Source organism: Brienomyrus brachyistius, chromosome 6 (assembly GCF_023856365.1).
Source record: "Brienomyrus brachyistius isolate T26 chromosome 6, BBRACH_0.4, whole genome shotgun sequence".
NCBI classification, from domain to species: Eukaryota; Metazoa; Chordata; class Actinopteri; order Osteoglossiformes; family Mormyridae; genus Brienomyrus; species Brienomyrus brachyistius.
In genome coordinates this window covers 20,045,901-20,116,502 of record NC_064538.1, presented here as the reverse complement: position 1 = coordinate 20,116,502, position 70,602 = coordinate 20,045,901, and the positions used below count along the sequence as shown (strand labels likewise).

Below are 70,602 nucleotides of genomic sequence, written 5' to 3'. Positions count from 1 at the left end.
ACATGCGCACACACACTTAAGACCTAACTGCTCATGGATGCGATTTAAAAGGTATGGCACCAATTTGGATCAGGAAGTCGCCAAGAAGTTCTTAAATATTTTTTGGTAACGATCTTGACAGAAGTCCACCTGGTCTGAACTGGGAAGCTTTTAAAGGGGACAAAATCTGAAGCTGGACCTACTGCATAAACACTCAATGGTCCCAGTTGGCTTCCATGCTTGACTCTGAACAGTGTTCCTCAAACCCAGTCTTCTGGAACCTCCAGTCAATCCACATTTTGGCTCCCTCCCAGCTCCCAGAACACCTGAGCTAAGCAATCAAGGTCACTGAAAGCAAAAATATGTACCGTCTGGCGATAGCCGGGGACTGGGTTTAAAAAGATGGGCTTAGACCACTGGTTCTGTGGACTACCAGACCACCTAAAACAAAAGTACCATCAATATAAAAACAAAACAATGATATTGCAGGTTCTGGGATAGATTTAGACATCTCCTGTCCTGAGTTGAACCCACCATATTATACAAAAAATTTGAGAATAGAAAGTTTGATAGCCACCATAAGACTTCACAGACACGTCGCCAGATGTTTGCAGCACTATGGAGACATTGAGGGCTTGCTGGGTTCTGATGTTCCGAAATTGTTCTAGTCCCGCCCCAGGTCCCTCTCCAGCTGGCCTCCCTTACACACCTCTGTGGTTCCTGAGGTAGTCTTTCTGCATTCCTTCAATCATTCTCATTTGGTCGTGCTCCTCATCCTCATCCTCTTCATCCTCATCTGTAGCAAAAAGCTCTTCCTCAAAGAAGGACCCTCCAAGACCATACTCTTGGGCATGGACAGACACTTCATTCGGCATCAGATGAGGGGAGCCCTCAATGAAGTCTGCAAACCTGCGTGAGATGATCAGCACCATGAATATCAGGATTTGTGGCTGCCCATGCTAACTCACCCATGAATCTCCATCTACCTCTTAGGGGACTGCAGTCTAGACACAGTCTTCCAGGTGTTGAATTCAGGACTACTGCAGAAGTCCCTGAGTTGTGCCAGGGCGTGCTGCGTTTCCACCTCCGCCTGCTTCTGGTACTCTTCTTCGGTCAGCAGGCGACGGGGCTGCAGCTTCCGGGGCCAGTTGGGCTTCAGCTTGCTGCCGAAAAACGGAGAAGGTTTTATCGACATCATTTTGAAAGACTGACACGCTTCCTGAAGGAGGTGAACTAGTAGCATAAAGAAAAAAATAAATAAATAGCTTAAATTAGACCCGATGACACACACACACGTACCTGTACGCAGTGAACCCTATCCGAACAGGGTACTCTAGGTGTTTGGAACAAAAAGCAGCAATAATAATGGCAAGTGCCACTTGCTGCACCTGGATCCCAGCATAGACTAGCAGCAGGCCAAACAGCTGCAGCACCCAGGACAGGATATTAATACTGCGCTGCTCCACTAGGGGGCCATAGCGGTAGCACACAGCAAAGCTGACGAATCCCACCACTGCGGTGTAACCTGCAATAAAAACAGCACAATCACAGAAAAGACTGCAACAAAATCCCCCCCCACAAAATGTTGTTTCACTTTTAACCATGCTAGGATTTTTCTCTCCTCTCTCTCTCTCTGACAGACCTCGTGGAAAGGAAGCTTACAAAGGAGACATTTGGTAGCTCCAGTGCGTAGCCCTACCTAAGGCTAAGTGCCAGTGCTCTCTAAGGATGAGCTGGAGGTTCCGGAACACCAGCTGGATCAGGTAGACAGAAAAGGACCAGCCTCCCACTATCAACACGTAAAAGGGGCTTCTCTGAAAGACAGGGGGAAAGAAACATTTACATGAGTTACATCCAAATAAGTTAGTGTTCTGCAGAACTTTTTTTAATACCAAATATACAATAAAAATTAACACAGGGTTGAGCTAATTAACTCATAAAGCTAAACCGCTTATGTGGCATTTCATTTGACTGCAAACCTTAGGCAGCAGGCGAGCCATGATGAAGATGAGGATGATGAGGGAGGCAACCATGCATGTGGTCATTCCTGCTGAATAGTAGAACACCTGACTCCTACGGGAGAAATCACAAAAAATGCTTAAGCGACTGACCGGCACTGAAATTAATGAGAATCTACATACATACAGCTCTGGGGAAAAAATGAAGATATTACAGCTAAATTTTCTGTTTTACTTGGGTCTCAATCCATAAATGTGCATCTGTGAATAATATATATTTTTTGCAAACTGCAGCCTGGCTCTTCCCTGCTTCTCATCGATGAAGGGCTTCTTGCTTTATGGGTCTTCAGTCCTGCTTCTAGTACCCTGTTGTGAATTCTTTTTCAAGGTCACTTGAGGTCATCCTCCGATTCATGAGACACACCCAGATGAGCTGACGGTCATCTCTGGCATTAGTAAGTTGCTTCTGCCCTCTACCTGGTTGGTTTTTGGTTACTACCAGTGTCTCCTGCTTCACCTGGTTCTTGTGTCCTGCTGTTTGTGCTGCTGAAATTTTGAGCCTCAAAGCAACCTGCTGCTCTATACCATTCTGTCAGCATAACCAGCATTAAACCAAGATTTAAAAATGCAGATTAAAAAAAAATATACAGGGTGGCGTCTCATTTTTCCCCCAGAGCTGGACATACACAGTGTAAAAATAACCTTAAACATCTTGGTATTTGTTCAATGCAGTTGTAAAGTAAAAAAAAATAAAATAAATGTATCTGGAAATTATGGACAGTTTATGAGCCTTATGCAAAGTAACAATGATAACTGATAGTGGACTTGGGAGTCAGAGTAGAGAGTTAGTTGTTTCTCCCATTCCCCTTGGACAGTGTTTGGGATTAATTTTATTATCTTCAATCCAAGCATCATGTTTTAATACAGGATACTCATTAGTGTATGTGGCCCCAATGTGCCATAAACACACAGACAACCTGCTCAGCCAGGTACCGCCCTGCATGTTCACCCTCACTGGGCGACTTCCAGCACAGACATGAATTTCACAATCAGATTCAGTTCTATCACCATCGAGTCTTTTAAAATTGTGCCGATATAACCAGGGCAAGATAACCAGTTCCATCCATCCTTAGTACCTGCTTGTCCTATTAAGGGTCATGCACGTTTGGAGCCTATCCCAGAAGCTACAGACACAAGCAGGGAATAACCCAGGATGGGGCATCAATCCATGGCAGCGCACACTCACACATTCACACCTATGAGGAATCTGATAACTCCAATTCACCTTAGTTGAAGCTTAGTTGAAGCTGGGGGGGGGGGGTGCCCGGAGCATACCCCACAACAACATAGAAAGAACATGCAAACATACATGCAGCTACGGTGGTGGGGACTCAAACCCCAGTCACAGGATAGTGAGGCAACAGTGCCAACCACTGGGCCATCAGTCCACCCAAGATAACCAATTTTTCAACCATATATCCTGGATGTCATTAATATACAACAATACATACATCAAAATACTCCGTAAATATCTCAAGGTTGGGGTGCTTAGGTGATACGGTGTTACCTGCTAAGCACGTCCGCAAAGATGAACAACAGCAATCCAGCCAGGAATACAGAGAACAGGTAAATGTCAAACCCTACGAGAGAGAATGTGGTTAACTTGGGATCTAGTGAATACAAAACAAAACAGCAGCAGTCAAAATGCCACTTACTTCTCATGACCTTGACGGTGTACAGATTTTCATAGTCAACTGGGTCAACCCGAAAGCAGGTCTTGGCTCGGAAGAGGCTGATGTCAATAGTGGTTTCATTGGAGCGCTCTCGTAGTAAAAGCTGCATGAAATTCCAGATGCTGAGGTACTCCAGCTCCTGTAGCTCCTCCTCATCCTGGACCACCATCACCTTGAACTGCTTGGAGCTGCGCACTCGGATCTGTGACCGGGGTCCAGGCAAAGTACAGACTACTGTTACATACGCTCATCACAGAAGAATGTTTGCTGGTAAGGTCTGTATAATCTAATGATGCAAATTATTCATTGCATCCAGGGTACAACTCAGGCAGGTGAGCAAGCATAATTTCCAGCCCTGATTACAACCATCCTGCTTGCAGGATAAACCTTTAACTTATGATACCTGAATTCTTGTCCATGTCTCTCTCCACCCAGGCACCTTATAGTTCTGATAACAAAAATATTGCTGGTTCTTGAGTTCCTTCAATTCTTCCCCATCACTTATGTTTTTTATTAACAGCTTATTACCTGTAAGGGCTGGGAAAAACAAAAAAAAATTATAAACAATCGAAAATGCCGGACTCTCGCCCACAGAGGAAGCCGATAATAACTATATGGTAATATGGCTATCGCTATAAATATTACGATAGCTTGGGTTTATATATGTCGAATACTTCCTGTGAATACACCCTGGTAAATTAGTTATTTAAAATACAAAACTATAAGTTGCATGTTTATTCAATTAAAGTTAACCAAAACAACTGAGCTGGAGATATTCAAGTGCGTACAGATCTATCCGTTGTAGTCAGCTATACGTATATAGCTCTTCTGCTAATTATCGCTCAAATAAAATATTAATAAACGACAAACACTTTTATCTCGAAATTTCGGAGAGAGCCCATACTTTGAGACATCAAACTACATGCCTAGACGCGAGTTAACACAAACTGTATTTCCGATTAAATAAGTTAACAAATAAGTGGCATTCATTGCAAGCACACAGACATACTACTCAAATTTCCTACCAGATGTATGGTCTATTATTGTAAAAAAATAAAAAATAACACATAACAAAACTGCTGTTATGTTTCCGCAGCTGCTGTTAAATTCCAATCTACATTTCATGTATCCCGCCATGACAGTTATGTGCATAGAAACCTGCTGCGTCTCTTCACGTAGCGATTCAGAGAGGCACGCTCATGCCGTGGCCAATCCGAATGTCTATTTTGGTTGATGTTCGTGAGAAGCAAGCCAATGGCGAGCACACTTTGCGGTTTAACCAATCATCGAGGTGTTTCCTACGACTTCGATAGAGTTTATTGGTGAGAGATAAACACAATTATATTGATTGACGAGATCGAGTATCAATGAAAGCAAATCGAGAGAATTTTGAAACCCAACGTAAAGGCTCTTAGCAACCAAATAAGAATTTAATCCTACGGTTTGGCGCAAAGCTCTTTTCAACGATGTATGTTGGTAGAAAGTCGCGTATCCATCTTCAGCCTAGTGTCCGTAGGAACCTCCCCCCCCGTTTGTAGTTGTTAGTTACCCGCGATTTTTAGTAGGAGTCCCCTGGTTCTGGTCTGTTTTAATTCGACGGTCCCAAGTTTAATTTTGAAAAACCTTTAATTTAAGTAGGTTACATATTATTTTGATAAATTGGTTAGGTGAGGAACACTTTTATTAAACGATAAAAATAAAATATGCTATATTAAACCAATAAATGTAATCACTTATATAGGTTATGTTCAACCTTTGTTTGTTTCTTTGCAATGACAGCTAAAAAGGTGAATCATATGTTATTTGGGAGTGCACCACCCTGATGTGTTAGACCTTGGCAATGGACACTTGCTTTGAGTGCGAGGACAATTAACTCTCTAACTGTATTGTACTTATTTGCACACCCTGTTTTTACACATTGCACTTCTTAATTAATCGTCTTTTCCTGCTAGTTGCACAGAGGAAAACTATTTTGCTTGTATGTGTGCGCAAGACCAGTAGTTTGGAGTGCCCTGGATTTTTAGAGAAAGTGGGTGAGGTAGCTGAAACGGGGTAGTGTGGCTCAACGCATAGGTATCTGTCATTGGAAGATTGCCTGTTCAAAGGATCAGCAGAGTGATTTCATTCTTGGGCCCTTGAGTGAGTCTCTTAACCCCCAATCTCTCTAGGCACTGTCTGACTGCTTTCTTGAAAAATGTATGTGGCTTTGGATAAAAGCATCTGGTAAATAAATAACTTGTAATGAAAGAGTACTACCTACAGACTCTGTGGCCCTATTGAGAGACTGCCCTCCTGGATTTAAACCCAAGTGATGAAATATTACTAGCTTCCATTCAAGCCACTGATTGCCTAAAACAAGCACCTTGTTTGAATACAAGGATACTAATTAGTGTACATGGCCCCACTGTGCCATTGGTCAATGACTGACTTTCTGCTTGTGTCTGCACTGCACATCTGACTTCAGGCCATGTATTTTGGACTCTGAGGTTAATAGAGAGGTAAAGCAATCAGCCACTTAATGCTTGAAGGTCAGGTAGATCAGGACAACCCAAATGATCAGTTAATGTCTGCTGGGAATGTCTGGCTGAATCTTCTGTGTGAGATGAAGTCGGGGTAGTCACTGAGGCAAATGCGAGAAACGTAGATAGGTCATGGAGATAGACTGTCTGTTGAACCCAAGCAATCATCCATCCATCCATCCATCCATCCTCTGTAATCTTTTATCCTATTCAGGGTTGTGGGGGGTCCAGAGCCTATACCGGAGATGACGGACACAGGTAAGAGAACAACCCAGGATGAAGCGACCCCAAACATGTTTTGGCAAATCATTCAACACCTTAGGAGGGAGAGGTGGTATTGTCGAGTGGTTGAAAAAACACAGAGGAACTCGCCAATGTGGTGCATATGCCCTCTCCCCAGGAGGCAGTGTTGGATCAGGTGGAGGACTCTGCAGTGGCACCTACAGAAAATTTTGAGTGGGGTAGCAGTCTGGGACCCACTTTATTTTTGGGTGCGGCAACAACACATCATGTCTATTATATGGTTCCACATCGAAAAAAGCTAATGCATATTTTTTTTATTATTATTATGATGTGGGGTGGCAACATATTCACTTTGGCCATACCTCCTCCCCCCCAAATCTGTCCTTGCATTTAAGCTGAACTTGCTATAGTGGTCAGAGTCATTAGTAATGAAAAGCCTGCATGGCTACATGAAATCTGTGCAGATATGTGGAAAGCATCGGATGTTTTTGGGATGATGCGGTTGATGTGCTTCTTCAGTGTGATATTTATGGTGGGTAAAGTATCTCCTGACTGCAGGTTCCCATTTTTAAAAAGCAGCCCCAGAGTGTATGTGCCAACTATAGGGTGATTGCATTTCTCAGCTTCCCAGGCTACAAGAAAGGAACCCAATGAACAAATGTAAGATTCAGGACGAATAATCTGGATTCATTCCAGTCTGCCTATGGAACAAAGAATCCACTTTTGTGGGTAGGAGTACCAATAGAGCATATGAACGCAAATTATATTGGGCCCCCAATCCAGACCCATCTAATTATTTTCTGCATTTTTGGGGCCCTTACAATCATCCAAACTTCTCCTGCTTTACAGCTCCCCTGTTTGCAGGAATATGCTAACAGTTTAGAGGTGCTTTGTGGGAAAGGTTAATGATGGCGCACTCAGGCACATACTCTGAGAGGTGCTGCAGGAATATGGAGTACCAAGGTCTCTATCCAGAACAATTCAGTCTCTGAATGTAGCAAGAACTGTGTCCGCCTACTTGCCAAAAAAAAAAATGAAACAGTTATAGCTGTCCTTCTGCATAATGTCCTAAATATACTTACTTATGTCTGTGGAGCGCGTGTGATATGTATATATTGTTGCAGATGTGATTTATCTGCCTATCTGCTGAGGTCCTGTTTTCCATGTTTACCAGCCTGTCTTCCATCCTTACCTCTTCAAATAAACCTACAGCGTGCCTTTTGCAACATGCCCAGGTTTACCAGTCTCCTAATGCATCGGTAAACTGGATGCAATGTAAGCTGCTTTGATTAAAATAATATGCTAAATAATTAATTATGACAGACAATATTGTTACATCATAACATTTACTAACTAACAGGCATTTGTGATGCTTTCTGAAATAATGAGGAAAGTAAAAGCTTGGATAACTAACACCTGTGATAGTGGACAAGTTTATTGGGGACTGCCATCTCAGAATAATATTTTTGTAATACAAGCTGGTCGGAGTTGTTCCTACAGTGCGCCCCTCCAAATATTGCTTCTGTTGAACAAAGTTTAACGATACCCAGAAAAGATGCAATACAAAATGTAGCCGTTTTGTTTATAAAGTTCGTGCATTTGCTAAGTCAAGAACAATGATACGTCAACATCTGTAACGATATGTTTAATGTCATCCTTCTATGCTTTCTTTTCCATAATCACTTACACTGCATAGTGTCACGGTGAGCATCGAGCCTATCTGAAGAAGGATGCAAGGGAGGGGACACCTTGGACAGGGTTCCAGTCCATCGCGGGACACATATTCATATACTCTGTGTTTTAATATATGAGTGATCAAAACTTAGTAGCACAGTCCTTTGATATTCCTTTTACATTTTCCGTGGATTTGACGCAATTGCTTAAAAATGGTGCAGCCCCCTGCACCGCCCACCCTACGCCCATCATTTGACACACGAGTAGGCCTGCATGTCGTAGCACCATCTTTTTACTGTCTAGATCCCTCCTACGCTCCCGGACATGTGGTTTTCTATTTCTACTTCTTCCGGATAGCGCGCTAATGGGTTCCTTGAGGAATAGTTGCTGTCAGTGGGTGGCTGAGAGATGAGCGGGAGCTGATACAGGGAGTGGGGATCAGCAGTCCCCATCTGGGGGTGGGAACATGTGCGTCAATCACCAAGGGGGAGAGGAAACCAGGGGAGTGAAGTGTCATATGGAACATTTAACACAGAAATGGGAAACACATTCATTTCTATAATATATCCATTATCGTCTTTGATTCTCAGATGTACTAAATACATCTTATGCTTGAAATTAAAAATTTAAAGCACTCACCCATGAGTTAAGAGGTGCAGCTTTAGATTATCAATTCATACTTGTTTTTATTAAATTCCACTTTTAAAGGCAGATTCCCTTTCCTGAGGGACAATATAAAGAAGTGAATAATGATGATGATTATAGCCTGACTTAATTACAGCTTAACTACGTGCATAGCGTTTGTGTGAGGAACTGCAGTGTTGTGTCAAAACATACCGAATTGTCCAAGAAGGCCTAGTTCGATGGGAATGTTGCAGACGAATCGCAGCAGCAGAGGGGGGGGGGGGTTTCAGTCTGGTTCTTTGAAACACAAACAAAAACATGTTGACTCATTGATGGTTTGCAGCGATTCTCTATCAGAGTACAGCAAATCCATAGTAAGGCAGGGTTGCCTTTAAATTGATTTAAAACGCAATCTGGCAAGTTCTGAGTTATATTGCAGCGGAATCCCCGTATCGGTGGGATACAGCGTCACGCATCGAATCTATCAAACGCAATCGGAAGCAGCCCACGCGCCTCTCATTGGCAGGCTCGCGCTGCCAAGCGCTCAGACTTACAGTTGGCTAGTATATTTGAGTTTTTTTTAAGAAGTATTTATCTGTTGGGAATTTCATTTTTAAGTCTTTTATATTTATTTAATAACTATAATCATTCAAACGCATTCTAGCGCGTTTAAATGAAAGGGTTTCATAGGTTTGATTTGCTATTTACTATTTTTCATTACATGATCCTTCTCTTCACATTGTTTACTGCTTTTAAATTTACGAAGCGGCTTGGTGCTTAAATGAGTGTGCAGGTCACGGCTTTCACTGGGTCTGTGAACGCATTTTAAAAAAACGTGCACGAAGTATTTTATGTACGTTTGGAAAAAAATAATTTGAAATCAAATTTACATGATGAGAGCAGCATCCTGGTTACTTGTACAATGTTCACCACAAATTTGTTTTTTTTTGTTTATTTATACATTTATTTTGTCTTCGCCACCTTTTTCAAAATAAGAGGTTGGAAGATGGTTAGATGAATTGATGGATGAATGGATGGATGGATGGATGGATATTTATTTCATACATAAGAGATGGGATCGCGAAACTCGACAAGTCCATTTTTACTGTAAATGTTAAACATAACATAACGAACTGATTATATTATAATAACCAATACAGCCTTGTAGTCCCGCCCCCTCCCCCGATCACCCCCACTGTAAAGCCGCCTCTACCCGGGAGAGGAAAGCTCTTTTTCGGTCAGATGGCGTGCTGCAATCCGCCCCCGGGTCTCCCGCACCCACGCACACATAGAGCAAAAGACTATCATTAACAATGCGGTCCTCCGAGGGAGAGCAGTAGCCAGGGACAACAGGCAACTAATAACCACACAGAGACAGAAAACAAGCAAAACAAACAAAAATTATTCAAATAAAAAAGAATTATTTTATAATTTTGCAGCTGCCGAAACGAAACAGCAGTCCGAAAAAGATATAGAGGTTAATCGAAAGTTTCTTTAAGTTTTTTTTGCCAGTTAAACACCTGGTTACTGATTTCTACGGTGAGAAAAGGTGCAAGGAGCCGTAGCCTGTTACTACAGGGATGTATATACCAGCTAGTCAACTAACTGGATGTATTGGAAGTAAGCAAACTCCATACCCACTGGGATTCCCTTGAATTTTCGTCTTTTTATTGTTTGCTACTCGTCGCATCGTTTGCGTCCAGCTTCAGCGAAACTACCCCGGCTGTCCTGCCATCTGGATCCCGCTTCTTAGCAGACGACTCCGATCTTCAGTTCATTTCTGCTCAAGGAACCGTAGCCTGTCCACCGAGGTAAGAATTAAAATTATGCTTTTGGTTATATTTTCGCGATTGATACATCGTGGATAGTTTATTATTGTCATAGAACCTAAAGTCGAGCTTGATTCTCCTCCTGGAATGGCCAACCTTGTTACTACAGTAAGGAAAATGCATTTAATCCCCAAACAAATCTGGGTTGCATTTACTTAATCCAGATGTGCATGGGCTATAAATCGGAAGCGGTTTATGATTATGACCAGCTGCGTGGCGGCGTGAAACCGGTCTGCTTCCTATTACTGTGTGTTACCAGGCACATGAACACAGATTTTATGACTTACCAGTAAATAAATACATTTGCAAACAAATAACTAAATGAATGAATAAATAAATAGTTGGTCAGTTTCAGAGTGGCATTAAATGACAACTGGGTAAAATATATTCAAAACATTGACGCACGATAGGTACCATTGAAACTTGATAACTTTGTCCCGATAGATTTTATGTTGGAAGAACTCTGATCGAGCCTAAGAGCCGTGGGTCCCTGCATCTCTGCATCTCTCACATTAAAAAATAAGCCTTATTTGAACAGGCACACGCTTCGCTGGCGCATGATGTTCAAAGTGAGCTTTCGTAAAAGTACATACATCGTGTTTCGTCAGATGCTTTCAGCAAGGGAATGTTACATTTGCTCCAACGTAGTTTTCCAGCAAAAATGTTGTCATTATTCTATAATTATATTTAAGTTATTTTGAAGAGTTGGGTCTAAATCCAATATTAACTTGTCTTTTATACGAATCTTGTAGGATTCTCCTGTAGAGTGGTTGGGTTAGCTAACCACTGAGATACTGAAACTGAGGGGGTGATATTCAAAGAACTTTCTGTCATATTTTTCTTACAACAGATTTCTTTTAAAACTGTGCATAACTTCTGTTGTCTTCCTATGATATTTCTGCACTGGTAAATAATACGCTCTCCTGTGAGCAGCTGATACCAATCCTTTGCCTGTATCTTCAGTAGGTCATACAGGTAAAATTGTATGCAATGTCTTAATTATTTTTGATTGCGTTTTTGGCGAGTGGAGTTAGCACATCTGTGAAGTATTATTCCAGTACTACCTCAACATTTCTCGCTATCTTTCAGGTCACCATGTCCCTTCCCCGCACACTGGGAGAGCTGCAGTTATACCGAGTGCTTCAGCGCGCCAACCTCCTGGCCTACTACGACACTTTCATCCAGCAGGGCGGCGACGATGTCCAGCAGCTGTGTGAGGCCGGGGAGGAGGAGTTCTTGGAGATCATGGCACTGGTGGGGATGGCCACGAAGCCACTGCATGTGAGACGCCTACAAAAGGCCCTGCGTGACTGGGCTGCCAACCCAACGGTCTTCAACCAGCCCCTGGCCAGTGTGCCGTTGAACAGCATCCCGCTGTTTAAGATTGAAGCCACAGGCGGGGCAGCAGGTGTGACTGGGAAGTCTCTGAGCAATGGTCAGCCGGGATCTCCCTGTGAGAGGGAGGAGCGAGCTTCGCTGACTCCACTGCACAGTTGCAGCCCGAAGAGCCCCTGTTCTCAAGCCTCCCCGCAACCTCAGGATGGCATCTACCGGGACAAGCTATCACCCATGGACCCTCACTGGCTCAGCCCCGATCCGGAAAAGAATGGCTCAGGTGGGCCGGGGGTGGATGACGACCAACCCAGCCCGCCCCTCCCCCCACCGGCCGCCTCTGCTTCATCTTCGACGACCATCTCCGCTTGGCCAGGTGGCCAGCTGGACGGCGAGACAGCACAGGCGGTAGCTGAGAGCGTGGACAGGCTGCTGCGTACCGTGCCCAAGGCCGACCCGGGGGAGGTGAGGGCTCTGCTCAAGCTGAATAAGAAGCTTGCAAAGACCGTTGGCCACATCTACAAGCTGGAGCCGCACGATCCCGCCAAGGAGGAAGAAATTCGCAAATACAGCCTCATCTACGGGCGCTTTGACTCCAAGCGCAGAGAGGGCAAGCAGCTCACGCACCATGAGGTACAGGCCTAGGAAAGAAACACAAATGTATTGCATCTACATTCAGGAGTTCATTTGCACTCATTTGCACTCTATTTTTTGTGTAGTGAGGGAGAACCTTTCAATACCGCAGTCAATGAAGAACATGTTCATTCAAGACTTTGATTTCTTTTTGTGGATGCTTAAGCAACAAAAGTGTGTGTTTAAAATCATACACCATGCTGTTGGCATGCAGATGATCATCAACGAGGCTGCGGCCCAGTTCTGCATCCGTGACAACGCCTTGCTGCTGAGACGCGTCGAGCTCTTCTCATTGGCCAGGCAGGTGGCTCGGGAGTGTGCTTACACCTCCACACTCAAGAATGCCAGGTGAGTCTGACGTCGCACGGCGCAGCTCTGTCTCGCTGTCAGATCTCATAGGTGGTATCAGTCCTTTTAACTGCTCTTCTAATCCTCCCACGTGTGGGGAGGACATCTGAGATGAATATGAATCTTCTAAACCATGCAGTCGTCTTAGAAACATCAGTGGAAACCCTTTAAATCTGGGTGTGCCCGGTGGGAGTGGCCTTTAGAGGCAAACAAAGAAATCAGGACACGTTAATTTATTTATATACCGGAGTGTTCCCACACGTAGCTGCCCCAAAGCAGACCTAACACAAACACTGGTGTTTTTCTGCCTGCTGGTGCCATTTGAAACTCACTATTAGAGTGAGTCCTAGGCAGATTTTTTTTGTCATTACACGTCTTGAGTGATGAGGCAGGCTTGGGCAATACATACGCACAGTATACCGGCGTGTCTTCAAGTCCTCAGTCGAATTTGTAGGTAAGTTAGAAAAACAATATTAACATCCACAATTATACAGTAATAATAAAAATAACTACATATGTTACTGTACCTTGAGCCGATGAACCACCGAAGCTGTGCAATGTTTTCAAAGTTGCGTGTGCTTTAATTACTATGAACCATTGTATTTAACCCAGTTTTTTTTCCCTAATATGCCTTATGACAGGCCGTTCGTAAGTACCGGTTGTCTGTATGTCAGACATTTTTAACCGGGGCACTGTCTGTACGGGTAAAAGGGGCGGTGGATATCCGCAGAAGATCAGCTAACATCGTGCATCAGACTCGTGTAGCCAAGGCTAAAACACAGCCCTACATTCTGACTCTAAAAACAGACGGGAACACAGCATATAACTGTACCAGTGTACAGGTGTCTTGTTTCAAAAAGTGGATAGCATGGAAGCACAACCAAAATCTGTGGTTGTGCATGAGTATCAGAAGCCGTACGCTAACTGACACGGTCTTGCAGTTTCATGTCTGGATTGAAAAGCTGAGGTTATGAAAATACGAGCTGCACTCGCTGGTAGGTGTCCTGTCGGCGACCCTGACATTCCCTGCTTGCTCTCTCAAGGACGAACACTGAGGATGGAGCACTGCTACCTCCAAAGCGGATCAAACAAGAGGTACGCTCTGTCGATATTTGTCTAACCGCAGCTAACAGGTTTTCGTCTGCATGATAAACCCCTCTTTAAATTTCAGACTCTCACGCTCACTTCACCTAACCAATTGAGCATAAGGAACAGCTTCCCAGTTATCTGGACTGCAGTGAAGATTTAAGTGAATTTCAATAACAACAGATATCCATAAAAGAGAAACATCCATAATTCTCTGTAATTATTCTAATGATGGTGCTCAGTCATGGCATTTCTTCAAAAGTTTATAAATACTTGTTCCAGGGCACTACAGCAGGTTTCCTTCTGGGACATAACCCCCCACCCTCCATATTACTAATTGGTGTGCTTAATTACTCTGCTGCCTCCTCCCATGAATGAGTTCAAGGTTTTACAAGAACTCACAAGAAACGGTATCCAAAAACTGCAACAGTACTCAGTCTAAAGAATTACAGAAAATAGAAGGTATTTTGGAATTAAAGTTTTTTGTTTTGTTTTGTTTTATATATAATACAGGATTTTTGACACACTAACCAAACCACCAACAGTCATATGTGAATTACTTGTTGGTCTCTGTGACACAGGTGGTGGTTTCAGAGTGTGTCTCCTCCTCTCATGACATTTCCGAGGGCTCTGCTGCCGGCTCGGACAGCGGGCACCAGGAGGTGCTGAGGTCAGGGCCTGATGACGACAGCCTCTCGGGAGAAAGTGTGGACGGCATGACGCAAGGTGAGGTTTCTGTTATGACCGTCACTCTGTTACTCTTGGGACCTTTATGTTTCTTTAATCTTGGATTTCCAAGTCACATGACAGTTACCATGTCAGTGGTTATTAACGAGTTCAAACAGCCATTTACGGTTCAGCTGCATTACCATGGGGCTACTACTTAGTCAACCTGTTGGATAATTGGATTTATAATCTGAATATGGTTGTCCGCCATTATAAAACCCTTGGAAATCATGACAGTTTATTACTGCGCAGTTTCATTGTATATTATTCAAAACGTTTTAGATTTTTGAGATTGGAGGCTTGCAGAAATTGTTCAATATAAAATGTTTATGATAGTAATAACAGTCATATTAGTAAAAAAAAATAGCAAATATCTGGCTGCGCAGAGACGTCCTACGTTTGGATCTGAAAACCCGCCTCGGTCAGACTGCAGATCCACCACGGCTGTAGAGAATTGGTTTGACAGTCACAGCGATAATTCTAATTAAAATCGTAATTAGGCTCAGGCATGCGAGACCGCCTTAACATCATTACAGAGGCTTAGAGGGACGCCTGTTATTTCTTAATCTGACAGAGGCAGCTTTCATGACTCTGTGTATATTTTTGTGGGTCTTACTCGTGGGCCGGTTCCCATCAGGCCTGGGCTCATCGCCCTGCCCCAACATCGACGGCGGCGCCCCACCCACGTGGAGCCGCAACCTCATGCAGCAGACGCTGATGGACGAGGGCCTACGGCTGGCCAGGATGGTGTCGCACGGTCACGTGGGCAAGGTCAGCCCATTGACTCAGATGGCAGGTGAAACGATTCGTTAATAACACCATGCCAGCCCGTTGATTTTGTTGTTGACATTCCTGCGTCATCTGGCAACGGTCGTCACAGTGATGCGGTCGACCACGTTCGTTTGACCTGGATTATATTGGATGCAGATTCATGTTTTGATGGTCTGGCAGAGGCTTCAAGGAGGAAGCACTATGTCCTTTTTTGGCATTTAGAGGTTTCGCTAAGCTACGAAAGGCATGCTTTCCTTCTCTGCCGTCAGCGTGAGCTAATTCAGAGCCGCCACCTGGGATGTTGAGAGAAAGGAAGTGAGGTGGGTGGGCGGGTGGCGATTTGGGGAGGGGGGAGTGGGTCGAGGGGGGCTGCCGAGGGGGCATGAAATTGGAACCCCCCCACCCCCTCTTTACGTCAGAGTGTGTTTGAGAGCAACGCGTGATGAGGAGTGGGCGGCCGCAGATGGGTGGGGGCAGGAGATGGCTGAGTGGGAAGTGGTAGGAGGGGAAGAGCACTGACTCAGAGGAGTGAAAATAACAACAGTGGGCAGAGAGCTACTGCTATTTCATTTTTTATTTTTTTTTTGCTTTTTGCATAAAAAAACAGGGACAGGAAAGTCTTTCATTTCAATATGACGTTCTTAGCCTCTAACTCCCCCTCCAACTTTTTCTATGGCCGTTTAATGTTCTCCACCAGCCAATCACCCACTTAAAGCTTCAGCACTAGTGGCTCTGTATCCTCCAGCCGTTCAGTGATTTGAGAAAACTCAGAGAATCAGAAAGAAATTTGCCTTGGGCTTGCCATACAGCATGCAAGACAGTACGAGACAAAATATGTAATATGAATTTTTACACATTTAACACTAGACTTTGTACCTACAGTCAGAAGTTATGACTAAATATGTTATAAATATATCAAATAAACATAAAATAAATGAAGGAAATGGCTGAAGTAGGAAATATACCATTGTGGTATCCCCGTCAAGATTCTCCTCGTCATGGTTACCTGTGGTACCCCCGTCAAGATTCTCCTCGTCATGGTTACCTGTGGTACCCCCGTCAAGAGTTCCTACTTCTTTTCGCAGAGGCTGAAGACAAGATATGCGAGAAGAAGAGCTCCGCCAAGCCCCGCAGACGCAGCAGCTCCTGCAGCACCAAAGACGACTCGGACCACAGCGGAAAATAAAAAGCCCGCTGCCCAGATTCATCGCCAGGTCTTAGCTTCACCCCCCCCCCCAACCAGCCGTCCATACCCTCGACCCTGAATCCCCTCCCTTCCAGCAATAAGATCTCCAGCCCTGTCAAACGTAACAAGCATCCCAGCCTACTGTGGGGACAGGAGCCTGCAGAAATCCCACTCAGGCCTGGGCTGAGCTGAGATCGCCTCATCTAGCTTCTTTTAATTATGTTCTACCTTTGGTGCTACTCCTTTGTTTCCGTTCTCCTTGATGTGTTTGTCCCTGAAGACGTTAGAGGATGATTACAGCAGAGGGATTTTAATTTTGGGAAATGTTACAGGGCTGGGAAGATCTGGGATTATTTTGGCGTTTTTAACCTACAGCCTAAGACCTACTTCACACATCATGCTTTTATTTTTTTGGACAGTGTAGGCCTTATGCAACTAATCTTGTGTGCGTATTATTGTAGTCGTAGTCCACTTGGCAGGCCGCAAGCCTGCTCTTTAGATATTATGTAGATGGACCACACTTCATCAGACTCTTAATCTCGATCTCTTAGCTGTTATATGGTTTTCTTCCATTGTATTATCCTGCATTAGGCAGAGATTTGAGGGGCAAGTCCCTCAAATTGGATGTTGTTTCTGGTCATTTGAAACTACTAATTGTGTTTCCCCAAAAAAAGCAACAAAAACCCTGTAAGCCTGATAATATTGTAATTTAAGTTTAAGAAATGAAAAAACAGACATAAAGCCCCCCCCCATCACGCTGATGACGGGCATATGTGGGTGGAAAAGTGGTGTCAAGCTGTCAGACCAAAGGAACTAAGGGGGTCTTTTTGAAAATTTTCCATCCCCATGTTCAGCACTGGAACTAATAGTTTCCTTTAAAGGATGAGATGTAGGGTTAAACATCTGTGATTATGGTTATTAATACACTTCACCTATTGTGTTATGAGCACGGCCGCTCGTGGGGGACATGGAAACGCTAAAGCCGCTTTGATTGATAGTGCATGAGTAGAAAGACACGCCCACACATTCTCTCAGGTTCTTTGTTTGTAAATTAGTGTCAAACTGAACACTACGGTGTTGGGTACGTGCTTTGGGACAAGGCTGATTTGTGTCAGGATACCAGACCCAAACCATTCAGTGTGTGTTACCGTTACACGTGTAGCGACCAAGCTCAGGCAGACAGAGACGGGGCTTGGTTCTGTAAAATTTGCTCTTGATCCTCTATGGATCTCCTGCCATAGTAGCTACAGTAATTGTAATTGAGTTAATGTAACGTAATGGGTAATGGGCAGCCCCATACAGATGCACAGAGACTAAAGCCTAAGATAATGGCGACATAATATGGGAGACCTGGCCTCATGACCAGACATGTATGATTAATGTTATTGTCCTAAAATTATACCCTCTTCCTCACAAGTATTAACCAACATCTTGCTTTTATTATGTTGTACAGTAGATTATTTATTTTGTTAATTTTCAATAAAGGTTTATTTTATTGTTTATTCAAGGCTTATGTCTTTCATATATATTTATATAAACGTGCCCTGGACACCGTATCTTAAAATCATGTCCCTAATTCACACAAAAGCAAATGTCAGGCACAGTTCGGCAAAACAAAATTCACCTTAAATCATATCGCTTTTGCTTATCACTTCCTGATTTTGTTAGTAGTTTGCTTTTGATACTGTGCATCCTGGCCGGATTACAACCGGAAGAGTCCTAATCAGCCCCCTCCTGAAGGTGGGGGCGGTCCTTTCGTCAGTTCTGCGCCGGTAATCCCTGAGAGAGTGTGCCTGTGCTGCAGTGAGTCACCCCCCTCTGATGTCACCAGCGCTCTCACCCCTGGGCCACACAGACCTTCGCAGCCTGTGGGCTAAATATAGAGGCTGCTGCCTCACGGGCCCAGACAGAGCAGGAGGAGTTTGGCGACGGTCTGTGCGCGTTTACCAGCTTCAAAAGAGTAAAAAATCCTGGCACAGTGCTGCTGGGCTCGGAGCAGAGAGGCACTCGCTGATACGATCGTTTTTCGCCGTAACGCACCAGCTCCTAACGGACCAAACCTGGCCTCCCAGTCTCATATCTCCCATAAGCTACTTCAACAATTCAGCCCCTATATTTCTTCCTCATTAGTAGACCTCCCCTCCCATTTCGATGGACTCTCTGGCTGTAATAGTCTTTCCAGGATTTCTCTAGCAGGAATGAGTTAATTGTGTGGTATATGGTCTTTCTGAGAGGAAGGAGAGTGGGCAGGAGGAATGAGCGTCTTCATGCCCGCTAGGAGCAGAGGTCTGCAGCGGTAATGGAAGTATCTGTTTCTGTACTGTGTGGCCATGACATCATGGTCATGAACCTAGTTCTTCAGGGAAAAATGTACAGAAGTATCATCTCCATTCTGTTAATCTGACATTTTTCTCCTGCAAAGGTGTAATTTTAATAGCTTGACTACAGCAGACAAATATGTGACCGCGACTCAATTGACTGTTATTTTGTCATTCATCATGCACTTTTAATGATGAAATGGCACTTTATTCCCCATTTACACAAGTATGAGAACAGGCACATTGGAATGCATCTTTTCGCATATACCATCATGCTCTCCTTTTAGAGCACAGGGTCAGGTCATTTATCCGGCTGCCCTGGAGCATTCTGGGGGTTTTAAGGCCTTGTTCAGGGGCCCAAAGGACATGTGACTATGACATGTGACTATTTTATCCAAAGCAAATTCCATTTTTTTGTGTAATACAGCAGGAGCTTCTCCGAAACATTTTGGTCATTTCTGCGATGCAGTCCAGCACCTTTTACACTGTGTCAAAGTCATTTCCCATTTCCGGCCATCTGTCGCACACCCATCAATCCACCGTCCGCCGCTTATCTGGATCTGAGTTACGGGGGCAGCAGCCTGACCTCATTTTTTACTTATCAATTGCCCACTTATATTATGCTCATTGGTAGGAGGGTGTATCGAATCGCTAAGTTAGCGATTGTTAATATTAGCTAAGAAAGACAAATTCTGAGAATGCCTGTTTGCATGCTTTCAGGTTTTATACCTAATAGCTGGCTCTTTATTTGCTCGATATGAGGAACGACAGGTGACGTGTGTATAGGAGAGTCTTGTGCTGGACATAGATGATTAAGGATAGTCATGGTGCAAAGCATGACCTTTAGGTGATGTCTTTGAAACAAATTACATCCCGATATTTTGAGTTTTGGATTTCACACCACTAGTAATATTGTGATTCAAAAGGCTTCCCTTGTGCCCCAGGCACTACAGATGTTGCATTGGATTCTGACAGAAAGAAATAGCAAATGTGTTTCATTTACCTATATGTGTATCGTTTGTAACATAGAGTTAGGTCTCCAATGGCAAACCTTTCATTACTCAGCATGACTCATGCTGCATGATAAAGCTTTCAGCCTGCATACACCCAGGAACAACATTTATTCCTGCTCTGGAAAGACATATATGAACAACACACATTAGTATTTTCTTTCAGGCAACTAAGTGACATTCAAACAGCCTTTATTCCAATACAGAAATGCTGGCTGTAATTTATCGAGGTGACCACTAGGAGGCAATGCTGCTGTGCGTTTGTCCCGTGCAATCTATTTATTGACCTTGCATGATGAAGGATTCCTCACCCTGGTGAAATCTGATGGATATTTTGATCAGAATGCAATTTATATCACGGACATGGTATTTAAAAACATAGACTGATCAAGGTACCATAAGGTTGACGGCAATAACAGATAGACTACAGGGTTTTATCATTAAGACCAGTGTTTCCCCATCCAGTCCTCGGGGACCTACAGTTGGTCCATGTTTTTGCTACATCTGAGTTCCTGGAGGGAGCAAAAACATGGCGTGCCTGTGGGTCCCCGAGGACCGGATTGGGAAACAATGATCTAGACTGATCAAGGTGTGAATGCCACCACAAATATCCCAGAAACTCAATCTTTATTTGAAATTTTCAAAGACCTGAATAAAGCCCACCATGAATCCCAAGTGAAATATACAGCAAATACTTTTTTGAGGAAAAATATTCTGCAGTTATATGAAATTAAGAGGGAACATTCTGGTCAGAATATGCAGTAATATGTTTTGTAGAAAAACATGACATCTCCGAAGGAAATCATCTACTTCAAGGTGCGGCGATACTAGGGGCACTGTCAGGCGGTGGGTGTGTTTTATTAGCAGGAACTGTCAGGACAAATTAGAAATTTACAGAGATGACTGAAAGGAAAAAACAATGTTATTTTCGAGAAATAGCTTTTAAGTCAAGATGGTTGATTTTTCCTCATTATATTAGCATATAATTGGGGCCAGGGGTAACATTGAGATTTTTGAAGTGGGTGGGGGGGGGGGGGGGACCAAACAGAGAGCAAACAGTCTCAGTCTTTAAGTCTCAACCATACTTTATCCAGCCATTCTCGATGAGGCATTTGCCACAATTTAGGTTAAAGGTTTAATATGCTAAACAGTTTGATTGACACTGACCGACATACCTACACTGTTATTTTGTTGTTTGGTATGGAATTGCCAATCACCCACAAATGGCCTATTAGACAATAGCATAAACAGCAGAAAGTCTTCTCTACAATGTGTTGCACGTTTAAATTTACTGAGACCCAGCATACTTGCATTAAAAAAACATATCGGCCAATATGCTGATCCGGATTTTTAGTCATTAGGTCACTGAACAACCCAGTGACCTGCATCTGTCACCAGTGCATTGTTAATATCCCACTTTGCACTGCATCAATATTTATTTTACTATTTTGTTGTGTATTTGCATTCTTGTCCCCATTGGGCATATTTATTACTAATTGTTTACTCATTCTTATTCCACTGTATTCTCATGTATTGCACTGGCTGTTTGTCCTGCACTGTCTTGTCTTGTATTGTACTGCTGTTTGTCCTGCACTGTCTTGTCTTGTATTGTTCTGCTGTTTGTCCTGCATTGTCTTGTCTTGTATTGCACTGCTGTTTGTCCTGCACTGTCATGTCTTGTATTGCACTGTTGTTTGTCCTGCACTGTCATGTCTTATATTGCTCTGCTATTTTTCCTGCACTGTCTTGTCTTGTACTGCACTGCAGTTTGTCCTGCACTGTCTTGTCTTGTATTGCTCTGCTATTTGTCCTGCACTGTCTTGTCTTGTTTTGCTCTGCTGTTTGTCCTGCACTGTCTTGTCTTGTTTTGCTCTGCTGTTTGTCCTGCACTGTCTTGTCTTGTATTGTACTGCTGTCTGTACGCCACTGTCTTGTCTGTTAGTGCACTGCTGTCTATCCTCTCCACCAAAGCACTCGTCCCCAACCTTGCAATGGTGACATAAGAATTTCACTGTGTTCCTCGGAACACATGTAACAGTATAGTGTGCTGTTTAAAATGTTGGCTATCCTGTCTGTGTCACTGCTAGTGTTGAGCAGTGTTACCATACAATTCTGTAGTTTTAAATAACAGGCACTGGCCAATCTCTGTATATACCAGGGTGGTACAGCAGCGTCCAGGGTTGGCGGTTTGAGCTCCGCCCTCCATTCGTATGTGTAATGAAAACAGAAGCTCAGAGACCCAAATGCAGAGCAGAGGGATTTTACTTAGGGAACCAGCAAAGAGATAATACAGTTGGCAGGCAGAAGTCTTGGTCGTAGTAATGGAAGTGAAGTTAGTAGAAGTTATGAGTTCAGAAATCAGGGGAGTCGCTTCTACAAGTACATGCGGGGTGTCTGAAGGTAGTTGGGAGGGAGGAGCTGGAGAGGTATGGAAGGTAAAGGCAGAGGCGAGACACAGTGTCCAGTAAGTCGCATGGAACAAACCATAACTTGCACCAAGGAACAAGGCAGGAAGGTTCAAAGAGGCAACCGGCAGGTGATGAGCATTAGTCTCACTTTTTAGCTTTCATCTCTCTCTCTCTCTCTGTCTCTCACTCTCTCTCTCTCTCTCTCACTCTCCCAGGCACAGTATGAAGTTACGCGCTATAAGTGAATCCGCTTCTCTAAACTGGCCCCAGGTTATGACTTTTGTGCTCTGTACTTCCGGAGAAAGGCTCCTGTTTTCCATGACCTGCCGCTGGATGAGGGTGGATGGATATTTGTGTGAGCGGCTCACTCCCAGGTGGCGAGAGTGAACAGCAGCTCCAGTGTGATCAGGGCCACACTATGCATGCCGGAGCGCTCAAGCTGCTGAAGGCCGATGCTTCAAAATAAACTCTTGACCCGCACAGCTTGAATGGCAGAATGCCCCCCCCCCCAGTTATTGGGTTTCAATCTCCCACTATAAGGCCTCTATTACTGTAAGTCAGTTAATTTGTCTCACTTACTACCTCAGGCTTCCCTTGTTATGCCACCCTGTCACCCTCCAGTCCCAGCAAAAAGGGCAAATAACAAAAGCAAAGAATTACTGTAAATATTCCAATCAGAATTGAGCGCGCAGTACAGCGGCACCTCCTCCCTGTGAATAGGAACGGATTGGTATGTCTCTGTTACCTTGCCTGAGCAGTTGTCATTGATGTTCTGTTAACTGAGATCTCCGTACAATCTCTGGGTGCAATCGTGGAGGAGGTGGAGGGAGCATTCGCCCCCGGGGCCCAAAATGGCAGGGCGTTCCGCTGCGAAATTTACCGAGGTAGACCCCCCACCCCCAGACAGCAAATGTTACTGATTGCAGATTTTCATACAAAATTCACTGCTATTTAACAACACCCTCGCCCCCCAGGTCGCTCCCCCCCGTGGTAGGACTCCTCCTCTGGATTTCTGCGGGAGGGTGCCTAGTTGTCGTTATAGATAACGGAGTCTGACCTTTCGATCGTTGTCGGATGCAGTAATTTTTGCAGGCCAATAGATGTCGCTGTGTAGAGTCTTTGGATGCCTCATATGCTTCGAGTCATTTTCCGACACAATTTGTTAGAAACACCAAAGCTTCAGCAGGCACCGCCTGACCAACACTAACGTTATTATAACGGCCACCTGGCAGTTCTTTGTTTCCCTTAATAGCAGAAGTTGTCTGATCTGTGGCGGGACGACACAAGCTTTGAAATATTTATTCTCTATTGATATGGTACAACACAAGTAGATCGGCACAAGTAAATCTCGTTTAAATTTTCTCTAATGACCAGCGTGTGTACCAGGGTAAATTCGGGTTACAGTACTAATACAAAAATTGAGTGAATAGTTATCAACCCTGATACTTTCTGGTTTCCATTATAATGCAATTGTAATAACTTTTAATGCAAAAAAATCTAAACCCCTACCATGCAGGTAAACAGAAACTGTTGAACGGTATTTAAAAACACCACACCTACGTATAAACATATACTTCTGGTGTCTGTATTACAAAGCAGGATTTCTTGTCTAGCCGGATAACTTGTCGGATTTAAGGTACTGAGGTTTAAATGGATAAATCCTGTTTCGTGATACACCCCCCACCGCGACTTATCTGCAGGAGTAACAAACACATTCGCAGGTAGAAATTGTACTGTAAGACTTAAATTCCTCTACAAAAACATGAACGATCAGACAGGCAGCACTAATCGAAGCCAATGCATTACATGACCATTAACAGGTTATTCCTTTCTCAGGTCTAAAGCTAAGTGTAAAAACAAAACAAAATAATTAAATATTTAAATAATTAAGATTAGAAGTTATTTCAAGTGAATGTTTGTCATTTAATTTCATGCCATTAGTGTTACTTAAAAAAAAAACTATATTTTGAAAATACAAAAAATTGCAGAGAAGTACTTCCTAGGTCAAAATTCACAGGAAGGACAGGCTGTTCAGATGGTGTACATAAGCTCTGTCCCAATTCAGGGGCTGCACCCTTCTAAGGCTGCATTTGAACACCGAACGCATTACAGCAGCGTGACAAGGCTGGTCCCATTTCGAAGGCTCCTTTTCCCAGCCCAACATGTCCCAAGATTCATTGCATGGATTTTTAGAAGAACACTATCTACAAAGGCTACATATTGAATTGGGACACAGCTATAGTCAGTATTACCACATTCTATGTTTCAAATTTACCTTTAAATTGAATCAATCGATCCATTTTATTTATAAAGCACTTTTAAACGACACCTGAATGTATATAAACGTGCTAAACAAACGAAAACAAAAGCAGGAGCAAAAAAGGAAGGAAAACAGATTAGATATAAAAAGAAACTCCGCCCCCCACACAACTCCTTTAATTGTGTAATTAGTGCTACATGATTTTATGTTCTTTAAGAATATATATTTTTTACAAAAATGTATTCAATAGTATAATATATTGATTTAGCGTGATTAGTCATGGATAGGTCAGCCTACTACAGTATTGACACCATCTTGGAAAATGCATCTTTTATGGGAGTTTGTCACTGGTGTTATTGTCCTGAGTGATGCATATCTCTTACTTGTAACACTGATGATAATCACTAACACCAGGGGTCTCATCTGTCAGCGATGCATACAACAGTTTTGTGTGTAAACTGTACATATGCATATTTTGTGCATAGTATGGTATTTATTAATTTCTTCCTGTGCATAGAAATGTGTGTATATTTATGAACAATCCCAACTCAAAAAAAAAGACCCTAGTGGCCGAGAAATGTGAAGCAAAGCGACTGGCACAGAGAATCCGCATGGACTCCCAGTTAATTATCAACCTTGACAGATTGACAAATACAATGATATTGTTATGTACACACAAAGTATGTGCAGGCAGGTCATGCCAATGACAAGGGTGTCGCTATATGACATCCGTGCCCAAAGAAATTATGTATCAGTGTCACTAACTATATGCTTTGCAAGACAACTGAAATGTCTGACAATTAATTCATATGTTGGTGTGTGACACATATTTCATGCTACAGCTAGTTAAACAAAACCACAAAAGTATCTTACCTGTTCCTCAGTTCCAGTGACACCATCTGGAGTGATTCCAGTTAGGGATGTTTCGCCTATGATGGCAGTTATTTTATCATCCAGAGGTGACATTGACTCGGTGCTTGGTTCATCCCCTGTGGCACACTTATGGGATCTATGGACTGCGATCCTTTTCTTTGGCGCTTATTTTCAGATCAAACCACTTCATTCTCACCTCTGCTACCGTTCTCACTAGCTGACACTGCATTAACTGCATCTGTCACCTATTCAAATGCTAGGTCTTTTTTTTTACAGACCACTGGTGAAGTTGCCATGCAGTACCTATTGGTTTCTTTATATTACATCCAGAAAAACCTCCACTTATCTTGAATACTTTATAAATACAGTTACAAAATAACGATACAAGTGTATAGTGCAAAATATATTACAAAATGGAATAAACATAGAGGAGTATCTGGCCCAATCCCAATGTCCCCCCTGAGCCCTAAGCCCTGAACCCTTACAGACTTAACTGACGTCACATGGTAAGTGATTGAGTTTGCGAAGCTGCAAGGGCTCAAAATGTCATAAATAAGAAAGAGACAGCACACTGCGATGTTACCTTGACCATGCCAAAATATGTTCCTTACTGGGTTTGGGACTTCATATTTTTAAATTTGCACTTACTTCACAGGCATTGAAGGGACCAACTACCTAATCTGAACGCGTACTACGCTTGCTTTACAGAGTGGACAAGAGGTAATTGAGAAGAGAGAGTAATGAATTTGCTCTTTTTTTGTCAAAATTTCATCATTAACCAAAAGGTAAAAGAAATTATTTTTACGCTTCCCAACTTTCTCTGATAACCCAGAGTTTCACAACATATTGATATGAATTGTGGATTATTTCCTGAGGCAAAGTCTACAGAAATGCAAACTTACAGAAAGTGTGTATAAAGGACTCAAAATGCCTGCAAGAGAGCCCTTGTGCACTTGACAATTTGACAGTGGGACAGCCCTAAGCCCTCAAGAACTTATTAGGAATGCACCTCAAAGTCCATGAATGTGAACATTGCGTTTGGGCTTATGTCTCATAATCGTTTTAATTTATCCAACACATACTCCTGTTATTCACACATCTGGCACATAACTGGAGATTGTCCGTGTCAGACCTGTTCACACCTACTAGATATAGTCCAGCGGTGGGTGTGTAGAACATGCAAGAGGCAGGACATGATGCAGAAAGTACACTGACGAAATCGCAGTGTCAGCACTACTGATTGAAGTCACAGGATCTCATTGTCTCTCCAGTTAGCCATGTTTGTTGGGGGGTTTTTTTTGTGTAAAAAAAAAAAAAAAAGTTCTTCGCCCCTTCGATGTTTATATTCTTCCATTTTTGCACCAGTCGCAAGAAGAAAATGTCATCATCACACCCACCCACTCATTTGTGGTGAATTTGGAAATTACCCAGACTTTGTACTAGGGAGCTACAGGGTAAAGTCTGTGTAATGTCTGCTACACCTGATTCATACATTTCGTTCACATATACAGCCCCTCTGGATTATGTAGAGAAAAGTTTAGACTGGCAGTGCATGTTTGAAAGGGGCTCAAAATTTTAAGGACTATGTGAGGCGCAAGCGTAATAAGGCCTGTGCTTCAATTAACACCATGCCTGCAGTAAAGTATAGTGGTGGCAGCATCATGCTATGGGGATGAATTTTATCACTAGGAACTTTGTGTTAAAAAATGAGAGGAGAATTGATGGAGCAAAATACAGAAAAATCTCTTTCAATCCGCAAAAAGACTTAGGAAAAAAGTTTAGGAAAAAGTTAATATTTAATATTTCAGTAGGACAGTCATCCTAAGTACAAAGCCAAAGCAATATAGGAGTGATTAATTAACAAAACTGTGAATGTCCTGTAGGATTTCTTGCTTAGATTTAAGGTAGCTTGGGCTAAATGTAAGTGAACGAAGATCAAGTCCATTTAGCCCAAACTACCTTAAAAACAGCCTCCAGGTCAATCCTATTGAGAACCAGCGGCTTGTTACAGTCAAACAGTGAAATCCAACCTACCTGAAGGACCTGTGGAAAGTCTGCCATAAAGAATGCGCAAAAATCACTCCTGATCAGTGTAAAAAGCTGGTGGCTACTTACCCCAAAATACGTAGAGCTGTTATTGCAGAAAAAGGTGGCTATACCAAATACTGTGTTGGGGTTTAATACTTATGCAAGCGGCATGTGTCGGTTTTTGATTTTCTTTAAACAATTTACTGACAAATAACTTAATCTGATCATCTCAAGGGGGGTTCAGTACTTTTGCACATTCAACATGAGCTGTTTACTTAAGAATTTATGTGGCCGATTTTCATTGCCATTTCACATTGTTCTGCCGAAGTTTACATAGTCATCTAGATCACCTGATTGAAATACAATATTATTGTTATATACAACTAACTGATGAATATTATGGAAAAAATCTTAAACTGATATGTTTGAAATATTTCAGTATAAAGCAGGGATGTCGTTAGGCCCATTTCAGCCCCCTACAATGTTTTTTAGCCCCATGAAAAAATGAAAAGATTCAACCCCCCTATCCATTAATCTCTACCAAATCATTGGTGTTATTTCTTTGCCATTGGTATTACAATATCTAGGTTTTGTGATCTGTGCCATTGGATAGAGGGCAAAACAATTATCTAAAGTATTGCAACACCAATGACGAAAACCAGTAAATATTTACTGGCGAGAAACAGAAAATAAAATTAAATAATAAAACAAAGAATAAAAGATGTCCTTTATGATTGGTGATAATACCAAAATATTGAACCTTTTTCTCACCAACTTTTGTTGAACTAAAAAATAAATCTTTACCGTTTTGCAATTCAGAACGTCATATTTTGAATATAAGACGAAGTTTTAAGACGAAGACGCAATTTCAGTTTTCAGGGGGCGCGCGGGGCGTGGCCGTGTGGTAAAGCAGCTGACGTCGCGAGACACTCGGGGAATTGCTAACAAACTACTCATCTAACCGAGCAGTTTGCTTTACGTGGGAAGGAGGTAGCTTTGGATTTTTACCCCCTCAAGAAACCTTTTGGTAAGCCATTATTTATTGTAGTGTTTTAAAAAATATGCTGTAATATAATTTGAGATTAAATAAACAAAATCAGTTATACAAAGAGAGATGTGTTCGTGGCATTAGGGGAACTTTCCCCTCCGCGATAAGACTGTTTGTGCAAATTTGGTTAAAAGACTATTGAACACGATATATGCATATTAATTAGGCCATTACTCTACCAAATTGTTTCCCTGAATGAGTTTTGTAAAATATGTCGTTATACGTGCTGCGAGTTTTTTTCCACTTTTTAACCAGTTATTGGGATATAAGTGTAAAGTTTTGAGTGAATCAAGGCTGCATGCGTAATTTCGCCGAGGTTCATCTTCGTCAAGAACTTCGCGGAGAAAACTTTGGCGAAATAAATAAACTTGCGGTGCTGCTACTCTAATGACGTTTACGTTTACTGATGTGAAGAAACGAGCGGGGGCTTTTACGGTTGCAGATGTTACCCATTATTTGGGTACCTACGGACAACAAAATGGATGCCGGATTAATTTCCATCGTATCTGAGTTGTGTACCATAGCAGGGAAGGTGCCCCTTTAAATCAAACCTTCCCTTGGCACTTGTTACGGGCCTCATTAAAAATTTAACTTTTGTTAGATATACATTAGCACGACTGATTATGCCTTGTTCAGATTAGACGTCTCGTGATCCTGTACAGGAACTCGTGTACAGTAAACTTATTGGCATGTGTTTCCTTCCCCAGAGACGTTAGCACGAGACAGTTAGTCATTATGTGTTCGTTGCGCTGTTCGCCTTTATAATATAAATCCCACAATTTTCTTTTAACTGTTTGTAACGCCCATTAAACGCTACAATATCTGCTCTAATTAGGTTTAGGAAACGGAACAAAATTGGCCTGTCAGTATCCAGTGGGATTCTCGGGTTATCTGCATATGTTTTTCAAACCGGGTCACCATGCCCTTATTAATCCATTTAACTAGAATTTTCATGCAAGTCATGCCGTATGGGCTCCCCTGTAGTTTCAAAGACGGAAATGGGAGTTCTTTTTTTATCAAAAGGTGTACTGAAACTAGTCCATAACGTATGCATTTGTTGCAAAAAGAGGTTCAGAGAAATTTGATGATTAACGGCCATTTATGGGTTTCAGCAATATGATTTTAAGCCTCGTGCTTCCCTGCTTTAAGTTTATCATCGATGTTTGAGGTATGTTAAACATTTATTCGCCTGGTGTATAGTTAAACTTTTTTTGTTTCCTCTATGTACTTTTTCCATCTAGGAGCTTGGATCAACAGACAACATGGCTGTAGAAGGGGGGCAGAAATGTGTCAAGTTCCTGCTTTTCTTTTTTAATTTTCTTTTCTGGGTGAGTACCAGGGTATAGGGAGGGCGGGGGCGTTACTGATCTGTATGAGCAAGTATCTGTACACAAGGTCAGTGGGAACTCGTGACTAGATCAGCCTTAAGATCAGTTCCTCCTGTGTGTGTGTGTGTGTGTGTGTGTGTGTGTGTGTGTGTGTGTGTGTGTGTGTGTGTGTGTGTGTGTGTGTGTGTGTGTGTGTGTGTTAGAGAGAGATTAGCTGTTTTAAGTTCCTTAATGGTTCTAGCATGAATTTGCAATTTTTTGAAATCTTGAGCTCCCCACATCCTTTCCATTTTTTCAAGATTTATTCATTTGTTTAACTTTGGAGAGTTTTTTTTTTTTGCCCCTCGAATCATCATTCAGCTGGCCTTGTTGCCCACACCCATGTTGAATGTTGAAAACAGAGATAAGACTGTATATGACATATATTTTTAGTCAGTATGGCATAGTGAGTGCTGTGGTAAACTTTTAGTTTTTTTCTTGAGTTATTCTTTGTATGAAGATATCTTTGTCATATATACCCATATAACTTAAGATCATGCCTTTAAAAAGCTTTTGTCGTACAAGAAACAGAATTAGGTTCTTTTTTCTTTGTGAATTGCATTGTGTTAAGATTATTTAATGATAACATCTCTTTGTAAATAGCTGTCCAACATTTGTTAGCATTTTCATTTGTTTTACCAGAAACAACAAAATTTCTAAGTCTTATGTTTTTTCATAGCAACTTTCTCATTTATCTTAGAATAATTGTAGGATTGGTACTTTCACGTACTTTCTGACATTTTGAAAGAACTTGGTCTTCATCTTGTTTCTGTTCAGGCTCAATGTAACCGCACTGAGCAGACTTGCACCATCTTAAACGGTTACAATTTCCTTCTGCAAATTCAAAGGCACTGTTGTTGCAGATACCATCTGTCTTAGCTTTTCTCACCACTGATATCAGCATTTGATTAAGGGTCAGATTAATGCAAAATTTTTTTAGTAATGATCATTAATATCACTAGTCGGTTTTCGTCACAGAAGGAATATGTGAACTGAACTTAAAATGTGGGCTTGTTAAATAAGTGTCTTCAAAAACCAGCTAATAAGACTGCTTAAACTTATTTTCATTTATTGGATCTTCATGAAATATTTGAGAACGCTGCCTATTGTTTTTTTATAGGTTGGGTTGTATGCTTATTGAGTTGTTTAATAATTTGGTGGTAAATTGCTTTTGATATATGGTTTGTTTTTTATTTTAGTTTTGCTTTTGACTGCCACATATAGCTTGACTGACTGTATACTTTAGACAAGTGAGTGCCGTGTGACATGACCTTGGCGGAAAACGCCGGAAAGCTGGCAATTCTCCAGCTATTGTTTTGTAGTGCAGAGGTGATGTTTGTTTTTTACTTTTCTTCCACCCCAGATATTAAAAACCAAAATTGATAGAGTAAGCATATTAAAAAGCATTGTGAAAATCTTGCTTATTATCATTTGCAAATGATGTGTTGTGGGTTTTGTGGCAATAATTCACTTTAGTCACATGGTTAGAAAGTGAAATGTGCCCTGCTGCTGTTAGCTTCTGTTATATCAGTATCTTTTAAACATTGTTTTTATTGATGTAACGGTCATCTATCCATGAAAACCTGCCATCTTTTCCCTTTATCCTTTCAGGGTGTGTAAGGTTCTGCACTGGTTTTTTTTAAGGGATGCACTTATCACGTACTGCTTAAATAGTGAGATTAGGGCAATCAGTCTTAAAGCAGGTGTTCACTGACATCAAGGGAAGGACTAATCCTAATACAGAACCATCACTTATTTGTAATAACCGTCACTAAAACCAGGTCGGCCAGACTTCTGTGGAACAGTGATGAAATCTGAATCTTATGACTATGCGGTGGTGTCATAACACGTCATGTGATGCATTATGCTCTGGGGTTAGTGCTTCCATTGGATCCTGATCAGTGATTTCAAATTGATGGTCTATGAGAATTTAAGACGCCACCTATATAGTTCTCCTGCAATGTTTACTCATGTTATTCACTAGTGATGCCCCAATAAGGAAATATTTGGCCGATACGAAAGGCCAGTTATTTCAAAAACGGACACCGATACTGATTTGTTTGGGAGGTTTTGCTTAAATAAAAAAAAAAATTGAAAATTTGCATGCCGAAAATATGGAAAAGGTACTATATTTTATAACTAACTGTTTATAAAAAGTGTGGAACTCCGTAATTTTCTGAGTAGTATCTGTGTTATTTGGCACTAATGCAGCCTTCTCTATTGGAATACATTTTCAGTCTCTTTGCTTTCCCTAAGGCAAGACAGTAATCAAATTTGTTGTATTGTTTTTTTAGTAGATCCTCCTTATGAAGTGTTAGAAATGCATTTTGCAAACATTACTCTACTAGCATTAATTCCACACGGCAGACATTTTTCTGAGTGTTTAGTACGCCGGTGTGCAACCCAATATGGGTCACCATTTTAAAGAGAATTAACGGCAGTAAATATCGGCTCATTTTTAGCTATTGACCAATAACTGATTGTTGCTGCATTGGTCGATACCAATAGTTGGCCGATACAATTGGTGCATTTTTATTATTCATTCTAATTCATATGCCATTTACATCTGTGAAACACGACACTTGCTTAAACTTTTTTGATTAGTATAGCTTCATAGTATTCCTCTGTGGACATCCATGGTAGACTGGTACATATCCCTTCGTTACTGCCATGTTATTTTGGAAGTTCCTGCTTTATCCATGCTGTTTCCACCCTCAAATATTTGTACTGGTGTAACCTTTGTACTAAGTAACAGAAGGCGTTATAGGTGAGCCACTGGATTTAAGTTGGTGTGCCTATGTTTTTGCACTCTAAGAACACAGCTAAAAGGCTCTTGCTAAGACTGTTTCTGTGGAAAAATATTTATGCTTTACATATTTTTTTAGCATATACTGTAATGTGGATATGCCACTCTCTATAAACCATTTAGTGTTCCGAAGATTAAGATGAATGTTATCCCAGGGGAATTCTTGTGCATAAAGCAGCAAGGTACGTAGAGTGCCGACAAACATACATATATATAGTAAAAACGGTACTCCTAGTGCAAACAAATTAAAAAGGACACCATGCACAAATAACATTAAAATATTCTGTTTTAAATTATAAGGAAGTAACTGTTTTACAATAAAAATAAATGCAATGTTCCTGTTAGTTTTTACTGGTACCATTTTGGGATCAAATGAGCATTTGAAGTGTCTTTTTGTGGCATAAATGTGAAGAAGCATAAAGGCTGGTTCAGTAGTGGTTGTAAGACTTGCAAATATCTTCTTGTTCCATGATTCTTGTTTGGCATAATATTGGACAAATTGTTTAATTGTGTGTCCACATACCTCTGATTCTTATGATCCACTGTAATTTCTCTTTTTTTTTTTTTTTTGGGAATCAGTCAGCCCATTGTGCGTTTGGCATGATCCTGTTTTGGGAAACATTTATTACATTGCAAATCAACGGAGAGAATTTGGTGGTTGGACGAGTTTGCCCAGGCTATTAATACATTTCCAGTTTTGTGTATTTAATTGCTTTTTTTTTTGTGCAAACTGTTTTCGCCAAGGCAGCGATCACGTAGCTCTGGGAGGGCTTCCATTTAATGGCAGAATTTCACTGGATCTTTGCATTCTAAACTTTTTCTCAATTCTAAATTGTGCACTTTAAAAAATTATAGAGATCTTGAGGTTGAGTAACTTTCAACAAACCCTCTAGTTCCTGTAAATTTATCTCCCTAATGCAGATAAGCCATAACTGAATGCAACTGAAGTATATGTGAAAGGAGCTGTTGGTTTTTGCACAACCAAGTCTTGTTTTCAGAAATTACAATGAATATCCTTAACTGTCTGTGTGTTTGTTAATCTAGTTAATCTTTTCCTTGTCACCCAAGGACCAAAAAGACCAAGAGGCTAAGAATCCTGCTGAATAATAAGTCAACAGATACTTCCCCTGCCTGAAGCAAATTTGTATGTTCCTGTCCCTAACAAGTTTTCCTGCTTGTGCAGTTGATCTTAATTCAGTTCAGCAGAAGGGTGAACGGTCAGGTGCTTCTTTCTTTCTCATAAGGGAAGTTCCAGTGAAATTTGATCTGTTAATATTTGTCATGTTTAGTAGTGTGGAGATCTAAATCAAATAACTCTCTTGCTGTAGCTAGGATCCATACCATTCTGTTAGCAGCGACTGAGGATGATGATGCTAAGATACGAAATAGTATAAATAATTTTTAACTGGTTCCATGAGTATCATTTTTAAGAAAGCAAAGTTGAAGCTCTCGTAAGACCGTCAACTGGTAAAACGAGTGTCATTTTTTCATTCTGCTAACTGTTTGCACAAGTCAGCTGTGCAACAGAAATATGCAAATGCACAGATTTATCTTCAGTTTTAAAATTTTTTAAGATGGTGCGCCTAAAACCTCCATGTTTCTCATAGGCAGAACACTCCTTGTGTCTTGGGCCAAGTAGTCCTTGGGAGTCTAATTAACATGGTATATGTTACTGTAGAGCATTATGATGGAGAAGAATCAAGCTGTATAGCTCATCTCCCTGATAGAACACCAGCTAGCCTTGTGAATTCAGGGCCACTTTGTTGACTAAGGGCTGGGATATACGTGACGCGATGCGTATGCTACAAAAGCAGTGTACTGGCTATACTTCAGCGTGTAGTTTACATCTGTCTGGAGGATTAAAACTACTTCGGTCGTTTGCGTAGTTTCCGGTCTCACTTGTTCGCATTAGATTGTGATGCTCGCTGCCCCCACAACGATCGACTTGCTAATTTTGTAATTCTGCTGCAGCATTCTCTCTCTCTCTCTCTCTATATATATATATCCACTATTCCACATATTATTGGTATTTAGCTCTACCACATATCTCCTTACTGCCCTGTCTTGAATGTTGCATTATGTATTGTTGGATATCTCATGGTAGTTAGTATTTCGTGATTTGGCTGCATGATATTCGGGGGAAATCCATTTCTTTAAGTTTTTTGCATTATTTATAAAGAGAGAATAGTTCAAAATCAATTTTCCACAAACACGTCTATTCATGAGTGATTTTTATACAGCAAGGATGAGTGATTAGGATTGGCTCTGACAGCACATGCAGAGCTGTTGCAGAAGTAGTAACTTCTGCAACATAAATGAACAACATAAATGATCTAGCGAAATGGAAAACCCCACTCTTCTGAATTTTATGACCAAGATTTATAAATAGCAGAACTGTATTGAAAAATAACATTGCGTATGAAAGTAGTCCAGTAAGAATTTCAAGTTAGGATTTCATTGTACTTTGTACACAACACTGGTTTCTTAGGGCGTTTTTCCATCGCACCAGGTACCGTACCAAAAGTACGGCATTGGTTTTCCACTGGCATAAAACATTTCTACCTGCGCCGAATGACATCACAACTCAAGGTGGAGTGTATTGTACTGAATTTGAAAAAATGGTTGTATGATAGCATACCACTTGGTGGTGTGCAATATTAATACCAACATCGCTTGTTATTCACATACAATTCTTAAATTCTAGTCAGCTATATTAAAAGAAGGCTTTTTCTTAATTTCAATTCTATACTTTATAAATTTATACTAACGGTCTTTCTGCTACTGTCTATTCCTGGGATTCTGGTCTTCTTCACTTGCTTATATTCACTTCATCGCGTGTTTTCACTGTTGTCTAGCCGTCTTGTTTTATGTTCACTCTGCAGGAGCACATGCAAGCAAGCATTTCATTGTTCATGGAACTTGTACACATGACAAAAGAATTGAATATGGATATTACAGTGCAGGGGTTGAAGCCTAGCTAAAATATTTTTACTCTGTTACTCTCTCATAGGAAAAAAAACAACTTGGCAAGCTTTGCAATTTTAATTATTCCTTTTATAGATTCTTGTATGTATAAAAATCTTATGTTTTACCTCTGCTGCTTTTGCATGAGTGCTGCATGCATGCTTCGTGACAATCGTAGTCATTTTCATCCTTAAATCACTCAAAGATGGGTTTGTGAGAAATATATGAACTCCTCTTTTGTTTTCTAAATACTCCAATATTTATTACAACAAAATCATATCACTGTGTTTATAACAAAATGACATTGCTGGTACAGCATGCATATAGCTGCTATATTTAGTATATTCAACAATATACTTGTCATGCCATCCGAATCTTTTTGTTGTGTATGTTCTTATGACCAAATTGCATTTTAACTTTGTTTCTCATTTTCTGAGTTCGCAACTGTTTTCAAGGTGGTGTTTTTATTGTGTTTCAGGCCGGCTATTTACATAACCTATCGATAAAGAAAGTGTTTCAAGTTGCACCCCAAGGTACCAAAGAAGTACCCCAGCTGGTTTGGCACTTTTGGTACTGGTACTTTTGGTACTGGCACTTTTGGTACTGGTACTTGATCAGAAGTCAATGGAAAAGTGAAAGCACCAAAAGTACCATAACAAAAGTACTGGGTGCGGTGGAAAAACGCCCTTTGAAACTGGCGTTTGAAGATGCTGTACACAGAGGAACAAAATGGTGCTCAGAATATTTTCTTTCTTGCCTCTGAAAATGTACATGTCTTCCAGCCATTCATTTTTAAGAAATCAGGTAGTACTTTGATACTAACTGTACCATATATAAGCACACAGTCCCGTGACAAAAGGTGACCATACTGCCACTCAAATTTGGTGCTAATGCAACTGGTGCAAACATCACATTAATTCCTCACATTGGCATGGAATCAACAAAGAAAATGTGTGGTGGCCATGATGTGAACGCGTTGAGTATGAACTGGCTCTAAGGAGGAAGGATGCAACTCAGACTATTGAGCTATTCAGGAACGCCCTGTGAGACTCACTTTTAAATTTACACAGCTCATTAAAGCTTGCTGTGGAAAGGCAGATTAAATGTTTACAGCTCTGGCAATCGAATGATGAGCATCTTAAGTTTAAACTTTTTGCCACTGTAATTTCATTGACTATCCTGGGTAATTAGATATGCCTACCCTAGGAAGGAGAGAGACCATTCTGCATGTTGCGCTAAAGTTATTCCAGGTCTTTACTGGCATTTTTTCACCTGATTAAATTTGTTTCTTCCAAGGAAAAACTACAGAATACAAACTTCGGATTGCGAGTAACTTGGTTTGCGAGTGTTCTGAAAGACGAGCAAAATTTAAATATAAATTTTAACTCGGAAAAACGGGCGAGGTCTTGCAATACGAGAATTATGCATACACTTTGTCTGCCTAGCGTCACATAATCACAACTGAGCCAATGGTTCTTCTTTCTCTCTTGCTGCAGGATTGTGGGCAATCGTTTCCCATGCGCGATCTGTCGGCGAGCTTCACTCGTATAGTCAAAATTTAGTAGAAAAGCACCACCCGAATAAGGGTGTAGCTGTGTGAGCAGTGAATCTTTGACGATCATGCAATGTCCACATATCCGCGAAATCGAAAAGGAGGCAAAAGCAGGTGTCATTGGATAGGTTCTTTGGTAAAGTCGCACAAAAAGAAAGATTCCAGTGAGCTAACAGAGTACAGTGATTCCTTTAGTTATAGTGAAAGCTGTCCTACAAAATAACCCTTGTTTTTCCCTCTCTCTCATCTCCCTCACACCATCCTCAATACTTTTCAAAGGTTAAGTGCAGGTTAATTTGTTTTACTTTACTTGTATATTTTGTGTTAATTTTTATATGACTGTTTTTGGGTTGTGGAACGAACCCACGATTTCTAATGGGAAAATTCACTTTAATACATGAGTGCTTTTGGATTATGAGCACGTTTCCGGAATGAATTATGCTTGCAATCTGAGGTTTTACTGTGTACTCAAGAATATAAAAAAATAAACAGTGCAAAAGTGTGAGAGAGAGCTGTACAATACACGCCATTAAATAATTAACCTCTACGTCTGACGTGCAACTCAATTTCTCCCTCCAGCTCTGTGGCCTGGCTGTAATTATAGTGGGTATCGTGGTGCAAGTGACAATGAACAACACAATTGTGATGAAAAATGCATCTGGCTCGGCTGCACCCATCGTTCTTATTGTGGTGGGATTCGTCATCTTCTTCGTCTCGTTTTTTGGCTGCTGTGGGGCCTGGAAGGAGAATCACTGCATGGTCACCACGGTAATGATGCACCTGTGCTCACCGCCTTGCAAGCATTTGTACGTTCTTGAAGGACATAGAGAATCGGAACATTTACCAAAATTCAGTAGCAAAATATGCATAAAATTAGACACACAGTGCTGAATGGAATTAAGTTTTGGTTTGCTTTGCTGTTTTTGAGATGGTCTTTTTTTTGTGGTCTTTTCCTGATTTTCATGATGTATGTTTACAAGTAATTGAATGGAATATTTTTTTTCTTTTTTCAAAGTTTGCTGTATTTCTCTCCATAATCATCCTCGCCGAGATTGGAATAGCCATCGCAGGATACGTGTTTAGGGGCAAAGTGAGTCGGCTGTCTTTACCTCCACAGTTGTTGTTAACCCCCAACCTACTCTGTTCACTAATGAGAATATGGATTTAATCATTTTTTCTTTCCTGTCACATCCAGCTGAATGACATACTTGATGACCAGCTTAAAGACCTCATCATCAAATACAACAGCAGCAAGGAAATCCGAAAGACTATGGATTCTCTGCAGACAGATGTGAGTTTGTATGAAGCATACTTTTGTATTTTAAAGGTCATGACAATGTACAAAGGGAGTGCCTGGTTGATTTCTCCATGTGTAACCCTTCCACGTATTACATATCTCGTGTATATCCTGTGGCCTTGTTGTAAGTTACACATCCATGTGACTGCTTGAGGACAATTTCCGTGTTCTGCTTATCTGCTGTGTGCCAACCTCCTCTGAACTCCAGCTGGCCCTTTTGCTTATCTTTTAGCTGAAGTGCTGTGGCCTCAATTCCTCGTCTGACTGGAAAACCTACCTACCAGATGGTAACTCCGTGCCAGATTCCTGCTGTAAAAACCAGACCGCAGGCTGTGGGAAGGGGAGCATGCTTGATGGCAACAAAGTGTACCAGGAGGTGAGTCTTCATGCTTTCAGGTGAAAGTAAAGGTGGGGGGGTATCATCGGGTGTGAAGAAAAACTAGAGGTAACTCTGCTACTCTCCTGATGCAGGGCTGCCAGCCCGTGTTGAAGACCCAGCTGGAGACAAACATGAAATGGGTGATTGTGGGAGCCCTTGTCATCGCTGTAATTCAGGTGAGTAGCCCACATGTACAGTCTAGAATGAAGGAACTGCTGGTCTGTCAGGTCAGCCGACACCATTGACTTCTCTGTTTCAGATCATGGGCATTGTGTTTGCCTGCATGTTGATGAAAGGCATCCGCAGTGGATATGAAGTCATGTGACCACCCCGACACTGATCGTGCAAAAGGCAGTTTTTTTAAATAGTACCTGTTGTAATTTTTTTTTTAATACAGCAAGTTCTTTACTGTATTTACTGTTCTTTTTCTTTGTTTCTTAAACCTTATTTGTGTGTTGGCTGGGAAAATATATTTTTCTTATGATGCTGTTTAGAAATGACATGGAAAAGTGGAGGCATTTTGATCATTTTAAGATGTCTTTATACTAATGTTCAGTGTATTTCATGTTATGGTAGGACTTCTCACAATCTATAAATAGAAAAGTGCCATTCATTAATTTCTAGTTCTCAGAATGTCCCTCTGAAATGTTAAGTTTTCCAATTTTATTAAAAACCTGGATCTGTCCCATGTCCATGTGTGCTGTTTGTTTGTTTGTGTGTGTGTATATATATGTGATGTATTTATACACGCTAAATAGACCAAAGTATTGGGACACACCTCTTAATCATTGAATTCAGGTGTTTTTTTTAGACCCATTGCCACAGGTGTATAAAATCAAGCACCTAGCCATGCAGTCAGATTTACAAACGTTTGTGAAGGAATGGGAACAGGGTAAATTTAAGTGGTACTATCGTGGAATGCCACCTTAAGTCAATTTGTGAAATTTCTTTCCTGCTAGATATTCCATGGTCAAATGTAAGTGGCATTACTGCAAAGTAGAAGCGTTTAGGAACAACAAACGTGGCCACGAAGTGGCAGGTATCTGTAGTAACAGAGTGGGGTCACCAAGCGCTGAGGCACTTGCTTCTAATTCTTCCCATCAAACACCTTTGGGATGAACCTGAATGGAGATTGTGAGCCAGGCCTTCACACCCAACAGCAGTGCCTGAACTCGCATATGTTCTTCTGGATGATTGGGCAAAAATTCCCAGACACTTAAAATCTTGCAGAAACAGTGGCAGCTGTTGTAGCTGCAAAGGGGGGGGGGGGGGGGCAACTCCATATTGATGCCTATAGATTTAAAATGGGATGTCATAAAAGTTCCTGAAGATGTAATGGCCAGGTGACCCAATATTTTTGTCCATATAATGTGTACGTATGTGCTGACTTCCAAATATATATATATGCATGTACATGTACATATATTCATAGATGAACATTATATAGGTAGGTTTCTAGAATGTACATTGGGAATTTTGTCTGAATTCCTTAAAATCTTCGATATAGGAATTGAAATGTTACTGTTCATGTATAAAGTTTTATTACATTTTTTAGGTCAGAAATGAAATCCTCATAACTACTTGTACAACCTCTACCTAATTGAGGCACTTGTGCACATCATGAATGCAAAGTCTCAGCTGGTGAAATTGCAAATGCTTTGGCACAGGCATGCAAATGATCATGTACAATCTGCTGATAACATTTTCAATTGTTTATAACATGTTGGTCAAAATGTATTATACTGGTGCTCTGTCGAATAGTCGTACCCCCCAAAACATCCAGGCATTAGTTCATTGTTTAAATCATTACATGCAACATGGTTGAACCAGTAGTCATAATCTGTCTAGCATATTCTCTGTACATCAGTTAGTTTTTTTTTTTATATAAATGTCGTCTTTGATATATCGTGGTCAACAAGTTCTCTAAAATAGTTCAGAGGCGAACAACCGTGTCCTCAACCATTCGAACGTTTCATAGAGACAACAGGTATGTAATCCAATAATGTGCCCTGTGCTGTTTGTACAAGTTGTTTCGAGAAATGCATTTACCGTTTTGCAAATGTTATGGGAGATTTGAGGAATGTTCCAAAGCCACTGAGGAAAAAATGTAATTGGGCTTCACCTGTGACCCGACAAGCTTAAGAGGAATGCTTACTGTCATAAAGATAAGTGATCTGAATGGACACAAGGAAGTAGACGACTATTTTGTGGCATCATTGCCAGCTAGTGCAGGTTGCATTTGAACCATCGCTTCTGCTGCGTGTGCATGTCACTGATCAAGTCTAATTAGAATCAGGCAAATCTGGCACAATTGCAAGCTTTCCCATTTCATGCATATCACAGCCCTATCAAACTGCTTCTGTTCCTTGTCACTCTTAGAAGTATTTTCATGTTTTGATAAAACACCATGATTCCTGCAGTCTGCGGTGATTTTGAACATGTGGTCTTTCCTGTCTGGTCAAGATGTCAAGCTGTACACAACAAAATGGGATTTTAGGCATGATCCACGCTGTCCTTTGCCAATCCAGCAAATTGGTGAAATTGTACACTTAAGGGGAAAAATACACTGAGTATGGCTGAAGACAAAAAGCATTTTATTTTTACCTGGTTTTACTTCTCTTTTGCCCATCACATTATGCTGTATTATATAACTGGGACAAACAATATTTATCACTGAACTTTATTTCCTTTTGTAACTTAAGCCTAAATATACCTGGAAGGCAGATATTTCCAATTACTTAAGCGATATCATTAGCATCGCCTTCATTTTTCTCACTCGAAAATAAACTCTTCGATTGCATCTCCTATTCAATTTAATTTCTGTGGCACAAATCCTCAAATACAAGTAAACTTGAAAGTGAACACAGTACAGACATGAAGACACCAACTATATATATATATATAACACCTATGTCACATTTTATGCTGTAAATATTAAAGCAGTATTGTTTAAATAAAATGACTTTCCGAATATGTAAAAAAACAATAAAAAAACTCCACATTATGTAGCACAAAGGCTATAAGCCAAATAAATAAAAAGCACTAAGAATAGATCACTGGTAGAACTGGTGATCATTAAACCCCATTGCTTCCTCTCCAAGGACTGTATTTAGTTTGCTATCCAGGTTGTTTCAATATGGTGATGAACGTAATGAGGTGTGCTTGTGATGGCTTTATGCACAAATAAAATTTCAAGCGAAGTGGAATGAGTAATGAAATTATAAATTACTTGTACTAAAAGCGACAAATACAATTTAGAGCACAGCAGAAATAGACTGCTTAAAAGCCAGAAGTTAGTCTGTAAAGATTATTTCCCTTTAAATATTCCACGTGATTTCCGTGTCCTAATTCTGTATACAAAAATCAAACAGTCCTGGGGAACTGTGTTTTAGAAACAATTATAGAATGCTTCCTTTTTTCTGGAGAAGCATGCTCTGGCCACAACTGAAAGTCATGCATCATATGGAAATATACCCGTTAGCCACACAGTTCAGCTATGGACGGTAAAACTACACATTCGACTGTTAAGCAAAGCAAATGGGGGAAATGCATATCCCTCACTGCTGTGTTTTAAAAGGAATGCCTTTTATGAGAGAAAGATAGGTCGACATCTTTCACATTTTATTCTCTTTATGATTCCCATGTACTCTGTACCCTGGAGGGCACGTGCAAAAAATAAAGTGTAGCCATTTATACGAACAAGTCCTGAGTGCAAATAGCATAAGGGGCCTTAGCTTTAGCCAAGCCTGATGTTGACGGTTGCTGCAATGTAGAAATGGAAAAGAAGAGAAAACTATAATCATCTGCAGTCAGAGGTAAAATGCTTTAGGATAGTTGGCAGATAGCAGGACCATGCTGTGCAACAGCAAAGATGTTTCTGACTCTGTTAAAAAAAAAGAGAAAGTGTAATCATGCTTTCTTTATATTTATGAAAAAGTGGCAGTTTTTCAATTTCAAGTCATGTATAAGTTCAAAACACTTGGGTGTTAAAATACATAGAAAACCAAACCCTAAGCCAAACCCTACTTGAGTGGAGTAATTACCTTTGAGCTGATTGGACAGCTTGAGCCACTGGATCAGCCAATCCTGGCACTCCCCGATGTTGAGACGGCTTGAGTCGACCCCTCGCAAGTAACAGGCCTGCAGGGTAATCACATGCACAGAATGAGGCTTCGCAAAGCCAGCGTGCGAAAGTCCTTGCTTGACGGACGACCCGGCGGGTGGGCGAACCTGCCGGAGCTCAGACTCGCTAAGTTCGTGCACGCCCAGCCGATGCAGGGCGCGGTCAAGCTGCAGCAGCTCCAAAGCCTGGCCGCGCAGGCGGTGGCTGACGGCAAAGGCTGGAAGCCAGGGGGTCAAAAAGAACAAGGAGCAGAGCAGTCTCTAAACGAAAGGAACACAGGATGCCGGTCACCCCAAAGGCGCCATTTATACTACATGTATCAATGAAACACAGTTTGCCAACAATGCAGCTCAATGTCAATAGTGATTCCAAAACTCATAGATTCAAACATCCGATTTCCACAAATGCATCAAATTACAGAGACAGTAATATCACGTTAATTCTTCATAAAACACAGTCGCGGGTAGAATCCAAAATCTGATTGCTTGGACCGTGCACTGTGCAATAATCAAATACCCAGGAAGCAGCGGGAAGCGTGACCCGTTTCTCAAGTATGGCAATTTGCATTTTTCAAATGAACGATAAGGACAGACACGGAGATGGGCTGTGCCGGAGCATTCTGTGAACGGACCATGTGATCGGCGTCCAGCCTCTTTATTCCCAGAGGTGGCCCGGAGAAGAGGCCTTTGACTGCTTGGATTTCGGGCACACTAGGTTGTGCACCACTTTGTACCTGCAGATGGGGTGGGGGCAGGGGAGGTAGAGCACACATGAAATAGTGAGCCCCCCTCTTCCTATGGCCAAATAGTCTGGCCTCCTAACTGAAAAGTATACAGGGGCACCATAAAAACAGCAAGATAAATTCACCAGATACCTCAATATTTAAATTCCCCAGATGACTGGGAACTGAAGGGGGTATTATCTATACAATTAATGCTTTTATTCAAAAAAAGGATTTTATGAATGGATATTGTGTACATGTAATTGTTTTTAAAATTTACAATTCTTTCAGGATTTCTACAAATACAGGAACTGATTCATTGAAATGCCTCCCATCTTGCTCTCCTTTTTAAAGAGATACACACACATAGGGGTGAGTGCGATGCGTAGGGTCAGCCGTCCATCCAGTGCCCCTGGAGCACTTGGCCTTGCATGAGGGCCCAGTGGAACTGCAGGTACTCTGCCAAGCATGGGATTCAAACCAGCAACCATCCGATCACAGATATAAAGGCCCAACCCACTGAGCCACACACTACTCTCTGAATTGATTATCCACCAAAAGATGTCATTTCTACTTGCACGATTATTCATATTTTGGGCGACAGACATGCGCAGCCGATTGTGTTTCATACCTTATTGCAAAGGTCTAGAAGCCGGCTCTGCAAGCGGCTGTCCGTAACGGCTGGCACTGCCTTGGTTAGACCCATCAGGATGGCCGCGTGGTCCTTGGCTCGACGGCTGTGATAGATCCTCTGGAATTCGTTCTGCTGTCGTGGCGTCCAGAAGTGACGAATCAGGAGCTGCCGGGGGAAGAAATACCTGCCGGTGAGAGGGAGAGGAAATAAGGAAGGGGTATAATGGAGGGGGGATTCTGATGAAAGTTATTATTATTATTAGGTTATACAAGTGAACTGCTGTTTAATTGACCATTGATATTAGTGCTACGGTCTAAGACAATGGAGTACTTTAAATTCTGTCATGTGACTGGAGCATTAAGATCTACATACTTTAACAAAATGCCCAAATTATATAAATCACAATAAATACAAATCCTAATTATAAGAATGAGTGAATGTACTTGTCACATTGTCCTTTATATGTACACCAGCAAACATATCAAGACATAAGAAAAAGTGTTGTTTCCTTATTTTCAACTAAATTGAAAGTTTTTTTACCAAGACTTTTTATGGATATCCGCACAACCCCTCGGGTGTCATGGTAGAAAAAAATATATTTTCTCGTAGCAATTTGTGCACTCAAATTACTAATTTGCGCTCTCCAGTTACTAAATCGTGCTCTGATCGGTGATTAATTTGGATGCTGGAATTACTAACTTGAGAGGACAGATTACTAACTTGAATGCACAGATTATTAACTTCAGTGCATGAATTACTAACTTGAGAGGACAGATTAGTAACTTGAATGCACAGATTACTAATTTGAGTGCATGGATTACTAACTTGAGAGGACAGATTAGTAACCTGAGCGCACAAACTACAATGAGATAATATTTTCTACTGTAGGTGATCAGTAGATGCATTAAGATAAGGGGCAACATCATATTTTGTACATGTGTCACTTTAAAAAAATACATAAATTACTGCATATCTGCACTTGTTTATGTAGATAATGTAGGTAAACACCAGTCAATCATCAAACTGGGCCTGATCAGAGAAGCCATGATTAGACTGTTTTTAACAACTGTTATCTGAGGTGAACTGTAAAATTAATCTTTTTCTGACAAAAGACAGCTGCCCTGACACAACAATTATTTTAGTGAGACACGGGAAGTTAATGTGGAACCACTAGATTTTTCTCCCCCGAAAAATACAAAAATGTAGGAGGACCACTTCTGTACATATATTCCAGGTGCAATGTGAAGCTTAAATAAAACATTCCTTCTAAGTAAAAGACCTGCAATTCAGTGAGAGCTATCACATGACCTATGTGTTAATCTAGGGATGACTAAACATTACACCACTACAGAATAAACGCTGTTATTCTGATTATGTCACATTTACTTCTGGAAAGTCCGAAGACAGAAAATGATGACCTACGTATACATGCATTCAGATTGTGTGTTGGAGAAAAATCACTGTATGACTCACATGAGAACAAAGACCAAGTAGTTGGCAAAAGGAGGGATAGAGATCAGCACCAGGGGAATGGCTTTTATCATGTCTCGGCGAAACTGAGGTAGAAAGAGAGAGACACAATCTAAGTACTAGTCTAAACAGGACATTCACAACATGCAACAATCTCTACATAGCAGACAAGAGCAGGGAGTGATGAGGCATGACATAACATCCATCCACTTTCCATACCCACTTGTCCTATCCGAGGCTGCTGTGGTCCGGAGCCTATCCTGGGGGCTATGGGTACAAGGCAGGGAATAATCCAAGGCACATTCACACCTATGGACAGTTTGGCAACTCCAATTGACCATGTTTGTGGGGCCCGGGGAGGGGCTGGAGGCAACCCCACAACAACATGGAGAGAACGTGCAAACCCCACACACACAGAGCTGGGGCAGAGATTCAAAACCTAGTCCCACAGGTGTGTGGCAGGAACACTGTGCCACATGACATATTACATGCATTTCTGTATAAAAATATCAACGGCGTAGAACAGCTCAATAAAGAATTGGAATTTTATTTCCTCTGAGCATAATATTGCTGCCTGAAAGTCAGTCCAGTAGGGCAATGGTTCTCAACTGGTCAACAGCCTCAGGGTCTAAATCTTTCCTTCATCATTAAGTCACAACCCAAATTATTAAAATTTTGCACCATATATGTACAATTCATACAACTTCTCCACAACACACTGAAAATGTCTCCATGTCTCCCACCAGTTGTGAATTTGAGCATTAGTGCATTCACACATTAAACAAAGCAGCTTTCAGCATAGCACAGAAATGATTACATTTTTAAATGTTTAGAATAATTTGCGTTAGGGCTGCATGATAATTATTTTCAGTGTTATCGCGATGCGCACATGTGCGATGATCACATCACAGGATGCATGATGTCATGCAAGGTAAATCAAACACGTCATGCTACAATTTTTCTGCTGCTTGATGAAAAAAAAATCCTTGCATGGTTCCCATTTTCCATGACTAATCTACAAGAATAGTCTGTCTGATATAATTTACTCAGATATAAGGGTTTTTGGAAACACAGAATTTGTTAGTGAGTGACATGCAAGTTCTGCATGCACAGCACACCACAACAATTTGGGCTGGGCGCCGTGCAATATTAATACTGACATCACATGTTATATGCAGGGGGCAGCATGGTGGTGCTCCACTGTTGCCTCACACCTCTGGGACCCAGGATCGAGTCTCTGCCTGGGTCACATGTGTGTGGAGTTTGCATGTTCTCCCCATGTCGTCGTGGGGTTTCCTCCGGGTACTCCGGTTTCTCTCCACAGTCCAAAGACATGCTGAGGCTAATTGTAGTTGCTAAATTGCCCGTTGGTGTGCATGTGTGAGTGAATGGTGTGTGAGTGTGCCCTGTGATGAGCTGGCCCCCCATCCTGGATTATTCCCTGCCTCGTGCCCATTGCTTCCGGGATAGGCTCCGGACCTCCCACGACCCAGTAGGATAAGCGGTTTGGAAAATGGATGGATGGATGGATGGATGTTATATGCATACAATTCTCACATTGCAAGAACTGTGATAGTTAGCTGGGTTAGGGTTAGGCTTTTTTTTTACTTTCATCCTGTCTGGTGATAAAATTTGCTAAGGGTGGGGGGGGGGGTTATGTTTTGATAATTTTTTTTACTCTGTGACAGGAAACAAAACTTAGCAAGCTTTGCAATTTTAATGATTGTTTCTTTTCAAAACTATATGTTTAAAAATTAAAGTTTACCGCCACTGCTTTTGCATGACTTCTGCATGCGCTCGGTGCATACCGAGCATGCGCCAATCATAATAATTTTCATCCATGCTGTTTAAATCTCGCAGATGGATTTGAGAAAATAATTTTTTTTACTGTTTTTTGCTTTATAAACATTGCAGTTTTATTGCAAAAAAAATCACATTGCGATATCTGAAATTTTCCAATATCATGCAGCCCTATTGTGTGCCTTGTCTGACACTAAATGCACAACTGTAGCTCAAAACACCAAATTTACAAAAGGTACCATGTTGTATTACTTCACAGACAGTTAAATCTATAAAATGCTGGAGGATAATCTACAAAACCTTTAATGTCTATTTCGGAACACATTACACTCACAAATCTACCACAGACACAGAAGTAAAAAAAAAAAATCTATTAAAAGACAATACATACATGAAAAACATTGTTTCATAGTCATAAAATCAGGGATTCTGTAAGATCTATAGAACTTCTAAGTTAATGTGAAAAGAAGTCTATGAAGAGCAGCATAATACTAAGAATTATAGAAAAATTTAAAAACTCACCAGTCTCAGTGTCTCCATCTCACGGTAGGAGAGATTCTGGAATTTTACGTTGTTGCTGATCATCTTTGTCTTTATGATTCTGACCTCCTTGGCATTTTGGAAAAGAAGCCGAAATCCTAAAGTTTATAAAAGGTTTCATTTTATTGCAATTGCCTCACGACTGACTTATCACAGATATCGAAGCCACTTTAGTCAAGTTATTCATGTTTTATTTGATGAAAAGCAGCCCGCTATGCTGTCACAACTATAAGTGGCACATCGATAACCAAAAGATTTTTAACAGGTTTGACAACCTTAACAAGTCACTCACCTGTCATAAAAGTGTGATACAAAACATAAAAGCGTGGGAAACGACGCTGAAGAAATTTCTCATACTTCTCATTGGCCCACCGTAGCCTGGACGCCACGTGTCGGCTCAGCCCCAGCCTGGCTTTGGAGGACGAGTAATGGTTACACAGGCTGTGAGAGGGAAACCATTAGAGGATGAGATAATGACATCAGAAAAAGGGGACAAAACATACAGGTGATATAAGGCAAAGGGTCTCTGATTTACAGAGAGCTACTTCTACCCAGAATTTTTTTTTAAACAAATCTATGCAGCTACGTGTTTGACATAAGATTATGTCAACCAATGGGGGTGGGGGTCTTAAAAGTTTTTCACAGGGATGGGTGGGGGTGTCAACACATGCTCGTCTTTCACATCCTCTCAGGTTATGACAGCTTGGGGCTGAAAAACACCAAAATGAAAGTGGATATAACATATTCCAGCTGATTTCTAATAAGTGTTCTGCAAGCTACAGGCAGCACGTGATCGATGCAGTGGTGACCGCTGATCTAGCAGGACAAAGACTGCAGGTTAGAGATAGAGGTGATAAGCATTATGGGATTGAATGACAGGAAAGGCAAAATACCAAGATAAGGAACAGAGCAACAAAAGATAAAAATGTATAACTGTGGCAGTATATTAAACTAAATGATGATTTGTCATTTGTACAAGTGCGAGTCTGGGTACACAGAAATTCCTCAGTTTCCCCTAATCCATATTTCTCTCATAGACCTACACATATACAGGATCAGCCATTTATTCGGAGCATTTTCTGGGGAGTTAAGGACTGTGTTCACGGGCCCAACAGTAATGACTATTCAGCAGAGTCCTTCAGACCACGGGCACGAGGGCCTAACCCCCCCCCAACCTTCACCCATAATACCAAGACCATGACAGCCCCAGACCTTGGTGCACCTACATAGCACGTGGAACACCATGTTTTCCTAAAGTCGGGTATACATTAAATCTCCACAAGCCAGCTGGTAAACCCTGATCACTTTCAACGTTGAGCGCTTACCTGGAATATCGCCAAATCATATTACCAGTATCTTTTAGGTCTTTTTTAAGTGCCTCATGATCCTAGTCTTGGTGAATCATGTTAATACAGTGTAGTCTCCTGCCTAAACCTAACCCTCCAGTATTGTGCTATTATGTTGTACTATATTTTATCATAGCTGTTGGAAAGCGATTATTGGTATGAAGAAAATGTATAAACTGAACCAAGATAAAACAATTTACCGACCTCTGCGATTAGTATATATTTTTTACCTTCTAAACTGATCTTCGACATTTTTTTAAACTCAGAATGACCTGCTGCATAGATCTGACGATCCAGTCTTTAAATTTATGCCTTGAAAAAGTCCCCAGCCAATGTCACCCTCTGGCTTTGCAAAGCAGAACTGGTCGAGTCCAGCTAACAAGCTAGACAGCGAAAACCGTTTCACAGTGTATTTACAGGGGGGGAAAACATCGCTTCAGACGTTAGTGTCGCTCTGTTTTGGCGGCTCCACAATATAATATTTTTAGGTTTGTATGGTTTTAACGCCAACACGATCTAGTCCGTGAAAACAAACTAACTAGCATACCAGCAGACACTCTCCATGACAGCAGCGGAAAATATCAGGTTGTAGACCAAGGCGACATGTACCTTAATCTCGAGAAAACCAAAACGTGGGTACATATGCCATTCTTAACCCCTGCAGGTCGAATTCCGTGCAATAACACGAGAGCCGAGCCCCTGCACACCCCTGCCAGGGACAGTGACATCTTGCCGTAGCGCCGCTTGTCGCCTCAGGAAGTGCAATAACGGCCGGAGCTGTGCTGCTATTGGCTGAGGCTATCCGGCTGCCGTTGGAGTTCAGGGGTAGAAGCCAATCAGATCACGTCAGGGTGTCAGCTGAGGAGCGGGACCTCCCGGTGCAAGAGAAGCGCGAATTGCGTTATAGTTTCTTTTTGTTGCTGTAGTTCTTCTTATCAGTTGGAAACATCCAAAACTAACAAATGATCTCACTTCTGACGTCAGCTATAGCGTTTCACTCCCAAACGAGATAGGCATGTTCTTCCAATACTTTAATAATGATTGTTGTCAGTCACGGCCATACATACAAATCTAGATGCACATGAAACAACTACTAATGTGATACTATATGATTCGATTCGACGAGTTGATTAAAAATACAGAAAGTTTTGAAAGGGGAATCAATCTAAATGTAAAATTATTGGTCTGTTAATAATTATATATTAATAAATAGTATTTTACCGATGCAAAGAAATTAGAAACAATGCATCATAACAATGCAAGCTCATTCCGAATTGTATCCGGTGCACACTGTTTTAATTGGGGCAGTTGCATCGTGAACTTTTATGCTGGTGCACCAGGGACGTTGTTATATTTCAAGCCTAGCCCTTCTGTGAACGGTTAACCCTTACAAAAAGTACTATGGTATTATCACCAAAGTAATAGCATAGCAGTACCACTATGGTAAAACCATTGTAATTTGGCCTCCTATATACCATGGTATACTGTATAGTATTATAATGCACACTACCAGTCAAAAACACCGCAGGTTTTTACCACTTATTTATTTGATTTTTTTGTTCTTCCTAAGCATTGGAAATTTGAATGAACAACTATAAATTAAAAATAATTCAAATAAAACAATTTTCCTTTATACCATGGAAAGAGTTTGCAGCAATGCATGTCCGACATCCCATATTAACTGGTTGTGCGGTGATGGCAGAGTCAAATTCTAGGCTGTCCTTTAACTTTAAATGCACTAGTTGTTTCATCCCAAGAAACAAAACAGTATTTAATGTCCCGTTTAGACAGAATGCATCGAATTTTCTTTGCTGTTATAAGTGCAAGAGGTTACATTGGTGAATCAAAGATAAAACATCAATCCATCCATTTTCCAAAGCGCTTATCCTACTGGATCGCGGGGGGTCCGGAGCCTATCCCGGAAGCAATGGCCACTGCACCACCATGCCGCCCCCAATATATAACAGTTTCTTGCTAATAAAGGTACTCAAATGGTGAACAATGGTAACTTTATTTGTTAACAAAGAATACTGAATGTTTTTTAGTAAATGTTAAACGAGTAACATGCAAATATAGATAATCTCAGTCTGTGCAGAAACCTTTGCCTGGTAGTGTACCTGAAATTAAAATAAAGCTTTTCGTATAGTACCATGGTAATAATATGTTTTTAAATATGCTATATTCTGGTAATATAAGATTTCAATAGTATTTTACGTAATGTACATCATATATGATAGTATTGTATAGTATAGTATAGTATTGTAATGATACAGCAATGAAATTCGACATCATATTTACATTAAATGTACGTATCATACATGAAATGTATCTGTTTTGCCTTAGCGAGGAAAACACTTTAACCACGTATCAATATAAATGTTTCAATAGCAAAAACTGAAGGAAATATTATAAAACTGAATCAAAACTATTATAAAAATATTATTTTCTTATATAACTGGATTATAACTGGAAAATACAACTGTTCACATTTTAAATTGTGTCTTTATTTGAAATGGTGTAAATAAAATGCAACATCATAATTGTTGATTTCTGTTAGTTGCTTAGGTGAGATTCTCAGATTCCAGTCACCAAATCTAGTAAAACTGAAATGATAGGAGTCCAATGTTTACAACTGTTACTTTTTTGTAAGGGAACTGTATTATATGCGGTTCTTGGCAATACCACGAATACTAAATGCTATAGTACCAATACAGGTTGGAGAAAATACCATGGGACATAACAGAGTACAGTCGTCCCTCGCCACTTCACGCTTCGACTTTCGTGATTTCACTCTATCGCGGTTTTTTGTATATTTATTAAAATGTTGATCGGTACAGTGAAAATTGGAATCATCTTTGCTCTTCGTAATTAAATGTACAATAACAATAATAATATAATATTTGTAACGTCCAATATGTCTTATTTTCTCTTATTTTGTCTAATATATTGGGAGTGTAATTGTCACGATCCTCTTCTGTGCCACGCCCCCTTATTAACCACGTGTGCAACCCCGATCGTGACCAGCTGTTTTCTGTCAGTTTGATTCCTCCGGTTTATTTAAGTCCACGTCAGGGTCTGTAACCCCAGTAAAAACTGTCATTGACGTTTTGGTGTTACATGGTCCTGTGTCCTGCATTTGGACTGATTCCAAATAAACCCTTCGATCCTGATTCCGTGTCCAGCAATCGTAACAGTAATGGTGACTAAAGGGTGTCATTTCATATCTAATACTGTTAAAAATCGTATTTAGAAGGTCGTAAACGGGTTTCTATGCTCTATTCTACGAAAATATTCGATTTATAAATAAAGAATCCTACTTCGCGGAAACATATATACTATATGTATATCATCATAGCATAAATGTATCATACACAAAATCGAAAAACACTGAAAGTACAATCCAGCACAACCATACTGACATAGTAAAACTATGACATCTTTTTGTAAGGTAAACTAGAGAATTATATTTTATTAATTTAACAGTGTGAAACAGTATTATATGCTAATTTTACTCTAGGGATAGATTAATGAACAGGTTATCTTAGGCCTCCAGAAAACATCAGGCTCCTCTTCTGTCTCTGAAATAATTGAACATTTAGTGAAATCAGCAGCATCTGAGTGTTCATGCTGATGTCAGTCTAGGTGTCCCAGATAAATCAGTCCACCCTTGGCACACCCAAAACGTCATTCTTGTGTAACACGTGGAAAACACATGGCTGATGATGAATTTATGAGTCATGCATAACCACACAAGTTATTGCATAGCCTGACAATGCGCAATTTAACACTGAATGGTCATAAAAAGGTCAAAAGATTGTCTTAAGCTTCCAGTGCAGAAGGATTCCAAGCAGCTCAGTGCCAATGACAATATTGTACACAAAAGCAGACTGGAACCTAAAGTGTTTCGACAAACCATGAATTTTTCGGAACGTTTGTAAATCAATTCCAATTTTTAAATATCTGTGTTGCTTTAATGGACTAATGTCAACTTGAATTGAAACTTTTATTGAGAATTACAAATAAAAGCTTTAACTACTTCTTCGTATTTGTTCTTTTGAGAACAAATATGGAAACAAAAATTTATCGCAGCTTGAAAATCCGGTTAGACGTGTTAAAGCCAACATACCATTTTATCCACATTCCAGGTCCTAAATATACATACACTGACCCATGGACATACGAATTTGCTGAAGCATAATAAATATCCAGTTTGAGCAAAGGTATGTTAATGTGACAGGACTGATGCTCCCATGTGGAAGCCTCATATTATGTGCCACTGCCATGAAATGTCTGTAATTACTGCAGTTGAACTATATGGACCTTTTGAACTTATAATAGAGACGACAAAGATTGCAAATGTCCTTGCTGTGACTTCGCATAAGGTCTGTGGTTTACAGAACAACAAAGAAAAAAATTTAACTGATTTTATGGTGCCCACATTTGAATACAGATAGATTTACATATGTACATTTATTAAGCAATAATGAACATCACAGACCACAGTGGCAATGTTAGGAAGACCAAGTTCTTTACACAATTCCTAATGTTAGGGCTGCTATCATTAGCTAATTAAGACAGACACATCTGAAGTTATGTGCCTGTTATACAATGGTACTTTTTTAACCTAGTAGGGGTCTTTATCCAACAATCAAGAGATGACCCCCCCCCCATAGAGCAAATGTCTGAGCTGGATGTAGAGTGTAGATTCCTTAATACTCATTATACTTTGAAGTGTTTAATTAGGTCTATCACCTAGCTTGAATTCCCCATATAGATCCTAGGCCTTAAAGACTGAGAAAATAAGACTGAGAATTATTTCTCTATCTATTTTTAGAAATGACCAGATGCCTTCACTCTTCACTTTTCATAGCTGGATCTGCTGTCAGGACAGTCAGCAGCTTCAGATTCCAGGGGGTCCAGCTCACTGATTCCATCTCATGGTCTCTAAACATCAGCTATATCCTCAAGAAGGCTCAGCAGAGGTTGTTCATCCTGGGAGGCTAAGGAGCATTGCGTTGGTAATCGAAACCCTGGTGAACTTCTGCTGCTGCACCATTGAGAGCATCCTGATTGGATGCATCACAGTGTGGTCGGGTAACCTAACTGTTCAGGACCACAGATTACTGCAAAGGACTTTCTGAACAGCTTCAAAGATTATTGTCACAGAAATTTTTCAGTGCATGCTCCTTACCCTCTCACTTCTGTTTGTCCTGCAGTGTCTTGTATTGTATTGCACTGCTGTTTGTCCTGTATTGTCTGGTCTTGTATTACACTACAGTTTGTCTTGCACTGTTTTGCCTTGTATTACACTAGCATTTGTCCTATCCCCCGATACCCTACCCTGCAACTGTAGTTTAAGTATTTCACTGCATTCCTGGGAATACATGTAATAAAAAGACTTGAAAAACTTGTCAGAGGAAAAACTACCCTACTGGTATAAATGTATCCAACAGAATGGGACAGGTCACATAGGACACTGGGCCCGAGCGGGTCTCTATTGGTACTGTGGTCAAAACAAACTCCGAGTCATGATGCCCTTCAGCGGCGCTATGGTTAGGCTAGGAGCCCCTCTGTTGCTTGTAGGGGAACGACTTACTGGGCAAGGAAGGGGGCACATTCACATTCAGGAAAACGGGACGTTCACAATTTCGACCCCACCGTGGATTCCTTGACTTACATAGATGCCATCGGGATTCGAGGGGCGTCCCTGACGAGTATAAGCTGGCGGATCAAATAGCTGCCGGGTTTGAGAGCTTCCCGATCTTCGCAGCTGTCTTTCCCATAACCCAAAATAAGAACGTGGACCGTATCAACTACGTGCACTATAACGTGCTGCGTCTCTCCAACCTGACACGAGACGCGGTCGCGAAGTTAGCTGAACAACTGGGCCCCACCTCCCTGACGGCCGTACAGAACAGGCTTGCGCTAGACATGTTGCTGGCAGAAAAGGGGGTGTGTGTGCTATGTTTGGGGATGTCTGTTGCACTTTTATCCCCAATAACACTGCCCCCGACGGTTCTGTTACTAAGGCACTAGAGGGCCTCTGCACGCTCTCCAAAACCATGCACGAACACTCCGGGATAGGGAACCCCTGGGATGACTGAATGACCTCCATGTTTGGGCAGTGGAAAGGGTTGATTGCTTCGCTATTATTATCGTTTGCTACATTTGTGGCTATACTAGTTACTTGCGGGTGTTGCTGCATTCCCTGCCTGCGTGCTCTTGGGGTCCGGCTGATTACATCCACTATAGAAAAGAAGGACGGGGACTCCCACATGTACATGCCGATGATGCCTCTCCTGTCAACCTCGGAGGAGGGTGGAACGGTCGAGGTAACATCGGCCTGTCTGGAGAGTCCCGTCTAAGTTGGGTGATCTCCTAGCGGAGATGAAAAGGGGGATACTGCAAATTTTCCACGAATCATTATAACCAGGAGCAATTTTATACGAATCAGTATAATCAGGAGTGATCTCTTAGCAGAGATCAAAAGGGGGAAATTGAAGGGGCCAAGCTTTGTGCTAACCTTTGTCACACTTAAAATGGGCATCGCCCTAGACCATGGTGTAATCGAAAAGGCAGAAGGTGTTTACGAGGGTCACGGTGACATTATGCTTATGCTTGACATGCTGGGCCTAACAAGGGAAAGGGTGCAAAAAGATAAGACAACAGGGTGGGTGGGGGTGCTAACGAATAGCAAATGTCAAAATAGAGTTGTATGGCACGTATGTCACGGGAGTGGAAAATAACAACACGACCAGCAGATGCCCCAGACAGGCTATATAAGCCAGACACAGACAACAGAGTTTGAGCTTCCTTGGGTATGTACTGCTGTGCATATAGGCTGGCTCCCGGATCGATCTGTGCGACGAATAAACAGAGAGCTGACTTACAACCATCCTTCGCCTCCAGTGTGCATCTCTTTCCTCATCAACGGACTCGGCAGAATCTAACTCCAACACACTGCAGCAAAAACATATCAGTAACAGTCAGTATAGTACAAGTTCTTTGACAGGCATTAGAACCTTACAGTTTACATTGCTAGTCTAATAAAAATAATCGATCCAACTTCTGACTGCTTGTCTAGCTCAGGGCAGTCAGCACACAGCGCAAAGCCGGGGTGAACACCATCATGAGACAGGGTCGGAATCCCCACCCCTGGAACTGTACATTATGTTATAGACTGAAGCATGGTGACTACTGGCTAGCCTTCTGCTTTACCTACTGTAGTGTAGAACAAAAGGTAAATTCTTTCTGTTTTAAAGTTCTGTTTAGCCAGTGTTTAATTACAGTGTTTCACACCATCAGTGAGACTGTCAAGGTGTGCTGCTTATCATAGTTTCAGAGAACTGGGCGCTCTTATAGGACTGGGGAATTTGTACTTTAATGCCTCAAACTAGTTTCTAATACGGGGAGTATTAGTATTATTCCTTTTTTAGCGTTAATGATAACACAATGTGGTTCTCCGTTATTTTGCCTGCTCTTTATTAGTTATTTGAGTTTGTGTGGAATAGCATACCATTGTTAACCAAGACGTCTTCTGGAAGAATATTCGTTGCAAATGAATAGTCATCGCATGATTTACTCCGTTTTCTGGTGCCTCTACTGAGGCATTAAACCTACGACTGCACGACGAAGTCGCAGCTGATGCATTGTGAAACACCTCCTGCCTTACTACCAGTCATAACTTTTCCGTACATTTACGGGTATAAATACAAACCGTCTGATTCTTAGTCAATTACTAACCAATCGAAATCGTCAATGCCTAAACGAAGCCAATAGGAAACTAGGCGATGGGTGGGACATCCTTTCAATATGGAATGGTTAGAGGCGAATGAGGCAGTGGCGATCGGTTTGTGTGCGTGTGTGGAAGTGCTGTTTTTACTTGGTCGGACTAATTTTGAGCTGAAGCGAATTTGGTATTAATTTATAAGGGCCCTGGGTGGTATTTGTTATGGAATTGGACAAAATGGATGAAAACGGCTGGAAATACCACGGCGAAGGAAACAAGAGCATAGTAGTTTCTCATATTCAGGTGAGTCGCTTAGCTAACTATCAAGCTAACTACTGCTCCTTGAATGTAGAATGCAAGTATATTCATTTACGGAACCACTGGGCAAAACTGACACTGGGATTAATACTAGTCTAGTTATACTAGTCACCTGACAGTTCAATTCAGTTGAGGCATGTTTTAAAATTGAATACCGAAATTCCTCTGGAAGGTGTGAAAGCGCTACTTTCGGACACGTTGGTCACGTTGTGGTTTTCCAGGATACCTTAACTGGAAGCGTGTGTTGCCAGATGTAGTACAGTCATAAAAGATACGCTTTCGTGTTTGTACAGAATAGATAGCTTAACCGTTCTGACAGACGGCTTGAAGAGTTTTTTTAATCCTAAAAGTTTATGCGGTTAACTTGAGCTATCGTTGTTAAATGCCACAGATTCTCTCATATACGTATGGGACTGATTCGTCTGGTTACTATGGGAGTAGTTGCCGCTATTGCATTTTATCAAAAGTGAAGGCGGAATTGACACTGTAACAGCAACCCCTGTCTGTTTTTACGATTTTGTTTAATCGCCGCAAAAGGAGTTAGCTCGATGGGTATCGTGTTAGCCAAACTTTTTTCATTGTGACCGGAGGGATGTGTGACTGTGCAGACCTTCCTACAAAAGTTTTGAATTAGCTGGAGAAAGTAAGTGGAGTAATATGGTATATATACGTGCGTGTGTGTGTTTTTGTTCGCACATGTATATTGTATACCATATAGTATTGCATTGTAGATTTGCTTCATACTAGGGATCGTCAAATCTCTTTCACATCCTACACATGGTGTGGAATTTGTATGTTTTCTTCATTATATCTCTTGACCAGGGATTGTTGAAGGAGACTCCCTGTTTAACCCGTGACACGGCTGTAATTCTTCGGCTGTCATGCAGCCATAGGCATGGTTGGTTTGAGCTGGTTTGCGCTCTGTATCATTGCCACCTGAGGGGTCATTGTTCAGAAACACCTAACCACTTACATGCAAGAGGAAGTGTGCATGAGGAAACATCTGTTTTGTAGACATGTGCTGTTGAGCACAGTAGGTAACTGAGGAGGTCTCGTGTTTGACAGACGTGTTTGACTGATTCGCCAGGGTCACGTGAACAAGTACAGCAGAGAAAAAGTTTGTGAGCCCATGGAAATTCTTCAGATTTTGGCATCATTGGTTTTGAAACTGTGATCTGATCTTCATCTGCATCACAATAATGATGGTCACATCACACAAACACATGACATTATCTTCATTGAACAAGTGCTTTAAATAACAATGACAATATTTAACATTAGAAACACCAACCAAACAAGTTGTTTAGATGTGAATCTAACCTTTGCAGTGGTTGTGGCGTACTATGGCTTTTTTCTGTGAAAAACTTTCAACCCATGTATATTTTTATTTTTATTTTTATTTTTAGTAACATCCCATGAACAAGTGTCGATTCTGGGAAATTCACAAACACTGATATGTATGAGATGCCTACAGATCCTTAAATGTACCAGACATTTTTGTTACCTCTTTAAGGATTTTTGAAAATGATTATTATTTTGTAGGACACCCACCTTTTGTAGGACACCCAGAGTAGCAACATCGCTGAATTTAGCCCATTTGCAATTGATCTGCTTGATTGATTTTTTTTATGAATGGTTTTAAGCTTCTGAAACTCGTCTTCTGAAATCCTTACATCCACGTTGCACTTAAACATAATTTTTTGAACATCACTTAACCAAAGTGCCATTTTTCCAATGTATTTAAACTGCATAACTCTAGTTATCTTCCTCTAAAATGTCATTATCCTGTATATGTTTTCTAAAATATTTTTAACTTTTATTTGTCTTGAAATAATTTCCTTCACAGTTTTTGTCTGATAATGTAAAATGTTTTGGGTGTCTCTTTACCTACTAAAGTTCCCAGATCTTTTGATGTCCACAGACTTGTTTATGTCATGCGCAAACTTCTCGGACTGGTAAAACCAGCTAGGCGTGGCAACATTTGCTGAGTAGATGGGGTCCCCAGGCGATGCAGTTTGCTGACGGTGGGGGGAAATACAGGACAAATATACGGGACGGGTGGAAACTCTACCCCCAGTGTTCCATAGTGTGGGGGAATAAAAGTAAAGCAGGCGAATGCAATTCTCAAATCCTTGAATACTGACCAGTATGTAGACTGGGAGAAGGGAAATGTATAGTTTTCTTCATTTTTGTAATGACTTAAATGAAGGTCAGATCACATTTTAGGAGCTATTTATTCACAAAATTCAGATAATTTTGTTGGGTTGAGAAATATACTGTCAGCTGTATAGTAATATAAAATCCCAGTTGTTTGTTTAATGTGAGTTTAATGTGTATGAGGCTGACTGATCTGCATTAGGCAAGTGCTTATTGTAAACAGAAGGATAGATGTACTTTGTAGCTAAGTATTTCCAAGGAGTATTGAGTGGAATTCAGTCCTTTTATATGATAACATTTTATAATTGTTTGTGTAGAGAAAGATTGCTGGCCAGTATATTCACATGAGGGTAAGATTCTGAGTTGGGTATGAAGTTGAGTAATTGACTAGAGATGCAAATTTATGGGGAATGTGGCTGTATAGGTTTGAAATTTTTTACCCTTAGTCACAGTAAAAACTTACTTTAAACTACGGTTTATCAGGGTAAATATTAACTTTAGCTTGTTCATGCTTTTCCTTAAAAACCGTTACTGTTACATTGTTTCCACCATTTATGCTGTCATGAATGGGATAATTAAGAGTTATTTTTTTCCTAACAAATATCACTCTGTAAAGACATTCGTAAAAATGATCGACATATCATGTTATACAATTCCGGTAAATGAGGTTACCAAAAGCAGGAGAGGAGGCCAAAGAGGACATACCTACACGACCTAAATATTTGTACAGCTGTGTGGATGTGTTAATATTTAATAATTATACTGTAAAAATGGAATTGGATGACGGTTTTTTCCCCTGTGCAGTTTATTTATGTAATATTTGTATCCCCAATGTGCAGCACTCACAGGTCCTTCGGTTTCTTAAGTACTCCACAGAAGACCTTGAGCACCTGCATCAGGTAGGAGCCTTTTCCAGAACGCAGACCCTTTAACTGAATGCGCTCATGTGCAGGATGGACCATTTTATTTATTTGCCCAGACCTCTGCCTCACACTCCAGAAGGCTCCTGATCGTAAACTCAGTTGTGCATCTTCTGTCTTGTTAAAAGTAATTTAATTTCTAAAATTTGATTTTCATTGTTTGTTTTTTCTTTATTCGTGTTAGGAAAGCTGGCCATTTTGTATGAATTTGTTTTCCCTTCATTTTATGATCCTGACCGTGGACGTCACTGTTGACATGAGCAATGGGAACACCTGTAGGGAGCTAATGAAGACAAAGAGGGGTGTAGCATGTGCTTGGACGGAATTTCCTCATGTCACTGAGTCATGGACATGTTTCTGCTATTCTGTCTTTTCAGACATCCGAACAAGCTCTGCTGGACATTCATAATATCGTGGACTTCAGTACCCACATTATGAGGCCATTGCTTGGGGAGATCAATGTGCACCACGGAGTAAGCCACGACTGTTTAGCATGTCACAAGAGCGTTTGTGGTAATAGCTTAAAAACACTGCTGACGATCATTATTGATATTTTCCAGGAAAGATAACCCTGTCAGCATTGCTGGTCAGTGCTATTTACAAGTAGCCAAATGTGCAATGTGCTGAAAATCAATTTGACAAATCGTGTTTTGCATGAGCACTGAGGCATGGCATGGCATGGCCTCTCCCCGCACTGAAGTTTGAGTTGTTGCTCTGCAGGAACCTGTGAAGTTGCCTCTTGACTTTGTGAAGCGGCTGGCTTTGAGGGTTGACCAAGAAAGACCAGGTAAAATATTATTATTATTATTATTATTATTATTATTATTATTATTATTATTATTATTAGGCAACTATTAATGCAACATGGTGCTTAGTCCAGTGATTCATAAACATCTTTCTCACACTTGATTAAGGTTATAATAAACTAAGCTTTCACTGTTTCGTACCACTTAAAAACTATTTGCTAGATTTATAACCGATCTGTTCTCAGAACCACATGCGCACAGGGCAGAATCTGGAGGTATTGCTTACAAGTGTCTGCTCATAATATTCGAGAGAGGTAGTTTCCAGCAATGTGTGTGTGTGTGTGTGTGTTGTTTTTTTTTTTTTGAGCGCCAAATAAAAAATTGATCGAGTTCGGTTCAGTCAGAGTATTTTACCACAAACGGTACAATATAGCATTTTAAAGAGTTCCCTTGTTCCCTGACGTTTCCCTGACGTTTGTTTTATTATATTTTGTTAAGACTTCATGTACACCCATATCTTTTGGTTTTGGAGTGTGAATCGTTGCCAAGAGAGAGATTTCAGAAGTAAAATGAGGAACAGAAATGTGTTCAGTTTCTGTGTTAGCCAGTGCACCTGACAAATATTTCTTGCCCGTGCTAGTTGTTAAAAATGGCCGAGTAGGTTAGGATAATCATTCGCTTGGCTGAGCAGAATCTACCCCAGGGACTTCATGAAGCAGTTTTGTACTGCTTGCTTAACTAGTTTGTTTTGGGGAATATTTATTTTATTTTATTTGCTTATTTGAACTATTTTACCTGAAATGGCCAAGCTTACCATGATGCATTTTTTTTTTTTTTTTAGAATTCCCTTAACATCTGACGTAAAGTTTTGTGTATTGCAGAATCACGCACTGACAAGGTTATGGACCGGTTCAGTGGGTGGGCCTTATGTCTCCCCAATCTGACCAAGTTTCCAGACCATCACCGAGAGCACAGACCCCCACTTTGTATAGAAATCAAGGTACACTGTCGTTAGGGTGGAAGTCAGAGCACCCACTGGCTTATGATTGTTTTCGAGACTATGGGGTTGTTCCGCTGAGCCGGTTTTCACTTCTCCAAAGTCATTTTTAATGCATTGTATGTGTTTTTTTTTTTTTTAAAGCCCAAATGTGGATTTCTTCCATTTTCGAGGCAAGTTACCAAAGAGGTTAAGTGGAAGGTGTGTCGCTTCTGCATGCATCAGCGCTTGAAGGTAAACGCCGCAGGCTTGTTAGGAAATACGAATGATTGGCTGAACGAAAATAAAAGTAAGATTCCCTTTTGACACAGCTGAATAGCCCCCATTTGGGCCCCAAACTTCTGTGTTGGCACAGCAGTAGATTGTTTCAATAATAGTTCAGCATGAGTCTTTAGAAGCCCTAGTTTTTTTCTGTTGCTGTTTACAGAATGTTTTTACTGGTAGATAGCCTGTTAATATCACCTGTTTACATGCATAAGAATTTGAGACTCAGAAACCAGTAAATTCACATTACACCTATCACCTATAAATTATGCTTGTGTGTTTCTGTAGGTGAGCAGTGGTGTCTGGAAGAGACTCAGCAAGTACTGTCCTTTGGATCTGTTCTCGGGGTGAGATTTTAGTGTGTAGAGTTTGCACGTCGTACTGGTCCCTTTAATTATCTTGTGGTATTAAAATAAGCATCTGATGTGTTAAGCAGAAATTTCTGTTTTGTATATTTTCAGGAACAATCAGAGAATGCATCTTGCAATCAGAAACCTGTTGGATGAGCCACAAAATAATTTAAAAATATTTAGGGTAAGTTTATGTGTGCACACACACATGAGAACTCGTGTGGAACTGTGACTTGGTTATCGTCATCTACTTTGCTGTTTTGGATGATTTCCACTCAGCACGATGGTGTATGCATTCGGCAGGATGGAGAGCTTATCTATGGAGGCATGGATGACGCAGACCAGCAGCATGATCTGAATAAACTGACGCAGCAGCTTCGCTCGTACTTCTTCCCGACCAACATGCTCATCCAGGATCCCCCATCCAACAAGGCCGTGCTGAACAAGCTGAGCCAGGTCATCATCACGGCTTTGCTGACAGGCCGGGATGCGGAAAGTCCCACGCATCCTAGCAGGGACTACGTTCCCGTGGGCAGGGACCAATGCCATGCCAGCCTGCCGCTTCTGGATTGTCTCAAAGGTGAGGGCCCTGGGCTTGAAAGAGCACTTGCTTTGAGTTAAAGGCAAACATGGCCACAAGTTCAAGCAGGCCAAGTCAAAGCTGGTACCAACTGGAGAATGGAGACTCTTGAATAAACCAAGATTAAATTAAATTACATCATGATTAGAATTGTGTGCCAAAATACTTAGCAGGCCTGGTTGCCATGGGAAGAAGAGGTCACAGTAACTGGATCTGAGTACAGTTGACCTGGATCCATAGACAAGGGTCCTTTTAATGAGTGCAAAAAGTAAATGTGAATATTTTCAGTATGTCCTTCACAGGTTTGTAATTGGGCTTGATCTGGTTGTTGGGTAATTAGGGCTTCTGGGGCAGTACATTTAGGTATCTGTGTATCGTTGACTTTCAGACAGGCCAAGCATGAAAGTAAGAATTAGCGATATGTCCAGTAGGTATTTCAGATTTCAGATTGTCCGCTACCCTTCTCATGCAGCGCACCAAAGCCTGCCGAAAGACTGTGTCCTGTCTAAAATCCTCCAAGTTCAGCGACTGGATGACCTTGATATTGAAGGACTCTATCCTCTGTACAAACGTGTTGAGCGGCACCTAGTGGAATGTCCCGAAGAAAGGTATGTGGACTGCAAGCTGCATTTACCAGCATTTTGAATTGCCTTGTCTGGCTTGTAATGAGCCATTTGCTCCACTGGGGGGTAGACAAGTGTAAAGTTTAAATCCGAATTGTGCTGCATTTCAAAGGGTTCTTCGAATGTATCTGTTAACTCTCTGGGGTCTAGGGGTAGGGAACACACTTTCACTGACTGGATCATGATCACACATTTCATTCAATATCATAAGCTTAATTCACAGCAAATAAATTATTTTATTTATTTATTTTGCCATTAAGCTCTTCTTAATCTTATGAATGAAGTTTGATAAATAAATAAGAAAAACCTAACTCGTGTCACATTCTGGCTCCATTCATTGAATATATAGCAACTTTCATGTGTATGCATGAGCCATTCACACCTGGCCACCCCCCCCCCCCCCCCCCTTTATGGCGCTGATGGGGATGTATCTGGATCGTGTTTCACTATTTCGTTGTTCATCAAATTACCATGCGAATGCGATTTCAATATGCAGAAATGCGGCTATTTAGAATGCGAATAGCGATCTTCAGGTGAGGGTGGCACTACACGCCCCCGATGCAGGTAAAACAAAGTAAGGTGACATGGTTTACCTTTTTGCCAATTTAACCAAATTTTAAAAACTTTAATACTTCCGACAATGGAGGTTTTGAAAAGAAGACAGATTACGGATTTAGACAGTGTTTTTTTCATGTTTCTACAATTAAATTTCAGCGAGTTATGAACTGAAATACATGAGAGATACCTGGCATCGCTGACGATGCTGTCGACCCCAGAGGGTTAATGTTCAGTCTCAATCTGAGTGACTGTGGTCTCACAAATTTCTCATAACTTCTCAGGACTAGATTACAAGTAGATGGACCATACAACGAGAAGTTTCTGGAGAGAATGAGACACTGTCCATCTGAAGATGATGGTTCCATTGAATATGCAGTGGGGAAGGTTAGTAGGACCTGACCAGAATTGCAACACTGGCCCAACTGGGAATTTTCAGAGTATCCACTGTTCTCTCCCAAACCACCAATTTTAAATCTGAAGATGCATTAGAAATTGTGAAAGTGTCTCCTTTGTTTAAATGTTAATCTGCTTGACAACCCACAGGTTCACCAGTACAGAGTCGCCATGACAGCCAAAGACTGTTCAATCATGATCACGCTTACACCTTGTGAAGGGGATGAAATGTGAGTACAGCAGTGGTGTAACGGACCACAGTTGGTGCCGATCCCTACAGATCCCCCCATGAGTCATTTGGTTTTGGAAATGAATATTGAAAAAGGCTGTCCATGAGATTTTGGAGTGTGTCTGTGGGAATTTTTGTCCATTTATCCAGAAGAGTATTTGTGAGGTCAGGCACTGATGTTGTAAGTGAAGGCCTGCCTTGCAGTCTCTGTTCTAGTTAATCCCAGAAGTGTTTGATGGAGTTGAGGTCAGCGCTCTATGTTGGCCAGTCAAGTTCTTCCACACCAAACCGAACCATGTCTTTATGGGCCTTGCTTTGTGCACTGGAACAGAGTCATGCTGGAACAGAAAAGGGCCTTCTCCAGACTGTTCTCACAGAGTTGGAAGCATAGAATTGTCCGAAATGTCTTGGCATGCTGAACCATTAAAAGTTCCCTTCACTGAAACTAAGGGGCCTAGCCCAACCCCTGAAAAACAACCCCATACCATTATCCCTCCTCCACCAAACTTTACAGTTGGCCCAGTGCAGTCAGGCATTGCACTTGGTAATATGAGGTTTGCATGCAGCTGCTCGGCCATGGAAGCCCATTCCATGAAGCTCTGGGGTTAATGCCAGAGGAAGTGTGGAGCTCTGCAGTTATTGAGTCAACAGAGCGCTGGCAACTTGCACACCATGTTCCTCAGCACTCGGTGACCCTCCTCTGTTACTTTACACGGTCTGCCACTTTGTGGCTGAGTTTTTGTTGCTCTTAAACGCTTCCACTTTGCAGAAACCCCACTTACAGTTTACCGTGGAATATCTAGCAGGGAAGAAATTTCACAATCTGACTTATTGCAAAAGTGGCAGACCATGTAAAGTACCACGCTTGAATTCACTGAGGGTGCTTTTCAACTGCTGCAGGTACAGTACTTTTGGTATTTCAGGAAATAATCAAAAGGACAGTACTTCAAGGTGTTGCCATTCCAGTGGTTAAAAACAGGTACCGACACTGAATGACATCACAATGTGAGGCGGGTATTTTTTACTGAATTCGGAAATGACTAGTATATTATACGGCTGGAATATGTACAACATTAATACCTACATTGCATGTTATGCACATACAATTCTTCCATCACTAGTCATCTAGATATAGATCAGCCATTTTCATACCTTCATACTCTATGGACATTATACTGCAGGGACTTTGTTTTGCTAAAACATTTTTACTGTCATAGTGAGAAAAAACTTCCAAGCTTTGCAATTTTAGTTGTTGTTTATCAGGATTATCTAGTATATGCTTAAAAGTCAGTTTAAAGTTTACCTCCACTGCCTTTACATGAGCATTGCATGTGCTCTCAGACAAAAATCATTTTCATTCTTGCGGTTTTAAAATCACTCCAAGATGAGTTTGTGAGAAATTTATATAAATGCACCAGTATCTGTTACAGCAATATCACATGGCGATATTTGGACATTTTCCAAAACCATGCTGTCCCAGTATATTATACAAAATACCTTTTATTTCGTCGTACCATCGTGATCTTGTATCACAATTAAAGCTTGAATCTTATTTGACATAACAAGACAGAAAAGATAATGATGGATGTCCTCTGGACTTCCATATGAAAAGAGACAAAGCAGTTATGTTTTCACTTAACAGGGCATGTTAAAAGTTCCTTGTTTTAAGTGTTAAGTTCCTGAAGTAATAAAAGGAAAGCAAAGTTAAATGTTGATATAAGAAATGTACACATGTCTGTAAAAAATGAGACCGTGACAAATTTCAAAACTCTTCCCACCTTTAGTGTGACCTATAAACCTGTACAATTCAATTGGAAAAACAAACAGCCGGTTGCACAAGTGTGAACACCTTTAAGCTAATTCTTTGTTGAAGTACCTTTTGATTTTAATTACAGCACTCTTTTTGGGTAGGAGTCTATCAGAATGCCACATCTTGACTTGGCAATATTTGCCCACTCTTCCTTGAAAAAGCGCTCCAAATCTGTCAGATTGCGAGGGCATCTCTTGTGCACAGCTCTCTTCAGGTCACCACAAAGAATTTTGAATTGGATTTGGGTCTGGGCTCTGGCTGGGCCATTCAGATACTTTAGTTTTCTTCTGGTGAATCCATTCTTTTGTTGATTTAGATGTATGCTTGGGGTTATTGTCATGCTGAATGGTGAAATTCCTCTTCAGCTTTCTAGGAGACACCTAAAGGTTTTGGGCCAAAGTTGACTGGTAATTCCCCCCACCTTGACTAAATCCCTAGTTCCAGCTGATGAAAAACGGACCCAAAGCATGATGCTGCCCCCACCGTGCTTCACTGTGAAGTTTGTGTTCCTTTGCTGATGCGCAGTGTTGCTTTTGCCCAAAAATATGTGTTTTGGAATTGTGGCCAAGAAGTTCAACCTTGGTTTCATCCGATCGTATTTTCTCTACTTCTTGATCACTGTCTTCAATGTTGCATGGTAGATCTAATGCCATGCGAATTTTTTGTAGCCTTCTCCTGACCGATGCTGTTCAAAAATAAGATCCCCTTGATACTTTGTAAGCTCTCAGCCAATCATAGTTTTCACTGTAGGATGCAACCGAGTAATTGTGAGGAAAAATCCTACTAGGACAGCTAAACTTTATTTTGGGATTAATCAGTCACTTTAATTGATGGCAGGTTTATACCCAACAAGACTGAATTCTGTAATTAAATCAAAAGGTGCTTCAAGACAGTTAAAGGGTTTGCACATTTATGCAACCAGCTTATTGTACATTATTTTTTTTATGTATTCTCCCAACAGATTTTGGAATTGTACAGGTTATAGGTCACATTAAAGGTGGAAAAAGTTTCGAAATGATTTCTTGTGGTCTTTTACATCACACAAACCTGCCATTTTAACAAAGGTGTGTACACAGTTTTATATTCACTGTAGGAGACTATTCTAAAACACTGTATATCAACCCTCTGTACCCTCACATTTGACCTTGAGTATTCTGGATTGTCTTTCAGCCTCGGATCAACTCTGGAGATTCCGCACTCAAAGCCCAAGTTTAGATGTGCTGTGTCGATCGTAGACTTGGACCCGAAGCCATACGAGAGCATCCCCCACATCTACAAACTGGACTCTCAAATTGTCAATAACTACGTGAAGAGCATGCAGTCCGAACCGAAGCAGGGGTTGCCAGAACTCTTCCTTGACGACAAAGACTGCACACTCGTGTTTCACCCTATCTGAAGAAGCTTTCTATAGCCTGGGTTGCTGCACATCTTGCGTCAGATATAGACTATCCAGTGATGTGGCTACTCTCCTCACAGCGAGGATAGGAGGCTCAATGCCAAAAACTCAGTGTGAGTGCAGCTCTGCTGTTTGTAGGAGGTTATGGGTGCTTTTCTTGGAAATTGCTATTCTTGTTTTGGGAAATCCTGGTTAAGGGACTTCTGGAACACAAGGTGCTTCACTTTATGGGTTATAGCAGCGTTTCCCAACCCTTGTCCTTAGGGACCCACAGATGGTCCATCTTTTTGTACCTTCTCAGCTCCCTGGCAGACAGTCCGCATTTTTGCTCCCTTCCTGTTCCTGGAGCTAAAACGTGGACTGTCTGTAGGTCCCTGAGAACTGACTTGGGGAAACACTGGGCTATAGAACAACTGGTAAATATGGGCATGTAGTTGTATAGAGCCCCCTGGTGGTACAGCATAGTTCTGTGTCCCCCAAACCGCTCTGTGTGCATGCATGCTTCATTGGGTAAAGATTGAAGGTGCAGAGTACATTTGTTAAATGGTCAAACTGACTGTGTCTCAGATATTTAATGGTTTTAATTTCAGGTTTTCTAAGTAATTTATTTAAAAATGTACTGTTTCATCATTTGTACCTTACTGGGCTGGACCTTTAGATAACCTTGGTATCACTCACTAAGCTTGGTGGAGATTAAAATGCATCTTGGTTTCCTGCCTGATGCAGACTGCAAAAAAATGAGCTGACCTTTGCGCCCCATTATGTGTTCCCACACTGCTTTGCCAGTGTTTTTTTATATGCATCATGTGCAATGGGAATTTTTTAAGTAGTGAAGCATTTTGGAATTTTATTTTTAAAATGTCTACCTTTTAATGAAACCTTTCTTGCCCATTCGCTGTTCCTGTTTTATTTCCCTGTTCAGCTACATATGCATCTTGTGTTGAATGATGGTTTTCCAGTCTGCTGACTTCAATTTACACAATTCCTGTACAGTGCAGGTTAAAAAACAAGTTTTTCGCAAGACATTTTTATCATCCATTGCACAGCAAGAGTGTCACGGGTTTGTGGTCGGTTTCAGATTAGGAATATTAGGAATTTTTCTGATTATTAAATTATTGGCATCTTATATATTCTTTGTGGAAGAATGGGCTTGTAGGTCCTTTTGTGGGCCAACAGTAATAATTCACCTGAAATAAATAAAAAAAAAAATAACAATCATCATTTGGCTAAAGTGTTTGTGATTTCATTGTCTGTGTGTCTTCCTTTATTGAGTACTGGGCACGCAGACACCAGTCTTCTCCTGTTCAATATTTTAACACTTACGTAAGAGAGAAACTCTTCTTTGTTGACTTCAGCGTCTGTGAGTTTACGGTGACTAAATTCCACTGAACAGAAACTTGCGTAGCGAGGTCTTGCTCTTCAGCCTTCCCATACATTTCGACACTGAGCTTAGTCAGTGGCTGGGCGTTGTGTGTGTAGCCAGACACTGGATGCTGGAGAGGATCTTACTGTGTTCAGTTTCCTCATTTAAGTGGATGGAAAGTGGTTCATGCTAATGAGTGCAGACAGTTGACCAGATCCTCTTGAATGCCTGCACCCCCCTGATCACCTTCTGGTCTTGTTTATATAAATGTTTTTTTAAAATATTAATTTCCCTTTGTGCCTGCGGTAGGTGGTAAGTATCTCCCTCTCTCGAATGTGACTATTTCCCAATGAATAAAGGAAAAACAGGATGACCCTTCTGACCTATGTACGAAATGGAGACAAACTGAAGGTATTGTTGGCTTTCGCCTTTGTTTCCTGTTTGCCTGCTAACTGACCCTCATGAACCCATAAGCTCTTCATGAAGGGCATGAAGGATGCCTCCGTCAGTCCCCGTTCATGAGTATTTTATCACTTCAGCTTTTAAAATTATTGCCCGTACTTGTACGCCGAGAGTTCGAATGT

At 41.1% G+C, this 70,602-nt stretch overlaps 5 protein-coding genes and 1 long non-coding RNA gene across 8 annotated transcripts in view; 4 read left to right on the top strand and 2 right to left on the bottom strand.

The window, feature by feature from the left end:
* nemp1 (nuclear envelope integral membrane protein 1) overlaps positions 1-4,851 on the bottom strand; it is a 5,615-nt gene extending 764 nt beyond the window's left edge. The window contains exons 1-9 of the mRNA XM_049016552.1: positions 4,696-4,851; positions 4,074-4,207; positions 3,653-3,872; positions 3,505-3,577; positions 1,959-2,052; positions 1,679-1,793; positions 1,279-1,504; positions 966-1,142; positions 1-888 (exon numbers count right to left, since the gene is read on the bottom strand). The exon at positions 1-888 is cut by the window's left edge and continues 764 nt beyond it. Of these exons, the coding sequence (XP_048872509.1) occupies positions 681-888; positions 966-1,142; positions 1,279-1,504; positions 1,679-1,793; positions 1,959-2,052; positions 3,505-3,577; positions 3,653-3,872; positions 4,074-4,207; positions 4,696-4,822 (1,374 nt within the window). The 5' untranslated portion in view covers positions 4,823-4,851 and the 3' untranslated portion in view covers positions 1-680. The remainder of the gene's footprint in view (positions 889-965; positions 1,143-1,278; positions 1,505-1,678; positions 1,794-1,958; positions 2,053-3,504; positions 3,578-3,652; positions 3,873-4,073; positions 4,208-4,695) is intronic.
* Positions 4,852-9,957: 5,106 nt separating this feature from the next.
* Positions 9,958-18,143, top strand: LOC125744576 (NGFI-A-binding protein 2-like). 2 transcript variants are annotated; one of them, XM_049016550.1, is made up of 7 exons: positions 9,958-10,541; positions 11,649-12,524; positions 12,739-12,872; positions 13,916-13,967; positions 14,540-14,684; positions 15,322-15,476; positions 16,541-18,143. In XM_049016550.1, the coding sequence occupies exons 2-7, from the start codon at positions 11,655-11,657 to the stop codon at positions 16,718-16,720; spliced, it is 1,536 nt and encodes a 511-aa protein (XP_048872507.1). In that variant the 5' UTR covers positions 9,958-10,541; positions 11,649-11,654; the 3' UTR covers positions 16,721-18,143. The 2 variants fall into 2 exon arrangements, with proteins under 2 accessions (XP_048872507.1, XP_048872508.1); XM_049016551.1 differs by having other exon boundaries at positions 15,322-15,480.
* A 10,269-nt stretch (positions 18,144-28,412) lies between these two features.
* cd63 (CD63 molecule) lies at positions 28,413-39,635 on the top strand. The gene is made up of 8 exons (XM_049016653.1): positions 28,413-28,565; positions 29,828-29,914; positions 37,855-38,043; positions 38,291-38,365; positions 38,471-38,566; positions 38,805-38,948; positions 39,044-39,127; positions 39,211-39,635. Exons 2-8 carry the CDS (start codon positions 29,849-29,851, stop codon positions 39,274-39,276), a joined length of 720 nt encoding a protein of 239 aa, XP_048872610.1. The 5' UTR covers positions 28,413-28,565; positions 29,828-29,848; the 3' UTR covers positions 39,277-39,635.
* Positions 29,926-37,764, top strand: LOC125744633 (uncharacterized). Its single transcript, XR_007398465.1, has 2 exons — positions 29,926-32,941; positions 33,828-37,764. It is a non-coding gene; the product is annotated as an uncharacterized LOC125744633 (long non-coding RNA).
* A 1,893-nt stretch (positions 39,636-41,528) lies between the features above and the next one.
* letmd1 (LETM1 domain containing 1) lies at positions 41,529-50,339 on the bottom strand. 2 transcript variants are annotated; one of them, XM_049016651.1, is made up of 9 exons: positions 50,195-50,339; positions 48,532-48,680; positions 48,222-48,337; positions 45,903-45,985; positions 44,427-44,613; positions 43,706-43,807; positions 43,182-43,334; positions 42,995-43,091; positions 41,529-42,834 (listed from the first exon to the last, which is right to left on the bottom strand). In XM_049016651.1, the coding sequence occupies exons 1-9, from the start codon at positions 50,311-50,313 to the stop codon at positions 42,761-42,763; spliced, it is 1,080 nt and encodes a 359-aa protein (XP_048872608.1). In that variant the 5' UTR covers positions 50,314-50,339; the 3' UTR covers positions 41,529-42,760. The 2 variants fall into 2 exon arrangements, with proteins under 2 accessions (XP_048872608.1, XP_048872609.1); XM_049016652.1 differs by lacking the exon at positions 50,195-50,339 and having other exon boundaries at positions 48,222-48,308; positions 48,532-48,670.
* A 7,048-nt stretch (positions 50,340-57,387) lies between these two features.
* On the top strand, positions 57,388-69,888 carry LOC125744756 (inositol-pentakisphosphate 2-kinase-like). Its single transcript, XM_049016946.1, has 13 exons — positions 57,388-57,617; positions 60,629-60,688; positions 61,087-61,182; positions 61,430-61,496; positions 62,337-62,455; positions 62,597-62,686; positions 63,005-63,063; positions 63,178-63,250; positions 63,370-63,646; positions 64,119-64,254; positions 65,109-65,211; positions 65,371-65,450; positions 68,430-69,888. The coding sequence occupies exons 1-13, from the start codon at positions 57,537-57,539 to the stop codon at positions 68,653-68,655; spliced, it is 1,467 nt and encodes a 488-aa protein (XP_048872903.1). The 5' UTR covers positions 57,388-57,536; the 3' UTR covers positions 68,656-69,888.
* The last annotated feature ends 714 nt before the right edge of the window (positions 69,889-70,602 follow it).

Excerpts from the sequence above, each read along its gene's own strand:
- LOC125744576 (XM_049016550.1), top strand. The coding sequence starts at position 11,655 with ATGTCCCTTCCCCGCACACTGGGAGAGCTGCAGTTATACCGAGTGCTT. Across the intron at positions 12,525-12,738 it reads AGCAGCTCACGCACCATGAG|ATGATCATCAACGAGGCTGC; the intron begins GTACAGGCCTAG and ends GTTGGCATGCAG. Across the intron at positions 14,685-15,321 it reads TGTGGACGGCATGACGCAAG|GCCTGGGCTCATCGCCCTGC; the intron begins GTGAGGTTTCTG and ends GGTTCCCATCAG.
- cd63 (XM_049016653.1), top strand. The coding sequence starts at position 29,849 with ATGGCTGTAGAAGGGGGGCAGAAATGTGTCAAGTTCCTGCTTTTCTTT. Across the intron at positions 29,915-37,854 it reads TTTTTAATTTTCTTTTCTGG|CTCTGTGGCCTGGCTGTAAT; the intron begins GTGAGTACCAGG and ends TTCTCCCTCCAG. Across the intron at positions 38,044-38,290 it reads ATCACTGCATGGTCACCACG|TTTGCTGTATTTCTCTCCAT; the intron begins GTAATGATGCAC and ends CTTTTTTCAAAG.
- letmd1 (XM_049016651.1), bottom strand. The coding sequence starts at position 50,313 with ATGTCACTGTCCCTGGCAGGGGTGTGCAGGGGCTCGGCTCTCGTGTTA. Across the intron at positions 48,338-48,531 it reads GTATCACACTTTTATGACAG|GATTTCGGCTTCTTTTCCAA; the intron begins GTGAGTGACTTG and ends TATAAACTTTAG. Across the intron at positions 45,986-48,221 it reads AGATGGAGACACTGAGACTG|TTTCGCCGAGACATGATAAA; the intron begins GTGAGTTTTTAA and ends TTTCTACCTCAG.
- LOC125744756 (XM_049016946.1), top strand. The coding sequence starts at position 57,537 with ATGGAATTGGACAAAATGGATGAAAACGGCTGGAAATACCACGGCGAA. Across the intron at positions 61,183-61,429 it reads AGATCAATGTGCACCACGGA|GAACCTGTGAAGTTGCCTCT; the intron begins GTAAGCCACGAC and ends GTTGCTCTGCAG. Across the intron at positions 65,451-68,429 it reads CCTTGTGAAGGGGATGAAAT|CCTCGGATCAACTCTGGAGA; the intron begins GTGAGTACAGCA and ends ATTGTCTTTCAG.